The sequence below is a fragment of the Carassius gibelio genome, chromosome A19 (assembly GCF_023724105.1).
Source record: "Carassius gibelio isolate Cgi1373 ecotype wild population from Czech Republic chromosome A19, carGib1.2-hapl.c, whole genome shotgun sequence".
NCBI classification, from domain to species: domain Eukaryota; kingdom Metazoa; phylum Chordata; class Actinopteri; order Cypriniformes; family Cyprinidae; genus Carassius; species Carassius gibelio.
Window position 1 is genome coordinate 3,858,671 of NC_068389.1, and position 69,917 is coordinate 3,928,587.

The following is a 69,917-nucleotide window of genomic DNA, read 5'->3' on the forward strand; positions in this document are numbered from 1 at the left end:
TCGTAAAAGGAGAAGCATATGCAAAATATGTCATCTAAAACACCCAAGTCGTCTTCATATTTTTCCCTCAGAGAAAAAAGGCATTCAGTATAAAGAGGAGTCAAAGTCAACAGTGGGTAGTGCTTTGGTCTCGCTCCAGTCCAGTGCTCTTACTGGGGCTGGTAAAGAAAATTGTGCATTGTCTATCATTCCTGTATGTGTGAAATCAAAGAAAGGAAGTAAAGTTGTGAACACCTATGCTTTTCTGGACTCTGGGAGCTCTGCATCTTTCTGCGCAGAGAGTTTGATGTCCAAGCTTAATCTCTCAACAAAGAAGGTTAACATCCTAATGAGAACCATGAGTCAGGACAAATCTGTGTGTTGTTATGTTCTGAAGGATCTGGAAGTGTCAGGACTGAATCAGGAGCATTACTGTGCTTTGCCAGAGGTATACACACAGAAGACCATGCCTGTAAGTACAAACAACATCGCCACACAAAATGATCTTGCTTGTTGGCCTCATTTAAGTCATCTGTGTTTGCCTTCGATTGATGCTGATGTGGAGTTGTTGATTAGTGCTAAGTGCCAGAGGCTTTGGAGCCATGGCAGATTATTCACTGTCAAGACAGTGGCCCATACGCCATTAAGACTATGTTTGAATGGGCAGTTAATGGACCAATCAAGCGACAGGAAGAGTATGCTTTTAAGGAACATTCTCACATGACTGTCAATAGGATCACAGTTATGAAGTTGGATGAGTTATGGGAGCAACAGTTCAAGTGTGACTTTCCAGAATCGATTCAAGAGGAACAGCAAGGATTGTCAAAGGAAGATCATCGATTCATGGATTTTGTTTCGCATTCAGCAAGACTGACCAATGGGCATTATTGCATTGGTCTTCCACTTAAAAATGAAAAGGTAGTCATGCCAAGGAATAGAGCAATTGTGGAACAACGTGCTCTGAATCTTCAAAGAAGGCTTAAAAGAAACCCTTCTTTTCATGCTGACTATACTACCTTTATGGAGAGTGTCATCGCTAAAGGGCATGCTGAAAAGGTTCCTACAGCTGAACTGGACCGACTTGATGGATGCTTATGGTACATACCTCACCATGGTGTGTATCATCCTAAAAAGCAAAATATCAGAGTGGTATTTGATTGCGGAGCATCATATCAAGGAACATCATTGAATGAACATCTTTTGCAAGGTCCAAATTTAACAAGTCCGCTGGTTAGTGTTCTTGTGCATTCAGAATGGAGTATGTTGTCATAATTGCTGACATAGAATCGATGTTCCATCAGGTTAAGGTAAACCTTATGATTGTGATCTCTTGAGGTTTCTTTGGTGGACGGGAGGAAACATTGATAACAACCTGGAAGAATACAGAATGGTTGTGCATTTATTTGGAGCAACGTCATCTCCAAGTTGCTCTAACTATGCGTTGAGAAAGTGTGCAGAGGATCATAAGGATCTGTATGATGCTAAGACTGTGGACATTGTCTTTAATAATTTCTATGTAGACGATTGTCTTGTATCTGTGTCTACAGATTCAGAAGCTGTTGTTGTGTACCAGAAGCTCACAGAAATGTGCGCTAAAGGTGGATTCCGATTAACCAAATGGATAAGTAACAGCCGCACTGTGTTAAATGCCATCCCCGAGGAGGATAGAGAAAAGAAAGTTAAGAACTTGGATTTGGAACATGACACGCTACCTTTGGAAAGAGCATTGGGTGTGCAGTGGTGTGCCGAGTCTGATATCTTTAAGTTCAAGGTGATCATCAAAGATAGGCCTTTTACTCAAAGAGGAATTCTCTCTATCATTAGTTCCATCTTTGACCCTCTTGGCTTTCTGTCTCCTGTGATTCTACGTGCCAAAATGATACTTCAAGATCTGTGTCGAGAGAAAATTGGATGGGACAGCACTATTCCAACAGTGTACATTCAGCGATGGACGAGTTGGTTGGAGAAACTTCACGAATTGGAGAAATTTGAGGTCTGCAGGTGTTTGAAGCCAGAAAACTTTGGAGAAGTTATATCTGCCCAATTGCATCACGTCTCGGACGCTAGTGAGAAGGGTTATGGCATGGTGTCGTATTTACTATTTCATAATGATCAACAATGTGCCCATTCCTTTCTTTTAATGAGTAAAGCAAGAGTGACACCGTTAACAGCTATCACTATCCCTCCTCTGGAGCTCACAGCAGCCACACTTGCAGGTCGCATGGACAAGTTCTGTAAGGGAGAGCTGAAGATGAAACTTCAGGATTCTGTATTTTGGACCGACAGCACCTCTGTCCTCAAGTACATCCAAAATGAGACTTCTAGATTCAAATGCTTTGTAGCTAACAGAGTTACTGAAATTCGAAGTGTTTCTGAAATCAGACAATGGCGGTATGTGAATTCTTCCAACAATCCAGCTGACCTATCATCTAGAGGTCTAAGAGTTGATTCATTCTTAAAGAACCAGATGTGGATTTCTGGTCCTCCATTTCTTGTTCAACCACAAGAGTTGTTGCCCGTGGTTCCTACGGATGTAGGTGTGATTTCTTCTTGTGATCCAGAAGTAAAAAGGAGTGTTCTGGTGAATACTGTGCAAATTCATCAAGAGTATGATTTTATGCCATACTTTGAGTATTACTCTTCATGGATGCAGTTGAAAAAAGGCGTAGCTTGGATCCTTAGATTCAGGAACATTCTAATTGATCTCAGCAAGGAAAGGAAAAGGCTGATGAACGTTTTCTCTGATATGGACAAGTTGCAAAGAGAAACTGTTGTTAGGAAAGAGATTCAAAATTTCAAATCCAATGTGTCTGCAAAATTGTTATCTTCAGATGAGCTGGAAAGAGCTGAATTGGAGATTATCCGTCTTTGCCATAAGAAGAGATATTCTGAGGAACTGGCTAGTTTACGGAAAGATGGATTGGTAAAATGGAAAAGTGAACTCTATAGACTTAATCCTGTGCTTCACTCAGATGTCATCAGAGTTGGTGGGCGTCTGGATAAGGCTATGATGCCTGAAGAAGTTAAGCATCCGATAATACTGGCCAAGGATCTACACATTTCAGATTTTATTTTGCTGCAAATTCATCGTGACATTGGACATTGTGGATGGAATTATATGCTGGCTAATTTGCGGCAGAGATATTGGATACCTGGTGCTAGCACGGCTATAAGAAGAATTTTGTCCAAGTGTGTGGTCTGCAGACGTCTTCATGGAATCCCGGGTCATCAGCAGATGGCAGATCTACCACAAGATAGAATCACACCTGACAAGCCGCCGTTCACGCATGTTGGAGTGGACTGTTTTGGTCCCTTTGAAGTTAAACGTGGAAGGAGTGTTCTAAAACGTTATGGAGTGATATTCACATGTCTGACAATAAGAGCTGTTCACCTTGAAATTGCAAATACACTTGATACTGACTCTTTCATCCATGCATTAAGGAGATTTATTGCACATCAAGGACAAGTGGTCGACATCCGTTCAGACAATGGTACAAACTTTGTTGGTGCCCAATGTGAATTGCAAGAGGCTATGAAAAACTGGAATCATAATCAGATCAATTCATTTCTGCTTCAAAAAGGAATTAAGTGGAACTTTAATCCCCCAGCTGGTTCGCACTTTGGGGGAATTTGGGAATGGCTTATAAGATCAGTAAGGAAGATTTTAAATTCTATCCTTAGAGGACAAAGTTTAGATGAGGAAGGTCTTTACACACTCTTTTGTGAAGTTGAATCCATCCTTAATAATCGTCCAATATCCAGAGCATCTCTGGATCTTAATGATTTGGAAGCTCTTACTCCGAACCATCTTCTCCTCTTGAAAACACAGCCGTCTTTGCCACCTGGATTGTTTAAAAAGGATGATCTATATTCACGACGACGTTGGCGACAGGTCCAATATATGGCGGATCTATTTTGGAAGCGATGGAGCTTGGAGTACCTACTTCAACTAAAAGAACGCCAGAAGTGGCTGGTGAAGAAACGCAATTTTCAAGTGGGAGATATTGTGCTTGTCATTGATGATACTTCTCCAAGGAGCTCATGGATAACGGGCAAGATTATTCAGATCACACAGGATAAAGGGGGATTGGCACGTCAAATAAGAATAAAGACCAAGAGTTCCTGCTTGACCAGAGCCATTACTAAAGTCTGCCTTCTTCTGGAAACGGAGGACTTTAATTATTCCATAACCAACTGACTAATTGATTGACTAATGACTGACTGATTGAATGTGAGAGCTCTCAAATGACTTACTGAAGACTTTGACTTAAGACTGTTTGATTGACATGTTTACCCTAGTTGATTACGGACAATATTCACACATTGAATAATTGGACATTTACACACATACATATGTATACATTTGTGAAATGGATTTAGTGATTTCTATGTATACAAGAAAATAATCAGTGATGTATAACTTGCATGATTGTGTTGTATTGTTATGATTATTACAGTTTTTTAGGGTGTAATAATCAGGGGCTGGAGTGTAGGTGCCAGGTTTGATTGATGTCTTTTATTTTGAAATTCACTTTCAATCTGTGATGTCACTTGACACAGGTGCATATTATCTGTTAGTTTGCGTGTGGTTAGCAGGTTAGGAAGGGAGTGAGTAGCTGGGACGCTCACTTTCTGTTGACCGTTTTCATTTAATTTAATTTCATTTAATTTCATTTTATTTCATGTTTTGTTTACTTTACTATTATTCAATGCAACAATAAATCACCAGGATTTGCGGTGGAAACGCGTCATCATTTACTCCCTCTACTCAGTCTCTTAGCGGTTACTGGCTGCCGCTACAGATGCAAAAGTCTGCACGCTAGGCATTAACATTACCATAGTAAACATGGTAAATATGAACACTTGAAGAAATCAGACGTCAGCTTCTTATTCTCTATCACAATCGTGTATTTATTTAGTAACATATTATCTGTCACAAGCCTCGTTTCGACAGTTAAGCTCACGTTGCCTATCGTAAAAAATATAATAACGTTTTTTGTTTGGGAGGTTTTATAAAAACAGAGAGATTATCATTCATTCTAAATGTGATGGCTACTGTGGCTAATAGAGGTCGGGATCGTTGCGTCACATTGCAATGCATTGTGGGAATCGCGGTACAGAAGTAGATGTACTGTATAGTAGGCATTAGGTAACGTTGGTCATTTGGTCATTAATTTTGATTATTTTTTGGAAAATGGTTCAGTATTGCTGTATTGTGAACTGCTGTAATCGGTTTCATGATCGACAGGGCAAACACCTCATGAATCATATTAGTTTTCAACATTTTCCTACTTGGAAAAAAAACACAAGGTGTCTGAAATCACCAAGAGGGGTCAGATGGCTTGGGTCCCCGCTGTACGGAGGGAAACCATCACCTTCGATAATATTATAATACATAGTTATGGTGAGACATGTTGTGTATGGTCTCTCTCAGTCAGTTTAGGGTCTGTATTTTTTGTTTAAACATTTTCTTTTGACCCAATCCTGAACTTAATTTGCTTTTTGATATTTTTGTGCTGACTGTATTTAACAAATTTGAACAACTTCTTTAAAAAAAATAAATAAAAAAACTGGAACGAACTTCAAAATAGGAAGATAAGCGTCTTGTTTTGGTGAATGGTGGGTTGTGTCTGAGGTGAAAGTTCGTCAATATTATACCGGATTACAGAACCAACGGATGAAAACAGTGGATTTTTGCAAGTATGATAGGTGAGTAATTACTCCTGAAGTGTAACAAACCCGCATAGACAAGCTTCATAGTTTGCAGAATCTGATAAGAGTGTGTGTATGTGTGTCACCACTATTTCCTTAGTGAGAACGATTGTTTTCTCCACGTTTAATTTGCAGATCCATTTGTGATCTGCAGGTGAGCCTCCAGTGACTTTAAATTTTTTAATTGATCGGAGGTGTAAGAGCTCACTCAACAGACCCAGTAGGAGAAATTATCAGGGAAACTGAGGCTTGGTAAACTTTCATGTGTTCATAGGGATCGATTCCGCCTACAACCTCTTTTTTTTTTTTTTTTTAAGTAGCGTTGTTTGGCTTCATTATTAAGTTTGTCCGTATAGGTATAGGCAACTTTTTTTGTCACGTTCTATAACTTTTTCTGGAGACCGGCTATTATCTTATTACAAACCTGCTTTGCGGTGCCTCTAAAATGGCCGCCGTTACCCACAATGCACCATTCCATAACGTCTACGCCCGAGCTCTATAAACAGAAACAGACTCGACTGAATAAGCAGGCTATTTTCATAAGCATTAAAAAATAAATTAATAAAATAGAAATAAGTGTATTTATGTGTGATTAATTTTGAGTCCTGATAAATTAAATCAATATGATCAATGTATCACTTATTCTACATCAATGCTTTTGAATGTGAAGTGAAGTGAAGTGACATTCAGCCAAGTATGGTGACCCATACTCAGAATTTGTGCTCTGCATTTAACCCATCCGAAATGCACACACACAGAGCAGTGAACACACACACACACACACACACTGTGAGCACAAACCCGGAGCAGTGGGCAGCCAGCAGTTGGGGGTTCGATGCCTTGCTCAAGGGCACCTAAGTCGTGGTATTGAAGGTGGAGAGAGAACTGTACATGCACTCCCCCCACCCACAATTCCGTCCGGCCCAAGACTAGAACCCACAACCCTTCGATTGGGAGTCCAACCCTCTAACCATTAGGCCACGACTTCCCCCTATGAATATATAACAAAGCATGCAAACAAACGGACGCTTTTATCATCTTCTTTTTGTGATCGCGCATGTTCCAGTGACTTATTTCTTAGTTTTCTGATAACTTCTCTTTGATGGTGAAATGATGAGGTTGCATGATGTTGTTCTGAGAGGCGTGTAAAGGGCATGTTTTAGTGACGTGCAGCGGTGCTTCAAGCTCCACTGTGGAAACCCTGCGCTATTCTGGCCTCGTGCTACTGGCCCAGGGCTATGAGCCCCGCCCGGCCCGCTTTAAGCCCTGACTCGCACTGGCCCGACAGTGGAAATGCGGCTATTGACTCCCTCTGCCAATGCATTGATGAAATTAATAGTTGGATGTGCCAGAACTTTCTTCAGTTAAACAAGGAAAAAACTGAAGTCATTGCATTTGGAAACAAAGATGAAGTGTTCAGGGTGAACGCATACCTTGACTCTAGGGGTCAAAAAACTAAAAATCAAGTCAGGAATGGATTCTGTGATTCTGGAGACAGACCTTAGTTTCAGTAGTCATGTCAAAGCAGTAACTAAATCAGCATACTATCATTTAAAAACATTGCAAGAATTAGATGTTTTGTTTCCAGTCAAGACTTGGAGAAACTTGTTCATGCCTTTATCACCAGCAGGGTGGACTATTGTAATGGGCTCCTCACTGGCCTTCCCAAAAAGACCATTAGACAGCTGCAGCTCATCCAGAACGCTGCTGCCAGGATTCTGACTAGAACCAGAAAATCTGAGCATATCACACCAGTCCTCAGGTCCTTACACTGGCTTCCAGTTACATTTAGGATTGATTTTAAAGTACTTTTACTTGTATATAAGTCACTAAATGACCTAGGACCGAAATATATTGCAGATATGTTCACTGAATATAAACCTAACAGAGCACTCAGATCACTAGGATCAAGTCAGTTAGAAATATCTTTAATAAATAAACTTTTTAAATACTTTTAAATAACTTTAACACTCACTATTTTAATTATATTCTTTCAAAAATCGAACTGCTTTTCTAATCTTTTTGTATTCTATTTTCTTTTCACTATTTATGCAATTGTATGTGTGTGTGTATATGTGTAAAGACCTCTAACACTAGCTTGCTCTATTCTTTTTTTATTCTATCTGTTTTCTTTATATTCTATTATTTAAAATCCCATGTTATGTGTACTGTGTTAAGCTAACTGAGACTTGTTATAGCACTTATATATCATTGCTCTTTTTGTTGTTTTTGATTGCTTCCACTGTCCTCATCTGTAAGTTGCTCTGGATAAAAGTGTCTGCTAAATGATTAAATGTAAATACCAAGGGTTCACACAAAACAAGGGGAGTCTGCCTTTAGTTACTATGCTGCCTGTAGTTGGAATCAGCTTCCAGAAGAGATCAGATGTGCTAAAACACTAGTAACATTTAAATCTAGACTCAAAACCCATCTGTTTAGCTGTGCATTTATTGAATGAGCACTGTGCAATGTCCAAACTAATTGCACTATATTTACACTTTTTTTTTTAAATGTAAAATCATTTTTTTAACTGTTTTAAATACATTTTAAAAGTTTTAAAATTGCTTGTTTTATTCTTATTATTTTTCTTCATTATTATTTTATTTTCTTTTATACAAAGCACTTTGAATTACCATTGTGTACGAAATGTGCTATATGAATAAACTTGCCTTGCCTTGCCTGTATTCTGCCAGAGTGGACTACAACTGCAATGCATCATCATTTGGATTACTGTGGTACTGCTCTTTGACACGTCTGTAATAAATTCTTATGATTAAGTTATATGTGTTTATCTGTTACGTTTCTCTTATAAACTGTAGACTTTATACACACCAACTCTTTATTGGTTGATTTGTTCTTTATAAAAATAAAAAAAAATAGAAACATCAATGCAATAAGTTTTTTTATTGCACAGTTACATGATTTGTGGCCTTTAAGTCTGATTTTCTTTTCAGTTTAATGTACTTTGTTGGCATAGTTCAAAACTGCTTGCTGTCTGGGTTGGGTCTGGGCTGGGTCTGGGCTATACAAGGCTCAGGTGTGGCTCAGATTTGGGGATTCTGTTTTACTTAAAGCTGAGAATTGACACCATTAATAAAACCTGTTTTGGCCCAGTTAAGGCTGATTAACTGGCTGATATTTGGGCCGGTAGTAGTGTTATCATACCCTCTGTCTCAGATTGATGATTTATGACCCTGATTTATTGAATTTTGATGTATTTATTACTGGATATATGATGGTTGTATCTCTAACCAGAGCTGTGGGGGTTTCTGTGGAGTTCCTTCCTAAACTGTTACTCACTTCCAGTCAGGAATTGTTTGGCTTCTTCCTGGAAAAAAATGGCTGAGCAAAAGTGAGTTTATTGACACCTTGACAGGATCAATGTTTGTTTGATCTATATGGTATATGTTGATACCTATACACCAACAGTGTTGCTATGACTGGTCTACATCCACCTCTGAAAAGGAGGTTGTCTGGGGCCTGTACCATGAAGCTGGATTAGCTGGCTGGCCAGGTAAGTTTCAGCTTAGTTTGCACCAATCCTGGGTTTTAGGTACCATGTAAGTGGCTTGGCTTTTAGCTGCATTCATTGCTATAGTCACTTAGACTCCGGGGCAAACCTGCTCCAGGTCAGGTTATGTTCTGGGTTAGAGATCTCAAACTGAAGTTGGACCAATCAGATGTGAGAGAAGTGACACATGTCTGACACAAAGTCACTCCAGTTTATCTTGCTCCAAATTAAATGTCACTAATGCTAAAAAAAAAAAAAAAGAAGTCTTGCTTTAATGATAATTACTCACTGATTATAATTATTCACTGATAGAGCAAGATTATTTATTTTATTTTTCCTGTTTAAATTTGTCATATTCTTCAGTCTCTTTACCTTTAGCAAAACCTTTAAACTTTAGTTTTTGAATCTCGCTGGGTCTCTCGCGAGAAGTAATTCAAACTTGCTTTTTGTTGCAAGGCTCATGATTGGCTGTTCGCCAGTGATGTCACACATTCATGTGCACGCGCTCCACAAACTCAGGATCAAAGCCTGAGTTGACAAAGAAAGCTGATGAACAGCATCATGGTACCAACAGATCCGGATTAGAGAGGTTTGGTTTTGTCAACTCAAAACTAATCCTGTAACTCTGAATTTGTTCAGCTACCATCATGGTACAGGCCCCTGGTCCTCTGGCTTTCATGTTTGTGTTTTAGGTCAACACCTTTGGTGGATTGGTGTCTAGATCCCAGAGCCCAAAGCTTCTCCCCCTGTCTGTTTTCCTCCTGTGATGTAGTCTGTGTCCAGTATAATGTTTTAGTATGTTTGTTAACGGTAATGTGATTTGTTTGGGGGTGGGAGGATATCCAGACATGTGACCATCTCAAACCTAGGTCATCACTGTTTTGATTGTTTGCAACAATACTGGAATCCATTGGAAATACGTTTGTACAAAATATTTTCCATGTCAATAAAGCACCTAAAAATGTAAAACTGAAACATAGAATTAAATGCCGCGTTTCCACCGAAATTACCCGGAACATTTGTACCAGGAACTTTTTTCCCAGGAACATCCCCGCCCCCCAGACCTGTTGCTTTCTGTGTTTCCACCGCGGTGTAAAGTACCGGGAAGATTAGGCAAATAGACTGGTGACGTAGGTCTGCGCGCGTTTCTCAATACAAAGTACCGTTGATTTATAAAAATAAAAAATAAAAAAGTAAGCTGATTTTGGACGTGCATCCTCGGTAGTTCAGACTTTGTGCATTCGACTCGGGAGTGTGATGTCCACGACGATACGAATCCTGTAATTTTCCTCTCTGTATATTAACAATAAAACGAAATAGGATATAAAATACCACTGCCTCCTTTCGTTTTCATTTAAACATAATAACAGCTGCAGAAATGTACTTAGTTCAGGGATATGTGTATATACAGCCATTACAATGAAACTAAATATTATATAGACTTGACTTTTTTATTTTAATTTTAACATATAGATAAATTGAATACAGACCAAAGAAAACCGGTTCCATTTACCCCGCAGCTGAATGAGATATTATGTTTAACCACTAAAGAGACATCCGAGCCAGCGGCACACATCAGAAGGTCTAGCCCAGGTGAGGCTGCTCTCGTCGGATAGATGATCAATGAGCTCCCACTGATCATGTGGAGCTCACCGTCTACGAGATCGGCGAAACATTTTTAAATAGGCGCTGTCTTTATAAATAAACCACAGATTTGAGTTTTAAACAACTACATTTTCGCCTGAAATACTTTTAAAATTACATTTCATGACACAATAACAGTAATATTTTGAAAATGTTGATCCGAATAAATGGTGGTTGAACTCAACCAATGCTGGGTGAACTCAACCAATCAAAATGTTTAGCCCCCAAAAGTTCCAGAACTTTGAAAAAGTACCACCTCGCCAGCAGGGACTTTCTGAGGAGCATTTTTTTACCTGGAACTTTATTTAGTTCCCGGTTCCTGCGGTGGAAACACACCAAGTACCAGGCCAAAGTTCCTAGTTCCTGGGTAAAGTTCCTGCTGTGGAAACGCGGCAAAAGAGTTCACCAAGAACATTACCCATCACACTTTCTATATGCTTTTGAAAAGGTGTTATGTTTGGGGCATGTTCTCTGTATGATCAGTACAACCTGATCTGTAGGTTGAATAGATAAACTTATGAGGAGTCTTAAGTTAAAAATGATTCAACATCCTTGCTCACCGTCCCTATCAACCAGTATCATCTATGTGCTTGTGCACAGAATCATGCTTAAGTTCAGTTCATAAAGCACAATAAAACAACAGTGGTTGAACTTTGTTCTGAACAATATTGCTTAAAAGAAATCCAAGTACATAACATGATATGACAAGACAAAACAAATTGTAAATAAACTGTGGTCTATACAACGAATCAACAATTTAGCTGATTCTTTGGGACATCTTGTAGAGTACCTCAAGGCTCAATACTAGGGCCGCTACTCTTCACGCTTTATATGTTACCCTTGGGAGATATCATCAGGAAACATGGTGTTAGCTTTCACTGATATGCTAATGATACTCAGCTCTATATTTCTTCACGGCCCGGTGAAACACACCAATTTGAAAGACTAATGGAATGCATAGTCGATATAAAAAACTGGATGACGAGTAATTTCTTAATGCTAAATTCAGAAAAAAAGAGGTGTTAATTATAGGACCTAAAAACTCTGCTTGTAATAACCTAGAAAACTGTCTAAGACTTGATGGTTGCTCTGTCAATTCTTTGTCATCAGTTAGGAACCTAGGTGTGTTATTTGATCGCAATCTTTCCTTAGAAAGCCACGTTTCTAGCATTTGTAAAACTGCATTTTTCCATCTCAAAAATATATCTAAATTATGTGTAAATCATGCATTTATGACCTCAAGGTTAGATTATTGTAATGCTTTATTGGGGGGTTGTTCTGCATGCTTAGTAAACAAACTACAGCTAGTCCAAAATGCAGCAGCAAGAGTTCTTACTAGAACCAGGAAGTATGACCATATTAGCCCGGCCCCGTCAACACTGCACTGGCTCCCTATCAAACATCATATCGATTTTAAAATATTGCTTATTACTTATAAAGCCCTGAATGGTTTAGCACCTCAGTATTTGAATGAGCTCTTTTTACATTATAATACTCTACGTCCGCTACGTTCACAAAACTCAAGCAATTTGATAATATCTAGAATATCAAAATCAACTGCGGGGGCAGATCCTTTTCCTATTTGGTGCCTAAACTCTGGAATAACCTAACTAACATTGTCCGGGAGGCAGACACACACTTGCAGTTTAAATTGAGATTAAAGACCCATCACTTTAACCTGGCTTACACATAACATACTAATATGCTTTTAATATCCAAATCCATTAAAGGTCTTTATGTAGGATATCAGATGTTAATATATCCAAAGTTCATCAGAGGTGTAGAAACTTGATGGTGTGTCTGATTAAAACACCGGAGAGATACCAGTCCTTTGCTCTCTTTTATTTTAAGTTCAAGATGATTATTCATAGACAATTCCAATAACATGGGGATGGACAGGATGAACTGGATGGGCAACATGTACAAGATGTACAGGATGTACAAGATGGTCTTAAGTCACTACAAACAGTAGAATAAAAGAAATCAACTCAATTCATCAACAAATACATATATATATACTCGATCCAAACAATAAATTGGCAAACAAACTTACTTAACGCATCTTAAGGAAAGGACTCAAAGGACATGGTTGGGTGTCCATTCAAACACCCACACCTTACCAAAGGAAGAGAAACAATGAAAGGAAGTGAGGTCTACTTATAGACCTTGACCAGGAAGTGTATGGGTAATGTAGTGCACTTGCATGGGTATTGAAGTCTACTTGGAATTGTGGGATATGTAGTACAAATATATATATATGAAAAAAAAAATTAAAGATAAGGGTCAATATTCACAACAGCCGCCCTCAAATACAGTCATGTATTTGCTATCACTCATCTATTTTAGGTAATGGAATCAACTTAGCAACTGGACGTACATATGTCTTTCCATTAATAACGATCTCCGCTACTCTAACCCGCCCATCCTGACTAGGTAGGAGACGTACTACCCTACCAATGGGCCATGATGCTCTTGGGAGTTGAGAATCAATAACTAACACGACAGCAGAGTCATTTAGATTAGGTTGTTCTCGGTTCCATTTTTGACGAAGCTGCAGACCTGGTAGATAATATCGAATAAAGGATGTCCAGAACTGGTCCACGAGGACCTGGCTATGGCGCCAAGATCTTCGGCCAAAGAGCTTCGTGTTGGCATAAATCACCTGAGGTAGAGAAGAGTCTCGCCGCCCCATGAGGAGAAGATTTGGAGTGATGGGGTCAAGATCTGAAATATTTGAAGAGGCGTAACCAAGTGGCTTCGAATTTAACACTCCTTCAACTTCGGTCAAAACTGTTCGTAGGACTTCCTCTGATACTGTTTGACTGCCAAGTACCACCCGCAGAGCTGTTTTAACTGAACGGACCTCTCTTTCCCATGACCCCCCAAAATGAGGAGCTTGTGGTGGATTAAACTTGAATTTAATCTGCTGACTTTCCAACTTGACTTGCAGCTCAGTTGTAAGGTTTTGAAAAGCTTCCTTTAATTCTCTTGCAGCTCCACGAAAATTACTTCCTTGATCACAAAGAATCTCATAAGGCCTTCCTCTCCTAGATATGAAGCGGCGTAGGGCCATTAGAAAGCTGTCCACATTTAAACTGCTCAACAAATCAAGATGCAGACATCGAGTGGTCTGGCATTTAAAAAGAATGCCCCATCTCTTCTCCATTCTATGGCCAATATTGACATGAAAAGGACCAAAACAGTCCATTCCGGTGGACCAAAAGGGAGGTTTAAACAACCGGAGCTTGGAGCTGGGCAGATCTGACATTTGAGGAATAGATGGCTTAGCTCTCCACTTCCTACATTGCAAACAAGACCACTGATGTTTTTTTACAGCTTGTCTCCCTCTGATTATCCAGTAATTGCGGCGGAGTTATGAGAAAACTCTCTCTGGACCAGGATGGAAAAGTTTCTCATCACAGTCCTTGATAATTAAATGGGATAATGGATGTTTGGGGTCGAGTACAATTGGATGAACCATTCCAGGTTCCATATCCTCTACACGTCTGAGCTTACCTCCCACTACAATAAGTCCCGTTTCTTCATTGAATTCAGGAGAAAGTGTAATGAGACCGCTTTGAGGTTCAATGGGCTTTTCTTCTTTCAAACACTGATACTCAGAGGGAAAACTTTGTTGCTGGGCTTGTCTCAAAAGAAGGATTTGGACTGAAGAGGCATCACAGGGGTCCTCCCTATGTTTTTGCAGTAACTCTTTTGTTGCGGACTGTAACTCTGACCATGATTTGAAACTGGAAGGATCTGGGAGTATGCAATCATCCACTTGTGTTAAGCCACAAAAGAGTGGCTTGCGGAGCTCAGGATCAGGACTAGCAGGTCTGGGCATTAGATTTTTGGGCCATTCATGTGGAGGAAATTTCAGAAACGTTGGGCCTTGTCGCCATCTATGAGCAGGTTTGGCTAAATCAACTAGAGTTTTACCTCTAGTAATGTCATCTGCTGGATTCTGTACAGAAGGAATATACCTCCAAGAAGAGGGATCAGTAAGTTCCAGAATTTCAGTGACTCTATTAGCTACAAAAGCTTTGTAACGGCAGGAGAGGGAATGCAGCCAAGACAAGATGGTTGTTGAATCTGACCATAGGACAATATTTGTCAAAGGATGAGTCAATTCATTCTGCAGGAGTTTACAAAGCTGTGCACCTGTTAGAGCGGCGCAAAGTTCCAGACGAGGGATGGATATTTGCCTTTTAGGGGCCACTCGAGATCTTGCCATGATGAAGGAAGTATGTACCACACCCTTGTCACTTTCCATTCGCAAATAGGCTACAGACCCATATGCACTCTCTGAGGCGTCACAAAATATATGCAACTCTCTGGATGCAATTTGATTGGAAGGCAAGGTTGAATAACATCTAGGAAGCTGTATCAATGACAGATCATGGAGCTCATTTTCCCAAGCCTTCCAGGCCTGTTGAATAGGATCTGGCAGAAGGGGATCATCCCAGCCCCTGGACTTCATCCAGCATTGTTGTATGATGACTTTAGCTCGTGTTGTAAAGGGGGAGATGTAACCCAAGGGATCATACTGACTAGCGAGGACTTTATATATATTGCGTAGGGTTGTTGCTTTATAGTCCACTGCTCGGGATCGATACCCCAATGAATCAGAGGGACAGTGCCAACTCAGAGCTCCTTCTTTAGGATCCAAACGATCTTGAGTGATCCACAGTTCAGCACTTTCAGACCTGGCTTCAGGAGGAAGGTGTCTGACAACATCAGCTGGTTACCTGCCCACTGTCTGATTTCAAATCCTCCACTCCTCAGTAGAGAACACATTCGGTTTAGGAAGTTTTTTGCAGTTTGCACGTTTGTAAAACTCTCTAAACAGTTGTCCACGTAGAATGACTGAAGTACAGAATTCACTATATCTTCATTTCCTTCTTGATGATCATGGACATGCCTTTGTAAAGCATATATTGCACAACATGGACTACATACTGTGCCAAAGGGCAAAACTTGCCATTCGTAGGTGTCAGGTGGGTTTGACCTCTGCATGTTGCGCCACAGGAAGCGTAGAAGAGAACGGTCTTCTGTTAATAGCCTAACTTGGTGGAACATAGATTTGATGTCCCCACTAATTGCCACTGGGAATTGACGAAACCGGAGTAAGACACCAAGTAAAGAAGGGCCCAATTGTGGACCAGGAAGAAGTTGACTGTTAAGTGAAACACCTTTATATTGATAGGAGCAATTGAAAACTATTCTTTTTTTCCCATTATGTTCCACAATATGATGAGGAATATACCATGAATCCTTTGAGTCATGAGATGGTTCCACTTTGGAAACATACCCAAATTTCTCCAACTTCGCAATTTCTTGGTCATACACAGCAGCAGTTGTGGGATCTCTCTGAAGGCGACGCTCGATACATCGAAGAGAAGACATGACTGCATTTGGTGAGGCTTGTAACTCCATGAAGAATACCAAGATGTCTGCCTTTGCACTGTGGACAAGGCTTTTTTAAGTCACAGTTGATGGCTAGGTTTTTAAGCCCACATCTCCAACATCTTTTGTTCTCTCTAAGCCATGCATTCTTCCTGCTGTCATCTAAGGATTTAAAAGAAGTGCACAGGCCAATGAAATGGTCTCTACTGGAACAATATGCGCATGAATACTTGGAACTCCATTCTCCCTTTCTCATATTCTGGGGTTGCTTAGCTGTGGATCTCGGATCAACAGAATTACCGTTGACTCCGTACAAGACTGTTCGTGTGTTAACATAGGTCTTTGGTTGAGGTTTACTCAAGAGTGGTTTCGGAAAGTCACTAACCTGATCTGTCATTGCTTGACACTCAGCCTCTTCTTGGAGCCAGGCGGAAAAGGTAATAAGATTGTAGCTTTGACCTTTTAGGATTGTACGGGCATAACGGGCAAAGTTGGTCACATGCTCTGTGGGCAGTTTACCGAGTAGTTGCTGTACATGAGAAGCGCAGGATAATTCAGATTTAACTTGGCCTTGGCCCAAAGATTGGAGCATGCCAACCAAGGCTCGAACCTTCAGTGCGAAACTACTAAATGCTCTGCTGTCACCTGGTCTCACCCTGGGGAGAGCTAGGATGGCTTTGATTTCTCTCAAAACTAGTTGGTGAGGTTGCCCATATTTCTGCTGTAGTGCAAAAAGAGCCATGCTGTAAGGCCTAGGATCATTAGCATAAGCTAAAGCTAGATCACAAGCTTGCGAAAATTTTAAATGATCCAGCAAGATATGGAATTTGTAATGTTCTGGTTCATGGGATGACAACAAATTTGTCAAGGCTAACTGCAACATTGCAAATTCTTGGGGGTCGTCATTCACTAAGAAAGGAAAATAAGGTCCCTGAACACGAGAAGAAGGATAGGAAGAAACAGGATATGAAACATATGGCTGAGAATATGGATACGGATGAAGGAATGGAATTGTGTTCATCTGGGTAGTGGGAGCAATTGGTTGACTATAGGAAGAAGGATTGTGTACAACCAAATTCCCTTCCTGACCTACAGACTGTGGTTGAACATGAGGACTTACATTAGCTGAGGATACATGAGGAATTGCCAAACTAGAAGATGGTCCTAACGGCTGTGAATACTGCGAAACAGCATACAGTGGCTGAGGAGGTAACTGTGCTGATGTTACTTGTGAGGATAACTGAGTATGAGCCGTCGAAGGGAAAAAGGGACTACATGATATACCTGGCTGTGGTGAACCAATTGGTTGTACCAACACTGGCGATGTTTGCACTTGACGGGAATGACAGTTAAGAGGCTTAGGAATCAATGGAACAATAGAAGGTTGTAACATATTACTTGATTGTAATTGTAAAGTTCTATCGTCTGTGTGCATATGTTGGGGTGGACTACGTAACAATGAGGAAGGAGGAAGAGGTAGAGAACTAGGCCTACTCAATGGAGGTGGTGAAAGAACAGTTGAGGAATTACATTTCTCACATGTATGTTTCTGTTCAGCATTCTTAATACATGCAGACAATTCCTGAACAATAGATGTAGTAGCAAATGCATTATCATCATCAGAAGCATCATCAAAGGACTCAGAAAATTCAGAACGTTTAGAGGAAACTACTAACTGTGACATTTTAGACATCATCTCACCGAGCATACCCTTAAGTCCAAGTATTTCTTGTTTAACATCCATATCGATTAAATCATGTTGAGACGGTTGGTGAGCAGATAAACATGGGCAAGGTCTTGAAGATGGATTTCCATACTGGGTTTGGTGATGATCACTTACAACTAGTGTTGGTGAGGAAGGAGGAAAGGGAGCACATTCTCTCACCATACAGTCAGCAAAACGGGCAGGAGGTCTTCTCCTTCTTAGGCTGCGCTGGATTGCAGGTCTTGAGTGGTAATCCATTCCACCAAATTTCTACGCTCCGGCTCGAAGGACCATTTGTAGGATATCAGATGTTAATATATCCAAAGTTCATCGGAGGTTTAGAAACTTGATGGTGTGTCTGATTAAAACACCAGAGAGGTACGAGTCCTTTGCTCTCTTTTATTTTAAGTTCAAGATGATTATTCATAGACAATTCCCATAACATGGGGATGGACAGGATGAACTGGATGGGCAACATGTACAAGATGTACAGGATGTACAAGATGGTCTTAAGTCACTACAAACAGTAGAATAAAAGAAATCAACTCAATTAATCAACAAATACATATATATACTCGATCCAAACAATAAATTGGCAAACAAACTTACTTAACGCATCTTAAGGAAAGGACTCAAAGGACATGGTTGGGTGTCCATTCAAACACCCACACCTTACCAAAGGAAGAGAAACAATGAAAGGAAGTGAGGTCTACTTATAGACCTTGACCAGGAAGTGTATGGGTAATTTAGTGCACTTGCATGGGTATTGTAGTCTACTTGGAATTGTGGGATATGTAGTACAAATATATATATATGGGAAAAAAAAAATTAAAGATAAGGGTCAATATTCACAACACTTTAGGCTGCATTAATTAGGTAAACCGGAACCGGGAACACTTCACATAACACCCTATGTACTTGCTGAATGGCATCTAGAATGGCCTCTACACTAATATTAGTCTGTTTCTGTCTTATTCCGAGGTTACCGTAGCCACCAGATCCAGTCTGTATCCAGATCAGAGGGTCACTGCAGTCACCCGGATCCAGTACGTATCCAGACCATATGGTGGATCAGCACCTAGAAAGGACCTCTACATCCCTGAAAGACAGCGGAGACCAGGACAACTAGAGCCCCAGATACAGATCCCCTGTAAAGACCTTGTCTCAGAGGACCACCAGGACAAGACCACAGGAAACAGATAATTATTCTGCACAATCTGACTTTGCTGCAGCCTGGAATTGAACTACTGGTTTCGTCTGGTCAGAAGAGAACTGGCCCCCCAACTGAGCCTGGTTTCTCCCAAGGTTTTTTTCTCCATTCTGTCATTGATGGAGTTTCAGTTCCTTGCTGCTGTCACCTCTGGCTTGCTTAGTTGGGGTCATCACTACAGCGGTATTGTTGACTTGATTGCAAACATATGCACAGACACTACTTAAACTGAACAGAGATGACATCACTGAATTTAATGATGAACTGCCTTTAACTGTCATTTTGCATTATTTACACACTGTTTTGCTAATGAATGTTGTTCAGTTGCTTTGACGCAATGTATTTTGTTTAAAGCGCTATATAAATAAAGGTCACTTGACCTGACTTGTTTTTTGGGTGCAATACGGGACCTCGCCATTAGGAAGGACACATTCACCTGTTGACTATATTCAGTGCGCATTTAGGCAACTGCGCCATAAAAGTGCTCTGATGCATCACAGAAGATGTGCAGGTCGTGGATGGCTGAAGGGGTATCAACTGTCCAATGGATAAGACAACGGGGCAGTACTATTGAGGAGAGATTAGGGAGTTCTCCTTTGCAGGAAAACCAGGCTTCTAAGTTGTTGTGGGGAAGGTTTGGATCATCCCATTCTCTTGCCTTTGCCCATAGGTGCTGGACAATTATCTTGGCTCTTGTTGTGTAGGGGAGGATATAGCCAAGAGGATCGTACTGGCTCGCGAGAACTCGGTAGATGTGACGCATGGTTGGAGTTGTGGCTTCAATAGCTCTGTGCCTGTATTTCAGGGTGTCCGTATTGCAATTCCAGTGGAGGCCTAGAGTAGATTCCATGGGATCAAGAGAAGGATGATGTGACAGCCAGAAGTCTGCCTGGTTTGACCTTGCATCGGGAGGAAGATCGAAGATGACCTTGGGGTCATTACTAGCCCATTGTCTAATCTCAAAGCCACCAGAGGAGAGGGTTGCACGCATGCAGTGAAGAAGGTCCTTAGCTCTGGTGTGGGAAGTATTTGAAGGCAGTTATCCACATAGAAACAATGCTGTATGGCCTGTGTGTCCATGGCGATCCTCTGGAGGGCATAAATGGCACAGAATGGGCTGGCAGTAGTGCCAAATGGAATAACTTGCCATTCATATACTGTTGGAGGGGATCTACTGTCTATGGCATGCCAGAGGAAGTGCAGGAGGGGTTTATCTTGTGGTAGCAGGCGCACCTGATTGAACATGGACTTAACGTCTCAGCTGATGGCAATGTTGTGTTGCCTGAAACGGAGGAGAACTCCAAGGAGGGAAGGCCCAAGGATTGGACCAGGGAGAAATTGTGAATTCAGGCCTTGATTCTGATAGATGAAAGAACAATCAAATACAATGCGGTCCTTTCCATCATGATGCACAATGTGGTATGTACCAAGATTCAGGAGCATCTGCTACTTCAGATGAGGTTAAACTTTTGACATAAAAAAAGTTTGGCAGCATCAACTAACTTCTGGATTTCTCTAATATAGGTCTCCACCTGTAGGGGGTTTTGAAGCAATCGCCTCTCACAGCTGCGAAGACGTGACATAACTGCTTCCTTAGGAGCCTTTAGGGGAGCCAGGGATCTGCTCCGAGGAGAGGTGTGGCATACCGCAGGACGTCATCAACAGGAATTTGGATGGTTTGAGTCTCCAGCTGGTGAATTGCATCTTGGTCCTGGCGACCATCTTTGTGTTCCTCAGAGGTTCTGAATCCAGCTGCCACAGTTTTTGCACATTATGGTGGATGTCATCAGGTGGGCATTTAAAGGAAATATAATGACAATTGGTAGAGGGAGAGCTAACAATATCTCTAGCAGGGCCCTGTAACATTCAACCGAGACAGGTTTTAATTGCTACAGGGGCTCCGGGGGTCCCTAACTTTACAGGCAGTGTTGGAGTGATCAGGTGGGTATGATGAGCTCCTATGAGTAGAATGTTATCATGTTGCTTCAAGGTAATCTGCCGGAGATGAGTGTGGCGCTGCTGGAGAATTTCACAGGATGAGAATGTTCAGACAAAGAAAGCTCATCAGCAGTGAAGGCATGCCTGATTGCCAAGGATTTCTCTGGATGGGCCTTTGGAGTAAGGGTAAAGGACACTGCGGCACCGTTTAGAGCAGTGATCCTCAAATCTGGCTCACGAGATCCAGTTTCCTGCAGAGTTTAGCTCCGACTCCAATTAAACACACCTGCCTGTGATTTTCTAATGATCCTGAAGACACTGATTAGCAAACTTATGCGTGTTTGATTAGGGTTAGAGCTAAACTTCGCAGGAAAGTGGATCTCGCGAGCCAGATTTGAGGATCACTGGTTTAGAGTCTGGACATCCTGTCTCACCGTCCTTAGCTTCAGACTTTCCTATCAACTGGAATTTCTGTGCGGCAGGATACAGAAGGATTGTACGTTCTGACCCTTCATCCAATATGACATACATATCTAAGGACTTGTTTCTATTACGCAGGATCACTTCAACTTCCTTCAGCAGTACTTTATTGCAATCGCTAGGATGATCTAGGTAGAAATTCTGCACTTGCCTCTGGTTGATGTTGCATAGGACCTGCAGATGTTTCCCATTGCATTGGTTGCAGCGTCTCTTTAGATCACACTGGGCCCTGGCTCTAGGCGAAATTTGAGGTCACGAAATATGGGCTGGGAGCAAAGGGTTACGTGAGACTGGAACTTGACAGGTAGCAGGGAACTGACTATGATCAGAAGGATTCGTGTGCTGCCAGGACTGAGCTAAGGGCTGAATGGCAGGAGAACACCTTACAGGAGGTGGATAAGGCTGCTCTCGCGGTAGTGAAGAAAAGTGCTTAGTGCTACTAACTGAGGGCCAAGGTTTTCAGAGCTTAATACTAAATGAGACTGTGAGGAGTGGCCTTTACCAAGCATACAGCTCTGAATTAGTCTACCTTGATTTCTTATTTCTTCTAGTAACTGATGTAAGAGCTCAGTTTGAGGGTCAGGAATTGAGGCTACATGAGGGTCATGTGGGTATTCAGGGGCTAGGGTTCTTCCAGAAGAGACAGGTGAGGGAGGGTATGTTGCAGGCTCTAGCTCTTCTGGTGGTTCTGGCTCTTCCTCTTCATCCTCCTCGCTGAGTAGTTGAGGTGCCTCTTCCTCCTCCTCAATACTCATACTGAGGTGGCTCTGGTGCTGCAGCAGGAGGTTGTGGCCATTGACAATGATTCATGACGTAGTCATCATAGCGAACAGGACATTGGGCTTGGTGGTGAGGACGTTGAAGTAATGAAGGCAAGAAGTGACTGGATATCTCCACTGGTTGTCAATGGCTCCGGCTCGAAGGACCATATAAAGGAGTTTTGAAAGTGATATGCACGGGGCTGTCTTGAGACCAGTGGAGGTGTCCGTAAGAACAGTCCAGTCACTTCAATTAACCAGCTACTTTCTTTATTAGGTATGTGATTGTGTGTGTGTGTGTGTGTGTGTGGTTTCTAGGAGGAAAAGGATATAGGATACAATAAGCTACATAATGCCACAATACAAAGCCACAATTCATTTGAAGGATAAACATTTGTACAAGAACTAAGATTGCAAGGAATTAGCTAGATAGCCTAAAAACAAAGTCAATACATACATTTTCTCTGTCCATAATTAATGAACTGGTCATGCCTAGAAATACTCAAATGCACATATTCTTACAATTACCACAGTAAGCCACATAAACATTATAAGCAAAGTTAAACTGTTCAATCTAACAATAGAAACATATGGATCTTACATAGTTCAATAATGCACACAAGGCTGGAGAGACAGCATTTCCAGCAGCAACACACTAGGATTCCTCCATGTGGCATGAACAAAAGGAAGAGGCTGTGTGTTCAGGTGCTGCCTAATGAAGTCTATGGCTGATTGAGGCTAATTAATTGAAGGTGTGGTGAACTGCATGGAAATTGAGTAGAAAAGAAAACTGGGACATGTCACCTGCATGACAGAGAGAAAAACTTCCAAATGGCATGACTTGAGATATGCATTTGTGTCGATATGCATGGGTACCACTTCAAGTAGGGGTTTGTATTGGTACCTATGTACAGTATCATGAATGACTGATCCAAAGATGGCGCCATTGTGGTTGTTGGCTTGCCGTCGCCCCTGTCCTTTGCAGTCTTTCCTGTAAGTTTTGGTGCCATCTATGTGTGTGTGCTCAAGCAAACAGTACCTTAATTTCCTATGATCAAAAAGCATGTGAATTATTAGCGACGATGACCCTGCCACATGTGGCAAGTATGCAACAGCCTATCGCCAGAAGATGATGCAGATTTGGAGAGCACCATGTTGAAATGGGCAGTAAAATCCAAATTGCTGGTATCATGCCAGACTTGGTGCAGTTGGATAATTCTGCAGAGATCAGGAATGGAGGCTCTTCCAACTGGTGGATCTCATACAGTATGATAAAACAGAACTGTATTTGGCATTGGCTATTACAGTGTCGCAAACATCATATGCAATCCTCTGTAATTTAGGTGCACTCTTTCACTTAGGCTGAGCAGCTCTGCTGATATATTTTAAACAAATAAATCTACACAATTATAATGTGGCCCTGGATTACATAAAGCAAGCAATCCAGCCATGACTTGGAAAACAATTGTCCTTTGTTTTTTATATGGCTTTTTGGGGCCAAGTTGTTTCATAGCTATTTTTTGCTAACAATCTCAAACAAGTTCTTTAAGAGAAACAGTTTTACACAGGTAATGATTTGTACCATTCATTATATTTACTTTCTGTGTGCATTTAACAGACTCAAATACTTTTTGCTGATGCTGATTGATAAAGCATTGTCCAGGACTATGTTCAGTGTAAAACAGGTGGGACAGTCTTATATCTGCTCAGTATGGCTCTCAATTAGGGAAAACTGCATTTCTAGGTAAAAGGAAGTATCCTCACAATTATATTCCTTCTTAGGGAAAAATGGTATCTGTTAGGATTTCCAGTCAGGATTTAGACCGTATAACAATACTGAGACTGCTCTCCTTAGAGCTATAAATGACCTTTGTTATTACATATATGTAATTACAAATGATTGTGGTTGTATCTCTCTATTAGTGCTATTGGATCTTAGTGCTGTGTTCGACACGCCCAGGACACTTAGCAAATAAACCATGCCTGTGATATCTCCTGCATGACAGCACTTCAAACACACGACAAAGAGAAAGACCATTGCCTTATATAGTGGCTGTCTCATGTTTGTGGGCTTTAAGTATAAAAAGCCTGGATTTAAACACTTTCGCTGGGTATTTGAGTAAATGAAAACAATACTTACATTTTCATTGTCCCCCACAGAGCTCTCACCTGCCTCTGATTATAAACACCGTCGTCATATGCGCGCAAGTGATTCTGAGATATGGTAGGGTGCGAAGTGTCCATCAGATTTACACTTCATTTTCATGGGATTAGATAGGCAAAGGGAAGGAAAAGATGTGGTAGGACAAAGTGTACAAGTAATAGGGATAACCACACCCTGGAGAGGATTGTGAAAAAAAACCCATTCAAAAATGTGGGGGAGATTCACAAAGAGTGGACTGCAGCTGGAGTCAGTGCTTCAAGAACCACTACACACAGACGTATGGTCCAGTGTAAATTTTCCACAGTCAGTGATGGTTTGGGGTGCCATGTCATCTGCTGGTGTTGGTCCACTGTGTTTTCTGAGGTCCAAGGTCAACACAGCTGTATACCAGGAAGTTTTAGAGCACTTCATGCTTCCTGCTGCTGACAAAATTTATGGAGATGCAGATTTCATTTTCCAACAGGACTTGGCTCCTGCACACAGTGCAGAAGAGCTGAAGGCCACTATCAGAACAACCTGGGCTCTCATAACACATGAGCAGTAAAGTTCAAGTATACAATTTTTGGTAAGTGTAAAGATGAATCAAATAATACAGTTTAGCATTTATTATTTTACTCACATCCTGTTTATTTAAAATCTTTCATTTACATTGCAGCATGTCTCAGACAGACAGAAGTCAATAATGTATTTTTTTAGATCTAAGATTTCAGAGTGCAATAATGCTGTGTGTGAATATAAAAACCTGCAAAGTTTCAAAAATAAATTTCATAATCACAAAGGTGGACCTTGGGACAAAAAAAGTAACACTTCAAGGTGGCCTTGTTACATATTCTCACTAATATAATAACAGTACATTATGCATGATTACATGCAAGCAATCCTAAACCAAACCCTAACCATATATTAACTACATGTGGTTTATTGGTATAACTCAGTACTTAAATGTGTAATAAAAAATAAATAAATAAATAAATACACAAACAAATTTAGAACTGAGCTATAGCAAAGCAGATGGTCAGGTGCAGCCACAGAAATTCATTCACACAAGATATAAAGATTTAAAAAAAAGCCCCAAAAAAGTAATAAAGATACAAAGAATGCAAATGGTTATAAACGTGGACAATCAGTTTCAACAATCAGTCAACTTCAGTTGAATGTCACCTTCATTTCACACCAATCGTATCACCATATAGTAGTGAATAACATGTTTCTATGATCCTACAGTTTACAATTATTAGGACTTTTCATGTGTGAATCAAGGGTTATGTCTGAAACTCTTTACACACTAAAATTCTTCTCTCCACTGTGAATTCTCATGTGTGACTTAAGATTACCATTTTGTGAGAAGCTATCCCCGCATAGTTTGCAGGTGAAAGCCTTCTCTGTAGTATGAAGTCTCACATGAGTGTAGAGGCTCACTTTACAGCTGAAACTCTCTCCACACTGATCACAAATAAAACCATTCTCTCTTGAATGTTCTCTCTTTTCTCCAGTGTGAACTCTCATGTGGAACTTGAGGCTTTCTTCATATTTGTAGCTATTTCCGCATTGATCACATGGGAATGGCTTCTCTGAATGAATGATTATGTGTTGATCAAGGCCTCCTTTTTTAACAAAACTCTTTCCACAGTGTTGGCATGTGAATAGCTTCTCTCCGGTATGAATTTTGATGTGTTCATTAAGGTTTCCTTTTAACGTGAAACTCTTTCCACAGTGTTGGCATGTGAACAGCTTCTCTCCAGTGTGTACTCTCATGTGGGATTTAAGCGTTTTTTTATATCTAAAACTCTTTCCACACTGAACACAACTGAACGGCTTCCCTCCAGTGTGAACGGTTACATGTTCATTAAGATTTCCTTTTTTAGTGAAACTCTTTCCACAGTGATCACAAGTGAACGGCTTCCCTCCAGTGTGATCTCTCATGTGGGATTCAAGTGTTTTTTTATATCTGAAACTCTTTCCACACTGAACACAAGTGAACGGCTTCCCTCCAGTGTGAAGGGTTACGTGTTTATTAAGATTTCTTTTTTTAGCAAAACACTTTCCACAGTGATCACATATGAACGGCTTCTCTCCAGTGTGAATGATTACATGTTCATCAAGGCTTCCTTTTAGTTTGAAACTCTTTCCACAGTGTTGGCATGTGAACGGCTTCTCTCTGGTGTGAGTTTTGATGTGTTCGTTAAGGTTTCCCTTTGTAGTGAAACTCACTCCACAGTGTTGGCATGTGAACGGCTTTTCTCCCGTGTGAATTTTGATGTGTTCATTAAGGTTTCCTTTTAGCGTGAAACTCTTTCCACAGTGTTGGCATGTGAACAGATTTTCTCCAGTGTGAACTCTCATGTGGGTTTTAAGTGTTTCTTTATATCTGAAACTCTTTCCACACTGATCACAATTGAACGGCTTCCCTCCAGTGTGAGTGGTTACATGATTATTAAGATTTCCTTTTTTAGTAAAACACTTTCCACACTGATCACATGTGAAGATCTTCTCTCTAGTGTGAATTTTCATGTGCGCATTAAGGTTTTTTTTTTGTGTGAAACACTTTCCACATTCATGGCAAGTTAAGTAACTGGGACATGTGGTCTTCTGAAAAGAGTTAGTTTCAGTCAGTATGGATTTTTCTTCAGCTAAGAAATCATGTTTCTCAATTTGATCTTTCTCTTCTGTTTCTTTCAGTTCTTGCTTCTCTTCTTTTATTGCCATCGATTCTGAAGTGAAAAAAAGACAAATAGAAGTTAATGGGAGATTAATGGCTCAGAGCAAGAGGGAAAACCCAAAATAAATGTATTAAAACATCAAAACTAACATTGTGCCACAAAACTGGGTTATTCTAGACCAATACAAATCTGCCATTTAGAGCCCCTTTCACACTGCACGTCGGACCCGCAATATTCCCGTAACATATGTGCAAACTGTAATGAAGCAGAGATCAGTTAGTTCCTCACTTTCCGCGCTGACGCCGAGATCGTTTGCTTGCTTCAGTTAAAGTATAACGTGCCTAGCGTTTTCGACTCGTTGATGTCACGTGTTGTTACGGAATCTTCAAGGGTTGTGTGTGAAAGCACGCACATATACCGGGTCATCACTGGCAGTGTGAAAGTGCCAAATATAGCGACCCGGGAACAATTACAGGAACACTTTACCCCTGTATTTGCCGGAATGGCAGTGTGAAAGGGGCTTAGGTAAAAAACAAAACAAAAAAACCCTTTCAGTCCCTTTCACTTTGCAATAATACAATGATAGTTTTAGTCAGGATTTAAACACCATCATAAATGAAGTGTAGGGGGCTGTACAGTTAAGACCCAAGGACCAGATATGTTGAACTTAGACCAGGAGTCAGAGATGAAGTGAAGTGAAGTGAAGTGACATTCAGCCAAGTATGGAGACCCATACTCAGAATTTGTGCTCTGCATTTAACCCATCCGAAATGCACACACACAGAGCAGTGAACACACACACACACTGTGAGCACACACCCGGAGCAGTGTTCATCATTTATGCTGCGGCGCCCGGGGAGCAGTTGGGGGTTCGATGCCTTGCTCAAGGGCACCTAAGTCATGGTATTGAAGGTGGAGAGAGAGCTGTTCATGCACTACCTCCACCCACAATTCCGTCCGGCCCGAGACTAGAACTCACAACCCTTCGATTGGGAGTCCAACCCTCTAACCATTAGATGCTGTAAAATGCTGTATTTTCCACACTATAAGGCGCCCTTAAAAGCCTTTAATTTTCTCAGAAAACGACAGTGCGCCTTATAATTTGGAGCGCCTATATATGGATCAAAGCGCTGTGTCAAAATGTTGACATTCCCTTTAGCACAGCTCCATCTAGTGGATGCATAACACAAACCCAGTCAAACGCTTGACTGCAGTATCTTCTATTTTATGCACCTTATAATCCAGTGCGCCTTATAGTGCAGAAAATACGATAGTTTGCAGTTTCATCAGCATAAGTCACTAACGAGGAGGCCCTTCACATTTTCACATTCATATTCTAACAGGGTCTATCTACTATGTCGTTTCTTCAGGTTAAATGATTCTAACTGGTTCAGAAAAGAAAAGACAAAATTAGTAATTTTCCACACATGGACTGATAGACAAAAGAATATCTCCATCCATGGGCGACATTAGGTGAGGCAGTTGTCCTCCATATCATCAGTCATGGAATCCCTGATGTCAGCCCAGGCCCGGTCGTACAGGGGTACTAGATGGTGCTAAATAGATAGCAGATATGTGACCTGTCACGGACACCAGTGACACAAGTAGGCAGCACAACTTTCGAGCAAAATGAGAAAAGAGCGTTTGTTTTTTTTTTCAAAATTGTTGATTTGATTTTTTTCAGAATCTGTAAGTTGAGATCACGAAGAAGCCTCTCCCTGTATGAGAGAGTAGTATTGGTATATTTAAAAGCATACATTTTGAGGTTGAAATCGACTTGTTTTTCGGAGTTTCTAGCTGGAAGTAGGGGCGTGTCATTGTCTGTGTTTATTTTCCATACTGGATAAGCTGGCTTTTGTTTCTTTTGTTATTGCCACCACCCTCAAAGGGAAGTGTGGCTACTTATGCAGAGCTCGGGCCAGCAAGCCAGGGAGACAGTCCTGTAGCCAGAAGCTTTTTCCAGACATTATGGACAACATACTGCTGGATTCTTTAGTTGCGGAAAGAATGGCAGGACATGCAAATTATTGGACACTTAGAGGAAAACAGACGCACAGTGCAAACTTCGGAGATGGTTACATCCACAAAGAAGACCCCGACAAAGAGAAAGTGTGCTCGAATGACTTATTTCATTGGAGGCAACGAGATCTGCAAGAATACTTTTGTTTCTTATGGGGTGAATTTCCATAAACATCAAAGTTTGGTGTTTTGTGTTCATTCACCAAGTTTTATGTAGAAAACCAGCAAATAACAAATAAAATTAGCATCAATATGTACGTTTTGTTTACATAAACATTAAAATAATAACATTAAAAATGATGGCCAGATTTTAAAGGAGTGTCTTGCAACGTCATCTACACTGCACAAGTTCAAATAGAGTTTTGACAAAAAAATGTTTTATAAAATGATAAAATTCACATATTTCAGCCTCTAAATCATTTTTATAAAAGGCAAAAAATATAAATTACTGATATTTACAAAGAACATTATCTTTTATTATTAATAGTATGCAGTCCGATTTTCCCGTTCCATCTGTCGTTGCTATGCAACTTTACAGGGGGAAGCTTTACGGGGGTATGGCTTATCTAAATTAGATGTAAATGAGCCCTATTGTCACTCCCAGCAGTGAGAACTGTACAGTCTTTAGAGGCCATTTTCTCTCTTTTGAGGTTTTTTGAGTGCCTACCTTCAAATGGCCATAACTTCTCCAAATATTATCAGATGTGTTCCATGTGTTACACATCGTTGGAAAGCTTGGAGACTACACTTTCAGAATCTGTGAATAACTAAAAATGCCCCAGAACCGACTTGTGCCCCTACTTTCCATGATTGGTCACATATGTTAATACTGAATATAAAGCTAACAGAGCACTCAGATCATTAGGAGTCGGTTAGAAATACCAAGGGTTCACACAAAACAAGGGGAGTCCTCTTTTAGTTACTATGCCGCCCGCAGCTGGAATCAGCTTCCAGAAGAGATGATAAAGGGATTTATCATTAATTTTATGGACACATACATGATGCAAAGTTTCAGGAATGATGCTGGATTCTCTCTCGAAATATCAGTGATAAGCAATGGACGAAACAAAAATGCATCAATGATTTATTCTGGAAGCAGCCCTTGAATTCACAGACAGCATGCGTTTTGAGCAAGATCCAGTTCACTGACTAAAAGCATCCATACACTTTAATTAGATCGAGATCAACCAGTAATTTAATTTCCAGTAACGGATGGTAAAATTTGAATTTTATCCAATTTATTCCCACAACAGAGTTTATATTTTCCCCATGTGACTCACCATTATGATTCAAAATGGACACATTTCAAATGACAGGAAAAAGACATGGAAAACTTAAAGAACATCAGAGAAGCAGTGTGCGCATTTCTGGTTAAAAATTAAAGGCCATCAACTAACACTTAAAACAGGAAATGATTGAAACATTTACAATCATTTAGCAGACACTTTTATTCAAAGTGACTTACAAAGCAGAACAATAGAAGCAATTAGATCAACATTAGATAACACACACCGTCACTCGGAACCAGAGATGTATAAAGTACTAGAGAACCATACTTGAGTAAAAGTACAAGTGCTCTATCAAAAAAGTGACTTGAGTAGAAGTAGAAGTGCTCTTTAAGCACCACACTTAAGTAGAAGTACTAAAGTATTCAACATTTTTTGTACTTAAGTATTGCAAGTAGTCTATTTTAAAAATTACTACTCAAGTACTGAAAGTAAAAGTAGAAGTATTGTGTTATGTAGCTATTAAAGAAAGTAGTCAAAAGTTTGAACATATTGTTTTTACTATTTCAAATGATTAACCTAAAGGACAATCACAATTCCTTTGACTGTAACTTCTTGTAAACAAAAAACGGTTACTAGGGTTAGCCCAATTTGCAAAATGATGTCATTGATAACTTACCCTCATGTTGTTTCAAACCCGTAAGACATCAGAGGGTCATTTAGAATTTTTTGAAGCATCGAAAATACATTTTGGTCAAAAAATAGCAAAAACTACGACTTTATTCAGCATTGTCTTCTCTTCCGCGTCTGTTGTAAGACAGTTAAAAACAAAGCAGTTTGTGATATCTGGTTCGCGAACGAATCATTCGATGTAACCGGATCTTTTTGAAACAGTTCACCAAATCGAACTGAATCGTTTTAAACAGTTCGCGTCTCCAATACGCATTAATCCACAGATTAATTAAGCTTAACTTGTTTAATGTGTCTGACACTCCCTCTGAGTTAAAACAAACCAATATCCCGGAGTAATTCATTGACTCAAACAGTACACTGACTGAACTGATGTGAAGAGAGAACTGAAAGATGAACACCGAGCCGAGCCAGATAATGACTCGTTCACGAGTCAAGAACCGTTTCTGTCAGACGCGTCCGATTCGTGAACCAAGGAGCTGATGATACTGCGCATGTGTGATTTAGCGTGAAGCAAACCGACACACAGAGCGTCTGGAACCGAACTGATTCTTTTGGTGATTGATTCTGAACTGATTCTTAATGTTATGAGCCAATGTGCAGTCAACGCCAATGACGCCATTGCATCGAGCGCAAAAGAATCGGTGCACTGTTTTCTTCAACTGGTTTACTGAATCGGACTGTCAGAAAGAACTAACGTTACTGGTCATCCGAAAACCGATGCAACCGGTTCTTGACTCGTGAACGAGTCATTATCTGGCTCGGTTCGGTTGTTCATTTTTCTCTTCACAGACAGCAGTTCAGTCAGCATGCGCAGTCTTCTTAATCGCTTGATTCGCTCAATGATGTGCCAGCTTCATCAAACCTGCCATCTACAGTTCTGGCAGTGGTTTGTAATGGAATGATTCGTAACATCATAATTGTAACGAGTAACGATGCAGCACATAAAAAAAAATATCGGAGTAAAAGTATTAAACTCCGCGAAAATATGTACCGAAGTAAAAGTGGGAGTAGGAGAAAAAAATAATACTCTAGTAAAGTACAGATACCGCCTTTTAGTACTTAAGTACAGTAGTGAAGTAGTTCTACTTCGTTACTATACATCTCTGCTCGGAACACATCGAGAGGAGAAACACCACACACAACCCTCGCCGAAAATAACACGCACCATGAGGAGAAACACACTGAGAGGAGAAACACCACACACGACCCTCACAGAGATAGCACACACCGTCACTCGGAAAACACACCGAGAGGAGAAACACCACACACGACCCTCACAGAGATAACACACACCGTCACTCGGAACACACCGAGAGGAGAAACACCACACACGACCCTCACCGAGATAACACACACCGTCACTCGGAACACACCGAGAGGAGAAACACCACACACGACCCTCACTGAGATAACACACACCGTCACTCGGAACACACTGAGAGGAGAAACACCACACACGACCCTCACCGAGATAACACACACCGTCACTCGGAACACACCGAGAGGAGAAACACCACACACGACCCTCACCGAGATCACGCACACCGTCACTCGGAACACACCGAGAGGAGAAACACAACACACACCACCCTCACAGAGATCACGCACACAGTCACTCGGAACACACAGAGAGGAGAAACACTACACACAACCCTCACTGAGATAACACACACCGTCACTCGGAACACACCAAGAGGAGAAACACCACACGCGACCCTCACCGAGATAACACACACCGTCACTCGGAACACACCGAGAGGAGAAACACCACATGCAACCCTCACCGAGATAACACACACCGTCACTCGGAACACACCGAGAGGAGAAACACCACACACACCGTCACTCGGAACACACCAAGAGGAGAAACACCACACACGACCCTCACCGAGATAACACACACCGTTACTCGGAACACACCGCGGGGAGAAACACCACACACGACCCTCACTGAGATAACACACACCATGAGGAGAAACACACAGAGAGGAGAAACATCAAACACGACCCTCACCGAGATAACACACACCGTTACTCGGAACACACCGCGGGGAGAAACAACACACACGACCCTCACCGAGATAACACACACCATGAGGAGAAACACACAGAGAGGAGAAACATCAAACACGACCCTCACCGAGATAACACACACCGTTACTCAGAACACACCGTGAGGAGAAACACCACACACACCGTCACTCGGAACACACCAAGAGGAGAAACACCACACACGACCCTCACCGAGATAACACACACCGTTACTCGGAACACACCGAGAGGAGAAACACCACACACAACCCTCACCGAGATAACACACACCGTCACCCAGAACACACCGCGGGGAGAAACACCACACACGACCCTCACTGAGATAACACACACCATGAGGAGAAACACACAGAGAGGAGAAACATCAAACACGACCCTCACCGAGATAACACACACCGTTACTCGGAACACACCGCGGGGAGAAACACCACACATGACCCTCACTGAGATAACACACACCATGAGGAGAAACACACAGAGAGGAGAAACATCAAGCACGACCCTCACCGAGATAACACACACCGTCACTCGGAACACACAGAGAGGAGAAACACCACACGCGACCCTCACCGAGATAACACACACCGTCACTCGGAACACACCGAGAGGAGAAACACCACACACGACCCTCACCGAGATAACACACACCGTTACTCGGAACACACAGAGAGGAAAAACACTACACACAACCCTCACTGAGATAACACACACTGTCACTCGGAACACACCGAGAGGAGAAACACCACACGCGACCCTCACTGAGATTACACACACCGTCACTCGGAACACACCGAGAGGAGAAACACCACACACGACCCTCACCGAGATAACACACACCGTTACTCGGAACACACCGCGGGGAGAAACACCACACACGACCCTCACTGAGATGACACACACCATCACTCGGAACACACCGAGAGGAGAAACACCACACGCGACCCTCACCGAGATAACACACACCGTTACTCGGAACACACCGCGGGGAGAAACACCACACACGACCCTCACTGAGATAACACACACTGTCACTCGGAACACACTGAGAGGAGAAACACCACACATGACCCTCAGCGAGATAACACACACCATGACTCGGAACACACAGAGAGGAAAAACACTACACACGACCCTCACTGAGATAACACACACCGTCACTCGGAACACACAGAGAGGAAAAACAATACACACAACCCTCACTGAAATAACACACACCGTCACTCGGAACACACCGAGAGGAGAAACACCACACGCGACCCTCACCGAGATAACACACACCGTTACTCGGAACACACCGCGGGGAGAAACACCACACACGACCCTCACTGAGATAACACACACTGTCACTCGGAACACACTGAGAGGAGAAACACCACACATGACCCTCAGCGAGATAACACACACCGTCACTCGGAACACACAGAGAGGAAAAACACTACACACGACCCTCACTGAGATAACACACACCGTCACTCGGAACACACCGAGAGGAGAAACACTACACACAACCCTCACTGAGATAACACACACTGTCACTCGGAACACACTGAGAGGAGAAACACTACACACGACCCTCACTGAGATAACACACACCGTCACTCGGAACACACAGAGAGGAAAAACACTACACATAACCCTCACTGAGATAACACACACCGTCACTCGGAACACACCGAGAGGAGAAACACTACACACGACCCTCACCGAGATAACACACACCATGACTCGGAACACACAGAGAGGAAAAACACTACACACGACCCTCACTGAGATAACACACACTGTCACTCGGAACACACTGAGAGGAGAAACACTACACACGACCCTCACCGAGATAACACACACCGTCACTCGGAACACACTGAGAGGACAAACACCACACATGACCCTCAGCGAGATAACACACACCATGACTCGGAACACACAGAGAGGAAAAACACTACACACGACCCTCACTGAGATAACACACACTGTCACTCGAAACACACCGAGAGGAGAAACACTACACACAACCCTCACTGAGATAACACACACTGTCACTCGGAACACACTGAGAGGAGAAACACCACACGCGACCCTCACCGAGATAACACACACCGTTACTCGGAACACACCGAGAGGAGAAACACCACACGCGACCCTCACCGAGATAACACACACCATGACTCGGAACACACAGAGAGGAAAAACACTACACACGACCCTCACTGAGATAACACACACTGTCACTCGAAACACACCGAGAGGAGAAACACTACACACAACCCTCACTGAGATAACACACACTGTCACTCGGAACACACTGAGAGGAGAAACACCACACGCGACCCTCACCGAGATAACACACACCGTTACTCGGAACACACCGCGGGGAGAAACACCACACACGACCCTCACTGAGATAACACACACTGTCACTCGGAACACACTGAGAGGAGAAACACCACACATGACCCTCAGCGAGATAACACACACCGTCACTCGGAACACACAGAGAGGAAAAACACTACACACGACCCTCACTGAGATAACACACACCGTCACTCGGAACACACCGAGAGGAGAAACACTACACACAACCCTCACTGAGATAACACACACTGTCACTCGGAACACACTGAGAGGAGAAACACCACACATGACCCTCAGCGAGATAACACACACCGTCACTCGGAACACACAGAGAGGAAAAACAGTACACGTAACCCTCACTGAGATAACACACACCGTCACTCGGAACACACCGAGAGGAGAAACACCACATGCGACCCTCACCGAGATAACACACACCGTCACTCGGAACACACCGAGAGGAGAAACACCACACGCGACCCTCACCGAGATAACACACACCGTCACTCGGAACACACAGAGAGGAAAAACACTACACACGACCCTCACTGAGATAACACACACCGTCACTCGGAACACACAGAGAGGAAAAACACTACACATAACCCTCACTGAGATAACACACACCGTCACTCGGAACACACCGAGAGGAGAAACACGACACACGACCCTCACCGAGATAACACACACCATGACTCGGAACACACAGAGAGGAAAAACACTACACACGACCCTCACTGAGATAACACACACTGTCACTCGGAACACACTGAGAGGAGAAACACTACACACGACCCTCACCGAGATAACACACACCGTCACTCGGAACACACTGAGAGGACAAACACCACACATGACCCTCAGCGAGATAACACACACCATGACTCGGAACACACAGAGAGGAAAAACACTACACACGACCCTCACTGAGATAACACACACTGTCACTCGAAACACACTGAGAGGAGAAACACCACACATGACCCTCATCGAGATAACACACACCGTCACCCGGAACACACCGAGAGGAGAAACACCACACACGACCCTCACCGAGATAACACACACAATGACTCGGAACACACAGAGAGGAAAAACACTACACACAACCCTCACTGAGATAACACACACTGTCAAACACCAATACAGAAAATACTAACTTATCATCTTTACAGTTTGAACAATTTCAGTGACTTAATACAAAGTCATATTTTCTTCAAAGAAAAGAGTGACATTCTTTCACGTGATTTATTTAAAGTTTTAGAACATAATTCTTTAAGGTAAATGAAAATTATCTGCTTGCTTCAATAGTCTGCAGTAATTTACAGAATTACAGTAATGGGGAAAAAAGGTAGAAACTAAAAGTACATACTGTAATTCGAAATTGGGCTAATCCTGAAATTGCAATCAGCAGTGTTTGAAAGGCACAAGGCTGAAATCTATTCTGTTTTGAATGTGTGGTTCACAGTTTTGACAGCAGTGTGTTAGCATTTGAATAAACTGCTGTAAATCTACAGTGTTGTGCAGGTTGTGGTTAAAGTCATGGGATAAGTGTGTAGAGTTTTGAAAACTGTGTTCAAGCAATGAAAAACGAACTAGAGTTTGGTTCACATGAACTGCTGCTGTGCAGACTGTAGTTAGAGTTTTGCACATGTGACGCCAGTTGTGCCAGCCGTCATTTAGGAATCGAAAAAAAAAAATGTAATATAAAAGACAAGAAAAGAAAAAAGTGCTGGCGAAAAAGATGGTTTTTAGATGTTTCTTGAAAATGATTCAAGACTCAGCTGTACAAATTGAGATTTGGAGGTCATTCCACCAGCTGGGCACAGTCCATGAAAAGGTCCGTGAGAGTGATTTTGAACTTTAAGAGGGCACCACAAGCCGTCATTCACTTGTAGAGAACAAACTTCTGGAGGGCACATAAGATTGAACCAGTGAGTTTAGGTATGTTGGTGCCGTGCCAGTGGTCATCTGGTAAGCAAGCATCAGTACCTTGATTTTGATGGGAGCGGCTACTAGTAGCCAGTGTAACCTGATGATGAGAGGAGTAACGTGAGCTTTTTTTGGCTCATTGAAGACAACCCTCGCTGCTGTATTCTGGATCAGTTGCAGAGGCTTGACAGTACATGCAGGAAGAGCCAGGAGAGCATTAAAATAGTCCAGTCTGGAGAGAACAAGAGCTTGGACAAGAAGTTGGGTAGCTTGCTCTGACAGGAAGGGTCTAAATCTTCCTAAAGTTGTATAAGGCAAATCTACGGGACCGGGTCATTGTAGCAATATGGTCTGTGAAGCTTAACTGATGATCCATCACAACTCCTAGGTTTCTGGTTGTCCGGGAAGGAGTTATGGTTGACGAACCCAGCTGTATAGAGAAGTTGGTGATGAAACAATGAGTTAGCTGGAACCACCAGGAGTTGGGTCTTAGTTAAGGTTGAGTTGAAGGTGATGGTCATTCATCCAGCTAGAAATGTCACTCAGACAGGATGAAATGCGAGCAGCTAATGTTGGGTCATCTGGTTGGAATGAGAAGTAGAATTGAGTGTCATCATGCTTCTGAATGACAGATCCTAATGACCTCATGTATATGGAGAAGAGAAGTGGTCCAAGTACTGAGCCTTGAGGAACCCCAGTAGCAAGGTGGTGTGACTTAGAAACATCCCCCCTCCAAGACACACTGAAGGATCTGTCAGAGAGGTAGGACTTAACCCACAGGAGAGCAGTTCCAAAGATGCCCATCTTTCTGAGGGTGGACAGGACAATCTGGTGATTAACAGTGTCAAAAGCAGCAGACAGGTCCAGTAAGATAAGTACTGAGGATTAGGCAGCTGCTCTTGCCAGTCGCAGGGCAGTTTCAGTTGAGTGTCTTTGTAGTTTTCTAGAAGAGCTGGATTTAGAGATGGTTTCTTGAGGAGTGGGATTACCCGAGCTTGCTTAAATGCTGAGGGAAATGTTCCAGAGTGAAGAGAGGAGTTGATAATGTGAGTAAGAGAAGGTATGACTGAAGAAGAGATCGCTTGAAGGAGGTGAGTGGGGATTAAATCAAGTGAACAAGTAGTAGGATGATTGGACAGGATAAGTTTGGAAATGTCCATATCTGAGAGTGGAGAGGAGGAGAGAGAGTGTGCAGTGATCACTGTGAAGTTATCCTCAGTCTGCGGTGTGGAGAATTGGTCACTGATGGATCTTGTCTTATTTGTGAAGAAAACTGCAAAGTCGTCAGCTGTAAGATTCGAAGGAGGAGGTGGTGGAGGCAGATTAAGCAGAGAACATTTTGAAGAGTGTCCGAGCGTCATAACAGTTGTTAATTTTGTTGTTGTAGTAGGATGTTTTAGCAGTGAAGACATTTGCAGAGAAAGAAGAGAGTAGAGACTGATACACACTGAGGTCGGTAGAGTTTCTTGATTTATGCCATTTCCTCTCTGCAGACCTGAGTTTAGAGCGATGTTCACTGAGAACCTCAGACAGCCAGGGGGCAGATGGGGCGGTGCGTGCTGGTCTAGACAACAGTGGGCAAAAGTTGTCCAAGCAAGAGGTTAGAGTGGAGCAAAGAGTGTCTGTAGCGCTGTTCATGTCCAGAGCTGAGAACTGAGAGAGTGGAGGAAGTGGGGATGAAACCACAACAGATAGGCGAGATGGAAAGAGTGAGCGCAGGTTCCGTCGAAAGGTGACCTGCGTTGGAGTGTGTGCTACTTCAGGAGTAAGTGCTAGGTTAGCAGTAATGAGGAAGTCTGAGGTGTCCACAGAGCAACAGCGCGTGTAGATGAGGTCCAGTTGGTTGCCTGATTTGTGAGTCACTGTAGTATACACTTGCTTGAGATCAAATGAGGCGAGGAGAGTGTTGAAGTCAGCAGCGTGGGATATATCTAGGTAGATGTGGAAGTCACCAAGCAGTACCAGAGGAGTACCATCTTCAGGAAAGTTTGATAGCAGCACATTCAACTCCTCCAAGAAGTTTCCCAATTGACCTGGGGGACCATAAATGACCACAAAGTGGATTTTAACAGGGTGGGTTACAGTAATGGCATGTGATTCAAATGAACCAGTACCTGTAGGTGATGGCTGAAGATCAAATTTCCATTCTTTGGATATAAGGAGACCCGTACCTCCACCCCTCCCAGTGGTACGAGGAGTGTGGGAACAAGTGAAATTAGTAGAGAGGGCTGCAGGGGTGGCAGTATCTTCAGGTTTGATCCAAGTCTCAGTCAGTGTCATGAGGTTGAGACCGGAATGAGTAGCAATAGATAAAATGAAGTCTGCTTTGTTGACAGCAGACTGGCTGTTCCAGAGACCAACTGGAATAGAGAGCTTAGTAGTAGAGGTCAGAGGGACAGGCTGTAGATTTGTCGGATAGGCCTTCCTTTGATGTACATAGCGTGCTCTCCGAGTGTTAGTTGTGATAGTAGAGATCTGATAGCACATAGTGAATACAAGTGACCTAAATAAGTATTTGAGAACGAGCTATACAAAAAGTAAAGAAAGGGGAGAAAAGCAGTATTCAATGCCCTGTCGGTGTCCTTGCTTGGTGGAGTGGCACAGGTAGAGTCAATTGCCCTACACTCATCAGTCTTCACACGATGACTGCCGCGGTGAGAACTACTGCTTTTATATTTGCCTGATTACCTGTGATTGAAGTCAGCTGGCCACACCTCACTATTTGAGAGACCAAAACTGGGCAAGCGCCACTTCAGCATGTATTTACCAGGGTACGACACACAGTAAATAAACCAAACTTTCCTAGCAACGATGATCACACAGTAGTCTAATGAGAAAACGAGACAAAACATTTACAAACTGCTGTCCTTATCTGTTGCTTGACTGTTTCTTCTGACAAAGGCTTCCAAAACAGCTAATTAAGTGCTTTCACTGGCTTTGGCCATGCCTCACTATTGAAACTGGGCAGTCCCACGATAGACAAACGCAAAACCAAGTGCCACTTCAGCACGTTGGAACAGGAAATTGAACAGGACGTGATAGTCTTCTGGATAACTGTACGATCAGCAGCCTTCCCCATGATCGTGTAGCCTAGTGAACCAAAATGACAGACCATTTTGAAGGCTCAGGAAACCTTTGCAGGTGTTTTGAGTTGATTAGCTGATTGGCATGTCACCATATTCTAATTTGTTGAGATGATTAGTGGGTTTTTGTTAAATGTGAGCCAAATTCTTAATTAAAAGAACCAAAGACTTAAAATACTTCAGTCTGTGTATTGAATTTAATACATGAGTTTCACAATTTGAGTTGAATTACGGAAATAAATTAACTTTTCCACGACATTCTAATCAATTGAGATGCACCTGTACATTTCTGTTCATTTCTTTTTCATACCAGAAATCAAATAAAGAAGTTTGGTTACTCATAAAGTAGTATTAAAGTGGAAGAATAAGGAAATACAGTCAATATAGCTTCTGATCATCTTTTTTTTCCGTCTAAAAAAGAAATAAAAGAGAATTAAGAATCCGTTTTTTAAAGGAGATCATGCTTTTTTTCTGGTCAATGAGCTGTCTTTGTAGTGTAGTGACAGGTTTATAACTGGCTTAAAGGGTTAACATCCACTGGTGTTCAGTGTTTATAAATCTAATTATTGTGAGTGTGAGTGACGTATAGCATGATGTAAAAAATTTGCTAAATTGATGTAAAAATGCTAAATTGAATTCCTAGCATCTTTTTAGCTTCAGTGTATCAAGTGAACCGGTAAGCCATTGCTTTTGAATAGACTTAGACTAGCCATCGATTTTGAAACATTTATTTTAAAAAGGTGTTGAAAATATAATTATTTTTACTAGGCTGTTTAGTAATTAGTAGGTTGTTTAAAAAAAAAAAAAAACATAAAACAGTAATGTTCCTTAAGAAACTATACAATACACTGTGCGTGAAACAAGAATATGCAGTATATTTAATGAACATTCTTTGTTTTTCACATTTTGACTGCAGATAAAATACCAACGTTTTCATAATCTAATTATTCAGGCAGTATGAACAATCAAGTATTAATATGTATTCTTCAAATTTTCAGTAATATGCAGAATTTCCTATTCACATTTATAACACTATGCACAAGAATATAACACTTGTAACAGCAGAATAACCTATAAACTCTCTATTCCTTACATATTAAATATGATTACGCTCAAATTATCATTAACAACATCTATTCTTTTTTAAAAACAATTTTCATGGTTTTCGATTAGGAAATGGATTCTGAGTTTGATGTTACTAAACTAACAGTTTTTTTTTAGGCTTACTTTTGTATTGGTCATGTGGTCTCAACATGTCTGTCCACATGAATTGACCTGCTCCAAATAAAAGCTCTTTAATTAGGACACTCGTATCACATTCACATTTACATCTTTGACTTGATTGCATAGATACAATTTAAACTGAACAGAGATGACATCACTGAATTCAATGATGAACTGCCTTTAAAGGGGGGGTGAAATGCTCGTTTTCACTCAATCTCCTGTTAATCTTGAGTACCTATAGAGTACTACTGCATCCTTCATAAATCCAAAAAGTCTTTAGTTTTATTATATTCATAGGAGAAAGATAGTCTGTACCGATTTTTCCCGGAAAAACACGAGTGGCTGGAGGCGTGACGTGTGGGCGGAGCTAAAGAATCACGAGCGCCAGTAGGCTTTTGCGTTGAGATCGTCTGGAAGCTGACATTACTGTGAGGGGAAAACCACCATCCAAAACAAACCATGGCTAACAGTCAGATTCAGCCGTTTATTTATGATCCAGAATCAGATCCAGAGGATGAAATTTAACAAGAGCAGCAGCAGCAACGACTACAGCATTACGTCTCTGTGGTATGTATTGAAACTGTATATATTTGCTTAGCGGTTTTGGAAAATGACTAAGTTCCACTTTGTCGTCTTTTTTTTTTTTTTAAGCTGTACATGTGGAAAGTGCAGTTTGATGACAACATCGCATGTTGTTTACTTGATGTGCTTACGCGCCGATAGCTAAGTTAACAACACAGAGATATTTGAAGCAGTTTTACTCACCGCCTGCGGTTCCAACACACGATCGTGACCCTTTTTCATTGGGACTGCATTATCCTTAAGAAATAAACGATGTGCAAATCCGGCGTCAAACTGGGCCTTGTTTGTAAAACAAGCATCTTCGAAATGCAGGGAACAAACACAAACACTTGCACAACTCCGTTGATGCTCTGTAAAAATAAACTCCATCCACTGGTCCCTTAATGCTGTTTCTCTTTTGGTAATCTGTGCAGGGTTGTCTTGCCCTGGCAACCAAAAACACACTTCTTTTGTGACATTTGGCGACGCTCTCGCTCTGATCAGTGAAGTCTGTTGTGCTCTCAGTGCTCTGCTATACGGGAGCGCGCGCTCTTCCGGCAGAAGTGCCTCAGGACACATATAAGGAAATTCCGCTCCATCTAACGTCACACAGACCCATACTCGAAAAAAAACTTTCCCAAACTTGTGACAAACCGGAAGGAGTATTTTTGGAACAGAAATACTCCTTCAAACGTACAACTTAATTTTTGAAACTTTGTCCATGTTTAGCATGGGAATCCAACTCTTTAACAGTGTAAAAAACTCAGTATGCATGAAATAGCATTTCACCCCCCTTTAACTATCATTTTGCATTATTGACAATGTTTTCCTAATGAGTGTTGTTCAGTTGCTGTGACAAAATGTATTTCGTTTAAAGCGCTATATAAATAAAGGTGACTTGACATTCTTCAAAAAATATTGTTCAGTCCTGTAAAGCTGGACATTTAAATAATAAAAAAACAAATATCTGTGTTCAGCTTTGAGAATGAAACCAACCTGTTTGTTCTTCAGTCTCTTCACGTTTCAAGCTGAATACTTCTGCAATCCTCAAGTCTTCACTCTCCTGTTTAATAGACGCCATCTTGCTTCACCAGAAGGATTTCTCTGTTTGGAAAAAATAAATCCAAACTATATCTTTCATGTCAGTCAAAGTGAGAGTAAATGGCCAGAAAACACTCATAACTAGTGCAAAAACGTGAATTTTACAAATACCAAAAAAAAAAAAAACATACTTGGAAACAAAAGTGCAGGATATATTTCACCATTAAACCTAAACCAATGTATGCCCAAAACAATGCGTATCTAAATGACCACATTGATTCGAGTGCTTCAACTAAATGCTTTGGCGAATCAATCAACTCAAGTGATTAGTGATTAAAAATAAAAATAAACTCAGTTTCTCTCATCATTACTTGATTCATGTTTATGACAAACTGAGGCAATGTTCCAGTCCAATTTTTTTGCACCATTCCCTCATCAACATCCCTCCGTCTCATTCACTCAGCTGTACATCACTGCTTACAGAATTAGCTTTTTAGTTTTATTCCCCAAGTGTTCACCAACACAAAAGGAAATATACCTTGGAAATATAATCACCATTGGCTAGTACATTTTTCAGTTTACTCGGCAGACTGATATACTTTTTTACACACATAAACACACACACACACACACACACACACACACACACATATGATTACAATTAGCTTATCTTTGGAAAATGGCAAAGCTTCTTAAATCTTAGCTTCTTAATCAGTCATTCAAGCATTATATTATGGTATTAAGCACTATTTGATGTTAAAACTTGGTAACCATGTATGAACGCATATTTGTAATTTTAACTGAACTAAAGACTGCTGGTGATGCTTAAAATATTGTTGGTCATTCAGGGTTTTTGTATAAAAAAAAATTAAATGGCAATAGATCATATTAATTATTATTAAAATATAATACTACTACTAGTAATTCTACTACCATACGAACAATATACAATGCACTATGGATTGATGAGCTGCTGGGTTCATGAATATTAGGGCTGAAATTATTCCTCGAGTAACTCGATTACAAAAAATGATCAAGGCAAATTCCTCTGCCTTGAAGCCTCTTTTAATTTATTTTAAATCTCACGTCAGGTTCTTTCGCAATGATTTTCTTAATGTGACACAACGCGTTTACGTCACCCACAAAGCGGAAGGAAGCACTGCGGCCGAAATCGCGCACTGCAAGGAGTCAGCAGTGTTTTGATTTGAGAGCGCGGGCAAACGTAAAGAGAACGTCGTGGTGTGTGTCCATTGCAAGATAGAGCTGGTATACCACAACTAGGACCCTAGGATTTCCTCGATGCAGAAAACACGGAGGCAATCGCAGAATCCAGTCATAAAAACTGAATTTACAGTTTAATAAAGGCAGGGAATTTGCCAAATGAATTAATCAAAAATAGGTCATTGCACTTACATCAAATCACGATATGGACTAATATCTGTAAATATTAAGCCAGAACAGTCTATTTAAATATGAATCCTGCATGTTCTGCTGTCTCTGTTAATGAATGGAGCAGAAGCGCTTCTTCATTTATTTACACACACACTGAAGCGTGTGACGCTCGCGGTAATTTCAGCGTCTGCTGTCTCACTAAATAAGGACGTGAACACATGAACAACATCTCCAGAACTGCTCTGACAGTCACTTCATGAGCATTTGACCATTTGATTTGAGTAAAACTAGCATCACATCACATACACAGAACTGTAAAGGTGCGTCAATCCGTCAAAAAAGTCCAGCTAAAGACTATTGTTCAGCACAATGTTCATAGCCTACTACTAAAAAAAATCTAACATCATTTTTTTTAAGGTTTAATCACACAACATTTCTTCCCTGTTTTATTTTTAATAGTAACTCCCCTTTGTTTACCAAAAAGTTAATGTTCAATAATTAAAAGATACATTAATATTTTATGTGTTTAATGTGCATCTCAGAAAATGCTTTATTTAAAACCCCAACTGAATGGCACTTAAATGCACTTAAGTCATCTAGCAACTTTATTGTCATTGTTCACAGTACGAGTACAGACAGAGAAACAATGGGCAATAATTAAATGTTTATTTTTGATGTATGCATTGCATTCTATGCATTTAAATGATAATAATTTTTTTTTTTTTAAAAAGGAAGCTTTGTTGTTCATTTTAAGAGACCTACAAGTCTTATTTTATCTTGCATAATTAATATTGCACTTTAAGCAAAAACACATTTTATCCGATTACGCGATTAATTGATTTTTTGGTAGAATACTCGATTAGTAAAATATTCGATCGCTACAGCCCTAATGAATATTAATCACGTTGTCTGCGATCGATCAAACTGATTTGCTGAAATCAAAACAGAGACAGTAATAGTTCAGCGCCAGCCAATGAAATTGCCATTAGCGCATTATCTCCGCCCAGTACCAGAGAAACCGGCATATCTTCTGCTTCTTCTAAAAAGGTGAATAATTCTAAATAAACTCCATTATTTTACTCTTTGCATGTGTGAGAAACAGAACTATCAACAAAGCAACGGCAAGTCGTGCACCTTCATGCAGATTTTACAGTTCGGCAAATACAGGTGTGCTGCGTGTCCATTGAGATGAATTGAAATAGTACAGATTGCTTTATGGAGAGCGAAACTCTGGAGTGCTCAGTCACTGTTCAGCGAGTGAAAATGTGCTAATCTTATAATAGCATTCTTGGGAGTAAAACCAAATAATTTATTAGCCAATGGCTAATGATAGACATCATTTAGTCGTGCGGAGTAAAATTTTGTCGCATATGTGAGTGATTTACTAGCAATGTAGAGGTTGCACTGCAAGAACACTGCCCGACCTTCATAAACCCCGCAGCACGATGAAGACACCAGATACCCTGTTTATTTTGAACACCCTTTCCCTCTGGACAGTTTTATTCCTGGTGTTTTATATTTTCTGTTAATAAAAGCCGACAGAAGAATCAACGAAGACGGCCTACCAGAAACAAAATGGGTAAGTGATGTTTCTTCTATTGTCATTTACCCTGTGGTTGGTTAAGACTGTTGACTAAAACCTGGTTTCTCTGTCCCTGTTGGGGCGCTGTGTGAGAGGGAAAGCTGCACAGAGAGGCATTCCTGCCCCGCCCACTCCGACTGTATGGAGCCTGGTGGAGGATGGTAGCATTCCCGTCTGGGTGGCTGCCATAAAAAGGGGGGAAGTGACGAGTCGGCTGCCTTCCCCATTATTATCAGCATCACCCTGTCCCTTAATCGCCGCCATTTGCCAGGCTCCCAAAAGGAGTGGGTACGTGAGAGAGCAGGGGTGCAGCATCATGCAGGTCTGGTGGGGTGTGATGAGGCACACCTGAAGCGAATGGAGACTCATTATTTCCAGGAAGGGTGCACACTGCTCTTGACTGAATTAGTTTGTAGTTTTAACAAGAATTAATGCACAGTCAAACCAGCAATTATTCTGACACCAGATATATATTTTTTTATATATTTTTTTTACTACTAGGTTCAGGACACTATAATACATTTATGCAGGTGAGTATAGCTAAATAAAGTGAACTACGACATATTATACCCAAAAATTCTTCATACAGTGGACCACTAGTGAAATTGATTAATAATAATAATAATTATAATGATAATAATAATAAAATTGGGACCAAAAATTATTTAGCACCATATAAAAAATTAAATAATAATCTAAACAGTTATGAGGTGTTGTGTGTGTGTGTTGACAAATCTTTTGCGGTGTCCTAAAAGCCAGGATTAACACACAACACGTTCGCTAAAGTCTGATTTGTGACCTAATGACTCTTGAGCGGATTCATTATAATGAATGGTGAAAGCACTTGGTCTGTCTGCCCGTCAGTGTCTGAATCGATGTATAACAAATCATTACTTCTTAGAAGAACACACACATCTGGAATAAGAAAGTAAGTGTGCTTACCCCATTTAGCAAGAGTGTTAAGTAAATTTAGCCTTAATAATCCACAATATGTATAGGCCTATGACAATGTGTAGTAAATTACCTATAAAATAATTTAAAGTTAGACTAGAGTGAGATGAAACTAGATCTGTTGCTAGCTAGCTGCTAATTTTATAAAATTTTATAAGGTAAAAAAATACACTATTACACCTTTTAACATTATGTTTTTAATTGATATGATTATACTAAAATAATTATCAGGTCTATCAAAAAAGGATTTTATCTTTCTTAAGTATGAAAGCCAGTCGTGGAAAAATCACAGCTTTTTTTGCAAAGAGGTAAAGAAAATATGACAGTGATCGTTTTTCATGAATAGGATTAAAAAAAACAGTTTCTTTGTATTTGTTTTAAATGTAACATTTATTGTCTATTTTGGGCTTGTGGATCATGTGGGTACTAGGGTACTCTGTGATGTGTGTGGATGACCATGTCGGTCAGCCACCACCGAAGACCAATTCTGACCCAGGAAAAACTGCCCCTCTGATGTCACATGGACTACTGTGATGATGTTTTTCTTACCTTTCTGGACATGGACAGTAGACCGTACACACAGCTTCAATGGAGGGACTGAGAGCTCTCGGACTAAATCTAAAATATCTTAAACTGTGTTCTGAAGATAAACGGAGGTGTTACGGGTTTGAAACGACAAGAGGGTGAGTTATTAATGACATCATTTTCATTGTTGGGTGATCTATCCCTTTAACACAGAATCAACTACATGAGTTATTAGCCAAAGTTCAAACTTCAAAGGGCCATTTAAACGATTAAAACTAAGGCATTTATTAACTTTAAGATTACTTTTTGTCACGTAAACTGCCTGTATACATCATGTTATGTGCACGTGTTTGTGTGTGGGACAGAGGAGAACACGCCGCGTCACAGCGGAGTATGAATCAGCCCTTATCATGAACCAAAGCACACGAGCTACGGCTGTCAAACGTGACCTAGTCAACGCTACTCGTCTGTATTTGCTACAAACGCTGCTCCGCTTCTGCTCGCGCGTCCAGACACTCAGTATTCTCCATAGGGAGGGACATGAGACAGACGCACCTTTCTGTACGGATGCGCCTTACTCACAGAAATAACCTTCACTGTTTGATAAAGCGTTAATCGTGTATAAATAAGGCTTGAACCGTTTCCATCGACTTTAAATGAACACAAACAAACCTTTCTTCAGCTGGATCACAAGAGAGCAGTAGAAGTGCGTCGCGGGTTTATGACGTCACCGCGCTCGGATGCTAAAATAAAAGTCCCGTTCACAACGGGGGCAGGGTTGAATATTTTTTTATTTTTTTTATTAGCAAACAAACAAATGTACATACAAAATAGGTACTGAATAAACAATATGAACAATTCTCCGAGGCAGACATTTGACAATTGCAAATACAATATGTAATAGTGATGTTATACATTAAATGCACAATCACGAATAGCAATAAGGAATAAAAACAAATAATAAATAATAATAATGATTAAAAAAATAAGGAAAAAAAGTTACAATAAAATACAAATTAAAGCAACATCAAAAAGGTTGTTAAACAAGTAATGTTGTAAGTAATCTTTCTTAAGCACACCAAACTTAATTTGTTTGTATTCAAGGGCATTTACCCATGTAATTATACATTTTACTGCACAATTGAGTCCAAAACAACTTTGAGTAATTACAATAATATATATATATATATATATATGTTCAGTGGTTTCAATATCACTATCACAGAAATGACAAGAGTTTTCTCTAATATCAAATTTTGATTTGAGAAGTTCTTTAGACATGTATATATCATTTATTATTTTAAAATTAAGTTCTTTCACTTTAGGGAGACTTGGAAAGGTAAGATAATTCATTTCATCATTTCCTTCACCTCTTTTAGGTTAAATTCTTTGAAAACATAATATCGTTTAATCCTATTTGGATGAAGTTTATTAATGAAGACACTTCTAATATATTTGTTATTACATTTATGATCTCTAATAAACAATTCACCCAGACAAAGAGATGGGAGAGAGAATGTTACAGAGTAATGTGAAAGAATCCCTTTTACTAATAATACCATGTTTTTTGGTATGGCATTTACAACACTGTAAAACTCTTTAGGATGACATGCAAATCCATTTTTTAAACAGAAATCCTTGTAATTGAGAACATTTCCATAACTGTCTGTCATGTCCAACAGGGAAAGAATATTATATTGAAACCAGTTTTCATAAAATATAGATTTGTTATGGTGCAAAATAAAACGATTGTTCCAAATACAAGTTTTGTGTGGACTAAAATTGTGGGAAAATGCTAATTTCCAACATAGGAGAACTCGTTGGTGGAATGCAGACAATTTAAGAGGTAATTTGGATATATCAAAGTCACATCTAATCAAAAATTCCAAGCCACCTACTTTCCCAAATATTGAAGAAGATACGATGAACCATAAGCAGTTTGTATTACAAAGAAATGATCTTAACCACTGAGTTTTCAAAACACTATTCATTATTTCTAAGTCAATAACATTAAAACCCCCTTCTTCATAACTGTGAACTAAATCCTTTTTTTTTTTAAATATAGTGATGCTTATTTTTCCAGATAAAGTTAAACAATGCAATATTACATTCTTTCAGTAAATGAGGCGGGATAGCTAAGGAGGAGGCTGGATAAACGAACCTGGAGAGTAATTCCATTTTAGTCAACAAGACTCTTCCAAATATTGAGATGTCTCTTTGTAGCCAGTTATTGAGAATTGCTTTTGCTTTTGAAAGATTTTTAACAACATTTTCTTGAACACTTTGATTACTATCTCTAGTAATAGTTATCCCCAAATATTTTACATGTTTTTATGGTTATGTTACATAAAGAGTCTAATTCGCTGCCATGAATTGCAAGTAACTCACACTTGTTAAAATTTAAGTGTAGGCCTGATGCTTTGGAAAATAGATTAACTAGTTGAATGGCTTTATTAATCTTAAATTGGTCCTTTAAAAAGATCGCTGTATCATCAGCTAATTGACTTATACCAATTTGTCTTCCAAATACACTGAGTCTATCAAAGTTGCTATTTTTATCTATCAAGATAGCAAGCATTTCTATTGCCAAGATAAATAGAAAAGGGGAAATGGGACATCCTTGTCTTATTCCTCGTGAAATGTTGAATCTCTGGGATGTTCAAAATGAATGGGATATAGAACTATTGATGTCTTTATAGAACATTTTTATAAAAGAAATACAGTTCATGCCAAAATCAAATTTTTAGAGGGAGTAAAATATGTAATTATGTTCAATCGTGTCAAATGCCTTTTTAAAATCTAAAAAGAGAATATAGCCATCATCCTCAATGTATTCACAATAATCTAAAATATCTAAAACCAATATGATGTTATTATGTATTGATCTAACTTTTATAAAACCAGACTGTGATTCACTAATTATTTGATTTATATATTTCTTGAGCCTACTGGAAAATATACGAGCTGGAATTTTTTAATCACAGTTGAGCAAAGTGATGGGGCGAAGATTATCTACTGTATATGTCGTGCATTCTTACCCGGTTTTGGGATAAGAGTAATTAGACCTTGTTTCGTAGTTGAAGATTATTTTGGATACTTTTGAGAAAGGCTTGACATAATAATTCCCTCAAATCTTCCCTAAAGAATTTATCGGAAGTAAGGCCATCAGGACCTGGAGATTTTCCTGAAGATAATTTATTTATTGCTTTATCTAATTCCTCTATCTTGATGTCAGCCTCACACAAGTCTTTAAATTCCTGGTCTAACTGCGGTATGCTAGTGTGTATATTATCAAAGAGAATATTACAGTCTGACACAGAAAAGAATGAGCTATATAAAGAACTATAGAATTGAAAAATCTCTGAGGAAATCATTTTACTGCTGGTACTTATAATACCGTTCACATAAAGAGAATTTATGCCATTTTTCTCCTTTCGCCTTTTTTCAAGGCTGCAAAAATAATTATTACTTTTTTCCCCTTTCTCTATCCATCTTGCTCTATATCTTACATATGCTCCTTTAGCTTTTTGAGTATATAAATCATACATTTTGGATTGCAAGGATACAATTTGTAATTTAGCTTCATTGTCCATTTCACTTTTATTACATAAATAGTTTAATTATCTTGTTAATTCTAACTCCATTTGTGTTCTGGCCTTACTTAAATTTTTACTAAATTGTATAGAAAATTCCAGAATCTTGTGTTTTAAATATTCCCATTTACTTATGAATGAGATTAGGTCCTTATGCAATGCTATATCATTAATTATGGATTTATTTTGTGAGCAAAAGTTAATGGGTCTCATTCATGAAACACGAGCAGAACAAATTTTTGTGTAAATCGCATGTAAAGTGGTTTTGGCGTAAATTTTCGGATTCATTAAAACGTTCATATTTTCCAAATGTTAGTTGGTACGAAAGAAATCTACACCTGCTCCCAGCCACGCGTAAATAGTGCGTTTAACGTCTGAACGTTTTGCTCATTAATACGGCTGCATTTTAATTCACCTTAATCGGGTACATATTTACACAGCATTTTGAAAAAATATTATATATATTAATTACATAAGGTTTTTCTTTTAACTTTTATTATGAGAGCCAGTAATAGGATCTGTAATATGCTGCCAAACTTCCTTTTTCAGGACCTCATACGCCACTATGTACGCTTGAAAATTAAATGGCGTTTTGAATGAACTTCTGATAATAAAATTTCAATTTCTGCAGCTGAGAAATGTTTGTTTTTCAGTCGCTTTTGAGAAGACATGTTGAAATCCTTCATTTGGTGTCATAATATGATGCTCATATATAGTTGTCAGTCGGATTTAATGGGAGGGATTTATGGTAATTGAGAGTGAGCGTGCACGCGCGTCCCATTTACGACTGATTGGAATTCATTTACATACACAAACATTTCACTATCACATCTGACGTTTACGAAGTTTTTGTTGAATCAGGAGAAGAGTTTTCAGGAAGTTCTCTTTACGCGCAAATCACTCAGATATTTACTCGTATATTTACGAATGTTTCATGAATGAGACCCATTGTGTTTTAATGAATCAGCATTGAATTTCCAATAACCCATGTTTTTTCAACAGTTTTTACTATAATCACAGGCTTTCGGAAATCGAATCTGTATTCTTGACTAGCAGTGTTGGTAGCTTAGTTGGGTGGGGGATATGAGATATGAGACTCTGTGAAGACGTCAGTTCACCATACCACATGAGGGATATTTGTGAACAGATTCCATTGAAATTAGAGGACTTGTCTTTGGATACAATTGGCAATTCACCAATATTGCTATAAAAGCTTTACAGGGACAATAAATCATTTTCAAGTGTCAAAGGCTTCTATATCGAACCTCTCTCCCTTCCACGCTCATGGGTTTGGTACTCTGTGTTGAAGTTGTTTCTGCATGATGGATGATACTTAGCTTCCATTACAAATAGGTCCTTGCCCTGCATCTTGCGATAAAGAGCCTCTTTCTTTAATTCCTGTGCCCTAGATTCAATAACTTTCCAGCCTGGTTTCTTGTGTTTCCAACTCTGAAACTTTGTAAGCTCTTCAGTCTTGCCCTTGAACTTGGAGTTTGCTTTGTCACAGAAAATTCACTGATTGGGAAACAAGAAGGAACACCTTCTTGCAGCTCCTTCAGATTAATAATGATTCACCAAATATTCACCAAATATAGAAGCCTTTGACACTTGTAAACAATCTACACTCACCTAAAGGATTATTAGGTACACCTGATCCGATCCTCGGAAGGCAGTATTTCGAGGATGCTAAGTCATCGACATCCGTCAAAGGACTGTTCCAATGTCGAGGATCCTTGGAATTTCAACCAAGGACTGAGTCCTTCGTTCGAAGAATATCCCATACACAGGAAAGGATGCATATGTGTATCCTTTGCGCTCTTCGCGCTCTCAAATCACCCACAATCCTATGCGCGCAGCTTTGCTATCTAACGTTAGTTCAAAAATTAAAAAATGTTGAACGGTAACGTAGTCGGAGCATTAACGGTTTTCATTTACGTTACCAAACATTTGTTATAACTTTAGTAAATATAAGTAAAGATTGACTTTTAAATACCAGTACAAATTACTACCATATTGATATTGTAAATTATACAAATACAAATGGTTAACTGAACCGGACCTGTCATTTAACAATTGGTTGTGTCAACTGCATTTCTTTTATAAATAACTAGTTAAGTTGTCCAAAGTAATTTAATGATACCATTCACAGCGTTATTCAAACGGACCTTTTCACTGACGTAATGACGCAATTACGTGCATGTGGCGAGGGGGGCGTGGTTTAGCGGAATCTGCAATGGGAGAGAGACGAGGGAGCAGAGCGAGGCGTAAGTAGGTCAAGTGCAAATAACGAACACGTGTGTTTGATTGCAGTAATTGGCGTGGAGAGACCAGATATAAGCCGAGTCACCACAGAGAGAGAGAGAGAGAGAGACACACTGGGACCTCGTGCTGCACTGGGAAGACTAAGCTGTGAACTTTAAAGTGATTGACTGTGATTGAGGAGTATTGTGCTGATTTTGCCAAGAGGGCATCATTATTTGTTTTTGTATGCTGAATAAACGAGCGTCCCAGCAACAAGCCGACCCCTGCCTTCTTCCTTCCTATTAAGACTGTGTTGAACCTTGTTACACTGGTGCTGAAACCCGGGAAGGAAGAAGGTCACCGCCGCCATGCAATCTATGTCAGGTACGCCATTTGCAGACATCATCCAGTCGCTCGCCGGTCTTCATCAGGAACAACACCAACACATGCTGGCGATCAAGGAGGAGCAGGACAAATGCTTCCAAAGACAGTACATCTCCTCTGCCGCTCAACAAGATGGGGCCTCACGATGATCCGGAGGCCTTCCTGGATCTGTTCGAGAAGTCGGCAGAGGCTCGAGGGTGGCCCCCCGCGGACTGGCCCCTGCGGCTCATTCCCCTGCTGTCAGGAGAAGCGCAGGTAGCCGCTCACCAACTGCAAGTCCAAAACCTCCTGGTCTACCAGGACCTCAAGCGTGCCATCCTCCAGCGGGTCGGTCAGACCCTGGAGCTACATCGCCAGGGGTTCAGGACTCTGACCCTGGAAGAGTCAGGCCGTCCCTTCGTGATGGCACAGCAGCTCCGGGACTCCTGCCGCAAGTGGTTGATGGCCGACAGTAGCGACGTCGAGGACGTAATCGATCGAGTGGTACTGGAGCAGTTCGTGGCCAAGCTGCCGAGGAAGACTGCACAGTGGGTCCAGTGCCACTGCCCGACGTCACTGAACCAGGGCATCCAGCTGGCGGAAGACCAAATGGTGGTCCCCTTACCATCTGCCTCTCTCTCCTCCCCTCCCCTCTCTCTCCCCAAATCTGTCCCTCTCCCCATGTCCCGTGGAGGGCTTCCGCCGAAGCTAGCCCCGAGGTGGAGGACGGGTTACGGGGCCGAACCAGTGGCGGGGCCCAGGGCTTCTCCCAGGGGTGGGAGTTCGCCCACGGGATCCTTTCCCCAAGCCACGCCCTCTCCACTCTCTCCTCGCCAATCGCTTGACCTACTTCCTGCCGCCAGGGTGGCGGTAAAGTCTGGGCCGGCCTGTTGGTGCTGCGGGGACCCAGGGCATTTTATTGATAGGTGTCCGTTGATGGAAGTGGGGACGTTGATCCGGGTCCCCGACGCCCAGACAAAGCAAGATACAACCCAGTTATTGATACCTAGAAGCCGTCGGGAAATGCTTTTCCAGGCGGCTCATTGTAATCCAATGGCCGGGCATTTAGGGCTAGCGGCTACACTAAACCGTCTCATGGCCCGCTTCTTCTGGCCGGGCATTCACGAGAATGTGCGCAGGTGGTGCGCGGCTTGTCATGAATGTCAGTTGGTGAATCCACCGGCCACCCCAAAAGCACCATTGTGCCCACTACCATTAATGCAGGTCCCCTTCGAACGAATTGGCATGGACCTCATTGGGCCATTAGAGCGGTCAGCACGGGGACATCGCTTTGCATTAGTTCTGGTGGACTATGCAACGCAATATCCTGAAGCAGTGCCTCTCCGCTCTATTTCCGCCAAGAGTGTGGCGAGTGCACTGTTTCAATTAATCTCCTGGGTGGGGATCCCAAAGGAGATCCTCACCGATCAGGGCACGGCGTTTATGTCACGTACTATTCGCAAGCTTTACGAATTATTGGGCATTAGATCGATTCGAACAAGCGTCTATCACCAACAAAAAGATGGGCTGGTCGAACGATTTAATTGCACGTTAAAATCCATGATTCGTAAGTTCGTTCAGGAAGACGCCAAAAATTGGGATAAGTGGCTAGAACCCCTCTTGTTCGCTGTACGGGAGGTCCATGGGGTTTTCCCCCTTTGAGCTTCTTTATGGGCGTCAGCCCCGCGGGGTCCTCGACGTCCTTAAAGAAACTTGGGAGGATGGACCTTCTAATAGTAAAAACGAAATTCAATATGTCATGGACTTGAGAACAAAACTCCACACGTTGGGGCAGCTGTCAACGGAGAATTTGTTGCAGTCTCAAGACAAACAGAGTCGGTTGAACAACAGGGGGGCTAGACTACGTCAATTTGCACTGGGAGATAAAGTGCTTGTATTACTCCCTACGTCTAGTTCAAAATTACTCGCGAAGTGGCAAGGACCCTTTGAGGTAACGCGGTGAGTTGGGGATCTTAACTATGAGGTAGTTCGAACGGATAGGGGCGAGGCACATCAAATATATCACCTCAACCTGCTAAAGAAATGGTCTGAGGCTGAATCAGTGATGCTGGCGACGGTAGTGAGTCGGGAGGAGGATCTCTGTCCAGAAGCGAGTTCAAAATCCCAATCTCTTGCTCTGGCCCCTGAAGGAGACCTCCTCTTGCCCTCACAGCTCACTGATATAAAATCCATCCAAGCAGACTTTGCTGATGTGTTCTCGCCCCTGCCTGGTCGAACGGATCTCATTCAGCACCATGTTGAGACCGAGCCGGGCGTGGTAATTCCCAGCCGGCCGTATAGATTACCTGAACATAAAAAAAAGGTGGTTCAGGGGGAGTTAGAGGCAATGCTAGAAATGGGAGTAATAGAAGAGTCCAACAGTGACTGGGCGAGCCCGATAGTCTTAGTGCCTAAAACTGATGGCTCCGTGCGGTTCTGCGTGGATTATAGAAAGGTGAATGCTGTGTCGAAATTCGACCCATATCCAATGCCCAGGGTGGACGAATTGCTTGATCGACTAGGCCCTGCTCGCTTTTACTCGACGCTGGACTAAACTAAGGGTTATTGGCAGATCCCCTTGTCTCCCATGACCAAAGAAAAAACAGCTTTCACCACGCCGTTCGGTTTACACCAATTCGTTACTCTTCCGTTCGGGTTATTCGGGGCTCCAGCCACTTTTCAGGGTCTGATGGACAGAAGTCTCCGTCCGCATGCTGCATATGCCGCCGCCTACCTGGATGACATCATCATCTACAGTGGGGATTGGCAGCAACATATGCAGCATTTGCGAGCGGTCCTGAAGACGCTGAGGAGGGCTGGGCTTACGGCTAATCCGAAGAAGTGTGCAATTGGGCGGTGGAAGTGAGATATCTGGGTTTCCACTTGGGTCATGGACAGGTGCGTCCCCAAATTGATAAGACTGCAGCAGTTGCAACGTGTCCAAGGCCTAAGACCAAAAAGGAGGTTAGACAGTTCCTGGGGCTGGCAGGTTATTATAGAAGGTTTGTACCTAATTTTTTGGATACTGCTAGCCCGCTGACTGATTTAACTAAAAAGGAGGCACCAGATACAGTCCAGTGGACGGAGCAGTGCCAGCAGGCTTTCACCCAGATAAAGGCTGCTTTGTGTGGCAGACCGCTCCTGAATGCTCCTAACTTTTCTCTCCCCTTTATCTTGCAGACAGATGCGTCGAACAGAGGGTTGGGTGCAGTCCTGTCCCAGGAGGTGGAGGGGGAAGAACGGCCGGTGCTGTACATCAGTCGGAAGCTCTCTAAGAGAGAGACGATGTACAGCACCATAGAAAAAGAAAGTCTGGCGATCAGATGGGCTGTTCTTACCCTTCGGTATTACCTCCTGGGGCGGGAGTTCACCCTCTGTTCAGACCGCGCTCCCCTGCAGTGGCTCCACCAAATGAAAGATACCAACGCGCGGATCACCCGGTGGTATCTTGCTTTACAACCTTTTAAATTTCAGGTAATCCACAGGCTGGGTGTACAGATGGCTGTGGCTGACTTCCTCTCCAGGAGGAGGGGGGTATGTGGTGAGGGGGGCGTGGTTTAGCGGAATCTGCAACGGGAGAGAGACGAGGGAGCAGAGCGAGGCGTATGTAGGTCAAGTGCAAATAACGAACATGTGTGTTAGATTGCAGTAATTGGCGTGGAGAGACCGGATATAAGCCGAGTCACCACATAGAGAGAGAGAGAGAGAGAGAGACGCTGGGACCTCGTGCTGCACTGGGAAGACTTAAGAACTTAAGAACTACTGGTTTTCGTCTGGTCAGAGGAGAACTGACCCCCCAACTGAGCCTGGTTTCTCCCAAGGTTTTTTTCTCCATTCTGTCACCGATGGAGTTTCGGTTCCTTGCCGCTGTCGCCTCTGGCTTGCTTAGTTGGGGTCACTTCATCTACAGCGATATCATTGACTTGATTGCAAATAAAAACAGACACTATTTCAACTGAACAGAGATGACATAACTGAATTCAATGATGAACTGCCTTTAACTATAATTTTGCATTATTGAGACACTGTTTTCCTAATGAATGTTGTTCAGTGCTTTGACGCAATGTATTTTGTTTAAAGCACTATATAAATAAAGGTGATTGATTGATTGATTGATTAAGCCGTGAACTTAAAGTGATTGACTGTGATTGAGCAGTATTGTGCTGATTTTGCCAAGAGGGCATCGTTATTTGTTTTTGTATGCTGAATAAACGAGCGTCCCAGCAACAAGCCGACCCCTGCCTTCTTCCTTCCTATTAAGACTGTGTTGAACCTTGTTACAGTGCACTTGCTAGCCTGTTCCATTTACGTGTTCTCCGTATGCTAAAGAGGAGTCTCACCTAGCCTCTGAAGGAAGTAACTTGGAAGGATCAGTCCTACCAAGGAAGTATCCTTGACATTGAGAAACGCCTAATCTCCTGAACTCCAAACTGAATGTCAGAATGGGAAAGAAAGGTGATTTAAGCAATTTTGAGCGTGGCATGGTTTTGGGGGACCGGGGCAGGCGGATTAATCGAAGAATGAAATACAGGCTTTATTTTAGATACATGAAAGGCGGGATGAATTCTCCTGTACGCTGGAGGAAGTTTAAGGCGGACTGCCACCGGACTAATGATCTTGGTGACAGTGAACGGACCAATAAATTTGGGAGCAAGCTTATTAGAGACTGAACGTAGAGGAATGTGATATAGGTAATGTATTGTGGGCGTACCACCATCGACAGTTGTTGGCTCCAGGAGGAAGGATTCTTGGAGACCAGACATCGCAACACCCTTTCCAAATCTTGGTTGGCTATCTTGGTTTGACCATTGCTCTGGGGATGAAACCCTGAGAATAGACTTACAGTCGCTCCCAGTAATCTACAAAACTCATGCCAAAATTTGGACACAAACTGGGGTCCCCTGTCTGAAACCACGTCTGTGGGGAGGCCATGTAAATGAAAGACGTGCTCTACGACAGTCAACGCTGTCTCCTTGGCTGATGGTAATTTGGGCAAGGTAATAAAGTGGGCCACCTTCAAGAATCGGTCCACCACGGTCAAAACTACCGTGTTGCCCTGAGAGGGCGGGAGGGCGGTAATAAAATCTAGTGTGATATGGGACCAATGTCTCGAAGGAATAAGCAGCGGTTGAAGTAACCCATCAGGGGGTCGATTGGAAGTCTTACCAGTGGCACAAACCGAGCAAGCTAAAACAAAACTGTGAATGTCGCGAGCCATAAGTGGCCACCAGAATCGTTTCTTGACCAAAAATTTAGTAATGTTAACTCCTGGATGACAAGCCACATTAGAACAATGCCCCCACTGAATAACGTTGGACTGTAATCCCTCCGGCACAAATAATCGATTCGGTGGGCACCCGGGCAGAGGCGTTACCCCTTCTAAGGCCGTCTTGACCTTCGATTCGACCTCCCATGTGAGTGTGGAGACCACTAATGTCTCAGGTAAAATACACTTGGGAGTAGACGGGCGTTCGGAACGGTCAAAAATGCGCAACAATGAATCAGGTTTGATGTTCTTGGAACCTGGGCGGTACGAGAGAGTAAAATCAAAACTTCTGAAAAAAAAGTGCCCACCGAGCCTGCCTGGAGTTCAACCTTTTGGCAGTTCTAATGTATTCTATATTCTTTTGGTCGGTCCATACTTTAAAAGGAACCCCGAGCGTTCTAACCAGTGGCGTCATTCTTCATAATTAGACACCAATATCATAATTACGTTCGACTGGGGATAATCGGTATGAAAAAAAGTGTACGGGTGCATCTTGCCGTCTGAGGCAGAACGTTGTGTTAAAAGCGGTCTTCCAATCATCCCCCTCCCTAATAAGGACCAAATGATAAGCATTACATAAGTCCAATTTCGTGAAGATTGATGCTCCCTGCAACCTCTCGAAGGCTGAAGACATCAACGGCAAAGGGTATGTATATTTATCGTGTTGTTGTTCAGTCCCCGGTAATCAATACAAGGTCGCAGAGACCCGTCTTTCTTCCCCCAAAAAAAGAACCCCGTCCCCACTGGAGTAGAGGAAGGGCGGATGAACCCCGAAGCTAGAGAATCAGAAATATATTTCTCCATAGCCTCCCTTTCTGGAACAGAAAGTGAATATAATTTTCCTTTAGGCGGAGACTTACCTGACAGTAAATCTATGGCACAGTCATAGGGACGATGCGGAGGGAGAGAAGCAGCACGAGACTTACTGAACACTTCCTTCAGGTGGAGGTACTCCACAGGCACGTTAGACAAATCCACTGCTTCCTCCTGAAACACAGACATAGAAACAGATGGATAAGCAGACACTAAACAAGACTCATGACATTTGTTACTCCAGTATGGAATGAAGTTGCCAGTCCACTTTGGGGTTGTGATCGAGGAGCCAGGGGTGACCAAGAACTACGGGTGCAAGAGGAGAGTCTAGTATATAGAATGAGATTGCATGATGTGATGTGGGTAATGTTTCCAGTGGTGAGTGAGATGACTGGCAGTCTTTGTTCATTGAGGGCGTGAACCGTCATCTGGTGAGTGAGGGGTCTGAGGGGAATTTGAAGTTAGTGTGCAAGTGCATGGTCCATGAAATAACCGTCAGCCCCGGAGTCAAGAAGTGCTTGACAGTCGTGAAATCGTGCTGACCATCTCAATCTTACCGGGAGGAGCGTAGATGATGATGAGGTCTTCTCGGCAGAGTTCCCACCTGATAGTAGCCTCATACTTATTACCGGGCTTGGCCTTTTACCAGACAGATGTAGGAGTGATGACCGGTTCCACCGCAGTAGAGGCAAAGGCCCAGGGATATCCGCCTCTCCTTCTCCTCCTGGGAAAGCCGAGTGCGCCCTACCTGCATGGGCTCGTGATCGTAGGAGGGGCTGGCCGTGTCCCCGCCGCTGACCCGGCTACCCGTAGGAGTTCTCGGTGTGAGATTGGGTAGGTTATGTCATTCCACTCGTGTCAGTCGTGCATCTACCCTTAGTGCCAGCTCAATGAGTCCATTGAGTGAGGTTGGAAGGTCCAGGGCCTAGATCTCTAGGAACATGTCCCACTGCGCCTCCTCGTTCCATTGACACTCCACCGCCAGGGAATGGAACTCGATAGAGAAATCCGATACTGATCCCTTTCCTTGCCTTAATTCAGCTAGCCTCCTAGCCGCCTCTCTCCCGACGACGGCCCGATCGAACACTCGCCTCATCTCCGCGGCAAGTGTCTGGAACGAGGTGCAGCATGGATCTTGATTCTCCCACACCGCCGTTCCTCATAATGACACCCTCCCAGTGAGCAGCGTTAAAACAAGCGCCAACTTGGCTTGTTTGTTGGAGAAGGCCCTATGTTGGGAAAGCTCTACAGAAATTTGGCTCACCAAAGTAGGTTTCCGGAACCGGAAGGGGTGGTTCCGGCTGTGAGGGGGGTCTCCGGTGGTGTGGGGGGAAGAGATGGTGTGAGCGATGCAGTGGGGGCTCGCAGAAGTTGTAATTGCTAGGTGAGCTCAGACACCTGCGCCACCAAAGCCTGGACAGCGCGACCAGTGTCGTTAAGATTCCGTTCTTGGGAGTACATCCTTTGAGCACTGGCGCTGAGGAACTCTTCTAATGCCGAAGATGGGTTACTCACTGCTTCCATGGGTGGTCAGATCGTTCTGTCATGGCGTATGAAGGACAGGAAGCAGGTTGCAAGTAAACAGTCTGTATTTGAGATGTAAGGTCAGGCTGGGTTGGTGGTGGGTGGCACAGGAACCTCGATGGCAGCACAGACAGGTGAGCAGTTGATATAGTGCGCAGGTGAGTGATGATGATACCACAACGACCGAACAGGAACAAGACACAAGGAGTAATGCTGAGCAGAAGGGACACAGAAAAGTACCACGGAGGACCTCAAACAACGATCTGACAAACAAGAGACGAATGACAGGGCATTCATGAACCGTGACAGAGAGGTATTAAATTTGGACGGAAAACGATCTAACGCTTCATCCATAACCATGTTCAAATCTCCTCCTATAATAATATTATCAGTTGGATACACAAGTTTCAACTCAAATAGAGAATCAGAAATTTCAGTGACTAGTTTGTTATTTAGGCACAGTCCTGTTGTAGCCATACACACTGAATAAAATAAACTAAACGTCATTAACGTTTATAACAACTGAAGCCCAATGACCATTTGAATCTGTCTCTACCTTTATAATTTTGCCTGGTAGGTTATTGAACAGTATTGCCACTCCTGCAGAATGTGTAGATGCGTGGCTGAAGATAATTTTGTCCCCCCACTGACTCGTCCAGAACTTCACGTCATCAAGAATGGAATGTGTTTCTTGCAAAATTATACAGTGTGAGTTTTTGCTTTTGCAAAAAAGAAAGCTTTTCTTTTAATAGAGTCACGAAGACCTCTTGCATTTAAAGAAATACAGGAAAAAGCTGATTTCACTGAGAACAGTTAACTAACAGGAAACAAATAAAAAATAAAATAAATACGTGAAATATGATAAACAGACAAATTAAAAATATGTAACCGTGCTCTAATGAACACAAAACAAGATCTCTCAAACAGAGCACTGCAACAAAATCTCGCTCAACAGCAGGGACACAACCAAACATCCCACTTCAATCAACCATCCTAGACAATCTGGGTGCCCTCAATGTAGCCATAAGGACCACGGTAGTAGGCTTTCTTCCCTGCAGCTCTAGTCTCACTGATCATCGGCCAAAGTGCAGCGCAGGCTTCTCGATCTTCATTTGATAAATCTTTGGTGAACTTTATTCCCCTGAGTTTGCAGACATCCGAGACCTTGGTGGAGTGCCAGAACTCTTCTCTGTGTTTCTGCATGCAGAACTAAATAATCACCTGGCTGGATTTATCCTTCGTTTTGGAGCCAACGTGGTGAACTGAGGCGTTTAAAGACTCCATTTGTCCATTAATTATTTCTAAAGAAACACGGAATTGTATAATAGGCTCCATTACTTTGTATCTTACATTGTGGCCCTGTTTTTGTAAAAAATAGGCTAACTATTGTGTCATTACCTGCGACTCTCTGTCGCACAGTAGAGAAATTACCGTATGGACAGGAGGAGAAGCTCGCAGACAATCTTTTACTGTCTAATGAGGCAATCGGGGTACGTGGAGGAATAAAGTCAAGGGAGATAATTAATCAGAATACTTACCAAAATTTGCTCCTGTTCACGCTCGCCTTCTCTGCAAGATTCGGTGGGTGATTCAGATTTCTCTTGGCACAGCTATTAGAAGACCTACAATTGTCAGACAGGTTGCTCATGTGACATCTATGCAACCAAGCTCAGTTTGAGTCTGCACAGTACACTCGACCCCCAGCAAGTGCGCGCTTCACTAGTCTCCGTTGAGTCCAATGCGGTCGCTGTGTCCATTTCTTTTACTGTCTATTGTTCACACTAGTTTTTTCTTCTTCTTGTGTGATTTGTGGCAGCTTAGACACTTCAAAGGTGTATTGCCGCCCTCCTCAGTTCATCTGGAGAACTCCATCTCAGATTTAATTCTCAAATAAAGACCAGTGTTGAGTAAAAAACTTATAACAACCTTTGTTATTTCATATTCCTTATTTCAATAATTGATTTTAAAGATAAAGATGAGATTCCAGTTTACAGCAGCTCAGAAAACATGCAACACAAAGATTTTCACACTCCATTAATACATTATTCACAGTTTCTAATTCTCCACACAAGCATCTGCCGTCAGGACACTTGCCAAGCCTTGCCAGCCCATAATTCAGTGCACAATGCCCCAGTCTTAATCTAGTGACTACCACACTATGACCCAATCCCAATTCTATTTTATACCCCTTCCCCTTCCCCTTCCCCATGTCCCTTGAAACAGAGTGTCAAGGGGTAGGGGAGAAAATATTCCCCTAAGGATTGGGACACCACTACATGACGTCACACGCCATCGTTCGTCGTCTAGCTCTTACTGTCAGGATTCCACCACCAACACCATCATCATCACTCCCTCCACCCACTCGCTCGTCATCTCCTGAATATTAATTGTCATCACCTGCATCTCTTCATCCTCATCACCGTCACCTGCTATCCTTCATCACTGCTCACCCTTATATACCCACTCTCAACCTTCAGTCTCCGTCTGATCTCATCATTACATGGCTTACAGACTCTATCTCAACACTCGCCTGAGAATTCGCGAATCTTCTGAGAACCCTCAAAGATCGGCCAGTCTTCTTCTGCCTTCAGTCCTCCTTCGGTGATCCCACTTCCACTTCCTGTGATCAGAGATCGTTCAGTTGAATCGATATTGGTCCATACTCGCTCTCACTCTGATATTCCCGTCTGGTTCGGAGCATTCTGCTAATAAAACTCTCAAACTGACCATCCTGTCTGCCTCCTGTCTCATCTGTGACAGAAGATCAGACCAAAGATGCAGAATCCTACGGAGCCTGGGGGGAATCCATCTCAAGACCCGTTTGCCGAACTAGTGCGAGCAGTGCGCCAGTCAATCTTCTCTTCTTTACCGGACAACCCTTCCGCCATCCCCGAAGCAGTCCTTCACTCTGCACGCCAACACCAACTTCCGCAAACACCCGCTACTTCACCGGCTGCCTCTGCGAGTCCCATGGCCCGACCAGCGCCGTTCAGTGGTGAGGCGGAGGATTGCAGTGGTTTTTTGCTTCAGGTTTCACTATATTTCCAAATGCAAGCGCATCAGTTTACCGATGATTCCGCCCGGGTGGCCTTTATTATTTCTCTACTCTCTGGCAGAGCTCTCCTGTGGGCACAATCTCTTTGGAATTCAGATTCCCCAGTGTTAAAGTCCCTGTCAGGTTTCATATCTCATTTTAAGGAAGTCTTTGGCCAGGCAGTTTCAGATCTCTCAGTTCATTATCAGCTTTACAATCTCCGTCAAGGAAACTCCTCTGTCAGCACGTATGCCCTCCAGTTTCGCACCCTGGCGGCATCCTGTGGCTGGAACGAGTCGGCCCTGATTACCGCTTTCCACCACGGCCTGAATCCGAACATCCGTCAGCTATTGGTTGTTTATGATGACTCCATGGGAATTGAGAACCTCATTCAAAAGACCATTCGAGTTTCACAACGCTTATCTGCCTGTGACAATCCATCTACCGCTGTCAGTCCTCCGTCCTCGATTCCCATTGCTTCTCCTCCAGCACCTGAACCCATACAAGTGGACTCCACCCATCTCACTCCTTCTGAGCGCCAGCGTCGTATCCAGCTTCACCTCTGTCTGTACTGTGGAAGCGACAATCATCTCATCTGCTCCTGTCCTGTTCGACCTCAACGTTCTGCGGTAAGCTCCATTCAGATCCCTCTTAAAGTGGAGTCTTTAAACCGTACCATGGTTCATCTATTAACCCCGCATATCTGTGTCTCAGCGCAAGCCCTCCTCGACTCCGGTTCAGCGGGGAACTTCATTTCAACCCAGCTCCTCCAAAAACTGAACGTCTACAAGCACCGCAGCCTTCAAGAGCTCAGTTCAAACCATCCAAGGAAAGCCACTGGGTCGAGGTTGAATCAGTCATGTCTCTCCCACATTAACGCTCCGCATTGGCTGTTTACACGCAGAAGAGATCTCATTCTAGGTGCTGGAGGAGTCTACTGCTGAGCTCATCCTGGGACGCCCCTGGTTGATCCAACATCAGCCCACCATTGACTGGAAATCCGGGGAGGTTCTTCGTTGGGGAGAAAACTGTACACATACATGTCTAGCTCCAGTCAAGAGGAACCCGAAAGCCCTATCTTCTCCCTCTTCTTCGTCTTCCATGCTCAAACCCAGACTTCCAGTCTGTACGACTTCAGTTGAAAGTCCAGAAGTCCAGCATCAAGTAGAGATTCCTGCTGAGTACAGGGGGTTCCAGGATGTGTTCAGCAAGCAGTTGGCGACCAAGTTACTACCTCATCGGCCATGGGACTGCGCCATCGACCTGCTACCTGGAGCCACTCTACCTAAAGGCCGTATCTACCCTCTCTCCATCCCGGAACAGAAGGCCATGGAGGAGTATGTGAAAGAAGCCCTTGAGCAGCAGTTCATCCGTTCATCGGTTTCCTCATCTACTCATCATCACTTCCTGAACACAGACGCCATGTCACTCTGGTCCAGCAGAAATTGAGAGCCCATCAGTTGTTCCTGAAATTGGAGAAATGTGAATTTCACACCACGTCGGTACAGTTTTTGGGCTATATCATAAATCAGCATGGAGTGCAAATGGACCAGAGGAAGGTGGATACCATCCGGAACTGGCCGCAGCCCACTACAGTGAAAGAGCTTCAAAGATTCCTCGGATTTGCCAACTTTTATAGAAGATTCATCCATAACTACAGCATTATCAGTGCTCCTCTGACCTCCTCTTTGAAGGGCCAGACCAAGTCTCTATCCTTCTCCTCCGAAGCCATCCAAGCCTTCCAACAACTAAAAGACGCCTTTTCAACCGCTCCCGTCCTCGCCCATCCTGATCCAGATCTGCCATTTGTCATCGAGGTTGATGCGTCTTCTACTGGAGTAGGAGCAGTCCTCTCCCAGCGGCAGGGTGAACCTTCCAGACTCCATCCATGTGCCTTCTTCTCCAAGAAGCTGTCCCCGGCAGAGCGAAACTGTGACATCGTAAATCGGGAACTGCTTGCAATCAAGCTTGCCTTGGAAGAGTGGAGGCATTGGCTGGAGGGAGCCAATCACCAATTTCTAGTAATCACCGATTATCGTAATCTGGAATACCTCAAAGAAGCCAAGAGGCTCAATCCTCGTCAGGCCCACTGGGCTCTCTTCTTTACCCGTTTTGATTTCGTTGTTACCTACCGACCTGGCTGTAAGAATGGGAAAGCTGACGCTCTCTCTCGCCTCCATCATTCCTCGTCTGAGGAGTACCGCCCTGAACCCATTCTCCCTCCAGCCGTGTTCGCCTGTCCAATCCTCTGGGACATAGACGATCAGATATCCCAGGAAAACTGTCTCCATCCCGCTCCGCCGGGAGGTCCAGAGGGGCTCACCTTTGTACCTCAACAATTCCGCACCGCCCTTCTGGACTCTGCTCATACAGCTCCGGACTCTGGACATCCAGGTAGCAGGCGTACCCTCTCCCTCCTCAGTCAACGGTACTGGTGGCCATCTATCTCCCAAGATGTCTTCCGGTTTGTCCAAGGGTGCTCAGTCTGCGCCATCACTAATACTCCCAGAAAACTCCCGGAGGGTAAACTCGTACTTCTTCCTATACCCCGTCATCCGTGGTCTCATCTTGGTGTAGACTTCATGACTGACCTTCCTAAATCTAACAACTTCACCTGTATTCTAGTAGCAGTGGATCGGTTCTCGAAGGCTTGCAAGCTGATCCCCTTACCTGGACTCCCTACCGCCTTTGAGACCGCGGAGGCTTTGTTCCACCATGTTTTCAGAAATTTTGGAATTCCCGAAGATATAGTATCGGATAGAGGTCCGCAGTTCATATCTCGAGTATGGCAAGCCTTTTTCCGACTACTTGGGGTGACTGTTAGTCTCTCCTCAGGATACCACCCTCAGACGAACGGCCAGACTGAGCAGAAGATCCAGGAGATAGGACGGTACCTCAGGTCATATTGCCACCAGTACCAGGACAGCTGGAGCCGCTACCTCCCCTGGGCTGAATACGCCCAGAATTCTCTCAGGCAATCCACCACCGGGCTCACTCCTTTTCAATGTATCCTGGGTTTTCAACCTCCTCTATTCCCTTGGTCTGGGGAGCCCTCGGAGGTTCCAGCCGTTGACTATTGGTTCCATCAGAGCGAGAGGGTAAGGGACTCAGCTCACGTTCACCTCCAACAGGCAGTGCGAAGGCACAAGACCCAAGCCGATCATTGAAGGACAGACCCTCCCCAGTACCAACCGGGTCAGAAGGTGTGGCTTTCAACCCGTGACATCCGCCTTCGCCTGCCCTGCCGTAAGCTGAGTCCCCGATACATCGGACCATTTACTGTGCAGAGGCAGCTGAATGAAGTCACTTACAGGCTCAACCTTCCACCTCATTACAAGTTTTCACCTTCATTTCACGTCAAAAAAGATTACATTTATGTGTCTTTTTGTTCGCTGTAGCAGCCATGTTCCCGAGATAATTCATACCCATTCGTAGGGGAAAGGGGAAGGGCTAAGGGGTAGAATTGGGATTGGGCTTATCTCTCCTCTCTAATCTTGTCTATGATGAGTGCATGTGAGCTGAATTTAAAAATAATGTCTGCCTTTATTTCCTTCTTCCCATTCTTTATGCCATATTTGCTTTATTTTTTGCTGTATAATCCTCTTGCACTCAACTCTTGGATACATTACTTTCAAATCAACCTCACTCTTGTATGTAGCTTTTTTTGCCATCTCATCAGCTTCTTCATTCACCTGAAACCCTACATGTGCTGGAACCCACATAAACCCCACTGTATTTCCTGCTTTTATCACCGGTACAACCCTCCCTTCTATTCAAGAATCAGAACTTCAGTGATTAAGTCTGTACTGGCCTCGCTATTCCTGCTCTTAATTGTCATAAGAGTGGCAGAGGAATCTGAACATAATACATGTCTCCCAGGTCTTTGTCCCTCCACCCACTCAAGGACCCACAAAATTGCTATTGATTTTGTAGAAAAGGCTGACATGTTATCTGGTAATCGAAAACCTTGTTTAATACATAACTGAGGGATACTTATCCCTATTGCTGCTTTTCCACTGAGTGGATTCACAGAGCCATCAGTATATATCTGCACATAGTCTGACCAGTTTCCTTTTAAATGTTCACATACCATGGCTACAGTATCACCACTTTGTTTCCTAACCTGATCTAGTATTGAGAATCAATTGTAGGCTCTGGCAGGAGCCATGGTGGAACTGGAGACCAACACACTCCTGATCCTATTATGTAGTCTTTCATACCCATTTATTGAACTCTCTTGTCCACAGAGTTAATCATGTTCACCTTCCTATCCATTCTCTGAAACTCCCCGTGTTCCTCTAATAAACTTCTGGCCGGATATTTGCAATTAAAATTTCGGAGCTTAGACCAATAGTTTATAGACAATTTAATCCTCCTTAACTTTAAAGTAATCTCCTCCATTTCAACTAAACGTTCATTTATTGGTGTTTTTCTCATTGCCCCACTAAATATTCTTAAAGCCTTGGCTTGAATAACATCCAGTTTCTTTAAAACAGATGGTGCCACTGACCCATATGCCATAGCACCATAGTCAATGTTTGACCTGATTATTCCCCTTTAAATCATCATTAATGTATCTCTATCCCCACCCCAATCTCTTCCAACTAGGCATTTTAAAATATTAATAACTTTCTCACATCTATTAACTATTTGATATATATGTCATTCTCTCCTCAAACCATACTCCCAAGAATTTAAAGGATTTAACCCTTTTAATGGGTGTATTGTAAATCTTTAATCCCTGTTCTGATTTTTCCCTTTTGAAACCAAATACTACATATTTAGATTTATAAACTGATACTTTAAAGCCCCATTCTTCTGCCCAAGTCTCAATTGTATTAATTGCCTGCTTTGTCTGCTTATAGATATACCAGTCCCTCCAGAAAAAAGCGGATTTTTGATGTGATTGTTGCGGGCAAAAATCCTTGATTTTGCGGCAGGTTTTCTTAAAAAATGCGACGGAATATGCGGGATATTTTTGCAATATTATGCGAATAAATTGCAGGAAGTTGTAAAAACTGCGGTTTGATGAAAAAGAGAAAAAAAGGTGAACCCCCCCCCACCCCACCAACACCCTGTTCTCACTAGGCTACTACCTTACTGTAATGAGTCAATTTCTTATGACTTCCTATGATAAGCAAGCATACTAAATCACAGAATATTTACGTTCTCATTTTGTTTTATTTCAGACCTTAATTAACACATGGCTCAAACTTACAAAACATTGAGTCAAACAAGTTCTCTAGCTTTACAAAAGGAATATTCAACTACTTCTGTAAAAAT

At 42.1% G+C, this 69,917-nt stretch overlaps 1 protein-coding gene and 1 long non-coding RNA gene across 2 annotated transcripts; one reads left to right on the forward strand and one right to left on the reverse strand.

The window, feature by feature from the left end:
• The first annotated feature begins 18,851 nt into the window (after positions 1-18,851).
• LOC127935636 (uncharacterized) lies at positions 18,852-58,105 on the forward strand. Its single transcript, XR_008148139.1, has 2 exons — positions 18,852-19,262; positions 57,819-58,105. It is a non-coding gene; the product is annotated as an uncharacterized LOC127935636 (long non-coding RNA).
• LOC127935635 (gastrula zinc finger protein XlCGF57.1) lies at positions 25,110-48,583 on the reverse strand. The gene is made up of 3 exons (XM_052533711.1): positions 48,473-48,583; positions 43,306-43,413; positions 25,110-27,218 (listed from the first exon to the last, which is right to left on the reverse strand). Exons 2-3 carry the CDS (start codon positions 43,388-43,390, stop codon positions 25,786-25,788), a joined length of 1,518 nt encoding a protein of 505 aa, XP_052389671.1. The 5' UTR covers positions 43,391-43,413; positions 48,473-48,583; the 3' UTR covers positions 25,110-25,785.
• Positions 58,106-69,917: the final 11,812 nt, after the last annotated feature.

Bases quoted from the DNA above. Each gene is read 5' to 3' on its own strand.
- LOC127935635 (XM_052533711.1), bottom strand. From the start codon at position 43,390: ATGGCGTCTATTAAACAGGAGAGTGAAGACTTGAGGATTGCAGAAGTA. The intron at 27,219-43,305 runs GTTGGTTTCATT...TTTTCACTTCAG, and splicing joins AGAGACTGAAGAACAAACAG to AATCGATGGCAATAAAAGAA.